This window comes from Lactuca sativa, chromosome 8 (genome assembly GCF_002870075.4).
Source record: "Lactuca sativa cultivar Salinas chromosome 8, Lsat_Salinas_v11, whole genome shotgun sequence".
In the NCBI taxonomy this organism is placed as follows: Eukaryota; Viridiplantae; Streptophyta; class Magnoliopsida; order Asterales; family Asteraceae; genus Lactuca; species Lactuca sativa.
Window position 1 is genome coordinate 150,624,993 of NC_056630.2, and position 72,089 is coordinate 150,697,081.

Below are 72,089 nucleotides of genomic sequence, written 5' to 3' on the forward strand. Positions count from 1 at the left end.
TGACTTGACCAGAAATTCATGGTTGTCACAGTTATGATCATATGATTAGGTGCTTAGTGATGATTTTTCAGGAAGTCAAGTGGTTAATTGGGGTCTTTTAGGCATAATTCCAGGGTTTATGTTGATTAAAACTCATGATCGGGGAGTTTTGGAGTGTTTGTTCTGCATGGTCGGTGGTATTTCAAGTTAGGGACTATGGGTAAATATGATGAGTGGAGGACCAATTTTATTTAGATTGTTTTTGGAATTTGGATTGATTGGTTCCCATTCTTGTGAACTATATTGATGGAATTGGTTGTAGTTACAGTTTTGGGAGTTTCCCAGTCTGAGTGATTATTATTGTGAGTGGGTGTGATGGCTGTAAATAGAGAGTTAATGTTATAGTTAAGTATTTTCGAGTGATGGATTATTTATTGGCATCGGATGGGTTCGAGTAGTCTCTCAAGTTTTTGTGTGAATGCCTAAATTTTATGAAGTGGTTCAAAAGAGACCATATGGAATATGTTGGTGTTGTCTTTAGAGATTCTAACTAAGACAAATTTCGAGGATGAAATCTAGTTTAAGTAGGAGAGAATTATAACATTATGTTTTGAGAAGTTTATATTTTCAAGCTAGCAGGCCATGGAGTGATTACGTAGATGTCTCGGGCTTCAAATGAATAAAGTTTATACCATATGGGACGTAGATATTATCGGTTAAGTAAAGCTCTTGAATTGTGTCTTAGATCCAAATGGTAGAATGGGAAATAAATATTCGACCTTATTGATTAATTTCAATATTCTTTAATTCAAAAGTAAGTAGATATAATTGTGGGGCTCGTTGATACCTTTCCTTGCATATAAAGATCTTCAAAAAGAGAGCTAAAACGAAGAAGTTATGGTTGTTTGAAGCTAAGATGGATTTTGGGAAAAACCCGTCACCACGACATAGAGAAGGGTTCTCCACTTCACAAGGCGATATGAAGCCCAAGCCCATTAAATTAGGTTTTGGCTCGTACTTAAGGGCTTCAACCTCGTGTTTTAGGTCATTTGCAGCCTCCATTTCACCTAGAAACCCTCTCTTTAGCAAACCCTAGCCTCCTTTCATAGATCAAACTTCTTCTCTCCCCTCTTATCCATTTTTATGGTATTTTTGTGTCCTTAGAGTGGGTTGTTCTTCAAAGAATTGGTTTTGAAGTTTTGCTACTTATGAGATAAGCCTTCATCTACATTTTGGACCTTTGTAAGTTGGAAAGATTCTTGCTTTATTACATTTCCTCTTTGGATCTAAGATTATTTGGATTTTTAGTGCATTATATGCTTGTTTAGTGCATTTGATGACGTTTGAGTGATTGGTTTCAATAAAGTTTGTAACTTTATTGATCAATGAAATCGCAGGAGTATTGTATTTTCCAGATCTTAGGATCCTTAGAGTTTTGGTCCCATGCACAAGCTTGGAATGCATATTTTCCATGTTTTTGACCTAAATTGGAAGGGACATGCATGTCCACTAAGCTATGATTTTTATGGTCCATTAGGCGTAGGAAACCCTTCTAGAAACTTTGTAGAAGTAACTATTATGGTTAAGTGCCTAATGGGTGTTTGCATTGTTTGAGTTGCCTTTAAGGACTTAGGGTTTGAGATCTTGACTTACTGAGATGTCTTAATGGATAAATCTGGAACATTGTGTGACAACCCGAAAAACTTCTCGCATGCACTTTTCAATTCTTTCCAATATTAGACTTATTTTTACTATATAGTAGTACCCTTTAGAGTCTAATAAGGCGTTCTAAATGTGATATAATCAAGGTAGGAGTGTTAAAAAGAGTTAACTCGAAGTGTAGGAATCAAAACCGGGACAAACACTCCAACACATGGAGTGTGCGGCCACACACTCTTGTTTGCGGCCTCACACCCTTCCCAACCGCACACTCTACCTATATATACCACACTCAAATCATTTTTAACACTTCCTTCACTTCTTCAATCATAGAACACGAAATCCTCTCAAGTATCATCCATTCTCCTTGAAGATCTTCATAAAAAGGTACCAAGAACACCAAGATCACCATCTGGCCGCAAAAATGGCCGCACACAGGGCCGCACACATGTGCTGGCAACACACTAGGCCGCACACCTGGCCGCACACACACACATATAGTGTGTATTTTGTCCATACACCCTCTTCTATAGCCTTATAAACCCTCATACAATCATATATGATTATAACACTTCATTATAAGTGTTTACTAGTCCCTAAGGTGGTCCCAAAATCATCAATTAGTTGTTCATAACACTAATTAAATCAATATATGTGCCAATATATGCTAAATAGGATTCGCGTGTGTACTCAAGTCACCACTTGACACCTAGCGTCTAATCCAACATTGTCATCAGAACCACTCACTACAGGTGAGTTCATACCCCTTTAATTAACCTTTGAAATACTTTTGAATGATTTAAATGCTTTTATGGGGGGGGGAATACAATTTGAATGCTTATAGTTATTACATCAATCACATGTGATTAATAACTACAAAACCAATGATTTCATCACTGTTTCAAAATGTTTATCAAACTATTTTACTTCAAATTGTTTTACAAACTCTTTTTACTTATCAAATACTTTTATTTAAACTTTATTTTACTTCTTATAAATATCATGTCCATATATGTACAGATATATAAGAAATGTTTAAAAGGCTTAGGAAGGCCATCCGCCCTATTTCCTTTTCCTCGATTTGGATGTGGTCTGGTGGGATGTCGGGTAGCCGTCCGAGGGTCGTTTCAATATTAATTGTATACCATGTGTGCATATATAGACATAAAAGTACTTCCATTATTCATGCGTATAAGTTACATCATTAGTAAGTTACCATCGGGGTAACACAGGATTACATTTACGCTGTTGCTAGATCAATGAGTCAGTTCATTCATGAGTCATATACATTACATTACTATGAGAACATATACAACTATACTAGAGCAGAACATATACAACTATAATAGAGCAAAACATATACAACTATACTAGAGAAGAACACATGCAACTATACTAGAGAAGAACATATACAACTATACTAGGAAGAGAACATATACAACGATACTAGAACAAGTAACATTACATTACCTATAAATGAATACGTTTACAATTGTGATCCACTGTATCGGGCATGCCTTAAATTTCATGGCCCGAGTTGTAACCAGAATTCTCTTGGAGGGAGAGCGTGAGTTTGCGTATAGATCTATACTGGATTCACTATCCTATACCTTGCTGCTAGCTACAGCCGGACTTGCAGGTCTGCGGGTGCCAAATGTCATACCTTTTTACGACCTACATTTGTCGTTGTTACTCAGTCGATAGTATGGTACAATTAATCACATAATACCTTAATATAAATCCAATTTAAGATAGTTAGTACAGCAGTAGTTCCGATAATACAACACTACAGTACTACATTAATTTACCCATTACATACATTTAGTGATTATTTCACTTAAACATTAATGTACAAACTATATTTTGATTTACGATAGTTACACTTGGGAAATTACACAATTTTACAGCAAACGAACATACAAAACCAGTTACGCCTTGGTAGAAGGCTACTTTTAATAGAAAATATAGGTTTTCAGAGAGATTCAAACTTTTACAAACACGTACAAACATCCACATACTTTTAGCACCAATGTTTACAAACTATTGTTTAAAACTATGTTCAAACGTTTTGATACAAACACCGACACTAAAATAATTATCAACTCACCAACTTAATGTTGATGCTCGCTTTCAAAATAACTTGTATTCTCAGGTCATCAGTAGGCAGGTACCGAGACCAGCTTTTGAGAAGATGGAGCGCCTTCAGGATTCATCTCTTTATTTTGATTTACATTATTTTTGGTGTCTATAACTGTACAGAACACACTAGTATTGAAAATTATATATTTAACGCAATGGATGATGTTGTTTGGTTGTTTACTATTACTGTGTTGTGATACATTACATGAAGTCCTCCGCCCCAGAACGTTTCCGCCATTCTCGGTTTTGGGGTGTGACAGATTGGTATCAGAGCATTGTTTATAATGAATTAAGTATATCAACCCATAAAAGATATACTAACTATAAACCCTTTTGGGATTAAAACACTCTGACCGAGAGTCTATACATTAAATACCAAAATATTTAATTAAGTATACTAGGCTGCATTCATACTAAAATCAGGGTCACAATGACAAGAACAAAAGTATTACGATTGTTAAATATCACAGGTAGGCTCGGGGATGTATGGTCAGTCTTGGGAATGGCATAGCCTGATCAACTATGTTGGTCCGAGGAGTGATTAGCATATCCCCTAGAATGGTTTTGATATGTTAACAAGTCTAAAAACTTACCAACACTACTACGATAAGAACATTAGAACAGAACATAAGTCTAAAATACTATAGGAGTATTTTGGGTTACTATAACTACATACCTGAGAACTAAAAAGGGTCTCTATCAAGTAGGTCAATAATTGTTAAGTGTGTACGCTAAGGTTATATGAAATTTATGTGTTATAGACTCAGAATCTGTGACCTTTGCCTCACTTCCTGTTCCTTGTTTGGTTGTGGATTGGAGTTAGGGCTACTTATTCGAATGGCCATCCTACTCTAATTTCATATAACTGGTATACGCTACACAAGTATTGACATAACTGATGAAGATCATCTTATAATTATCTTAGTTTAGTACGCCTATTTATAAAAGATACTTATATCCCTCTTCTCGCATAGATTTAAATGGCTGGATTTAATCATGGCGACCCGTACTTCCCAAATGAAGACAACGCAGGATGGCTCGAAGCAGAGTCCGATGATGAGCACCAAATCCCGTTGGATGATCATCAAGCAGAAGGCTTCTCAGATGGATTTGACTCTGAGCCGGAAGTCAACAATCTACCTCCTGTAGGTCAGGCCCCGAACAACGATCCCCGACCAGCATTTCCAAGTCCCACTCCTTTGTGGGTAAACAACTTGAATCGCTGGAGCGACGAACAGGGTCAACCCTTACCTTACTTTGCGGACCGAAGCTTTTACAACGTTAGCGAAGGTGGTTCTGCGGATAGAGCTCTGCCCGTCATGGTCCGTAGAATTGCTCGAAACGTCGAACAAGGTCGAGCAGCCATCGACCGAGTCATGTAAATTGATGCCAACTCAGACGTTAATACCGTCCACATTCAACATCTGGAAGAAGCGCTCGAAGGGACGAGGAGAACCAATGACGCACTACAACAGCAATTAACCACCGAAATCGCAGAACTTCGAGTTCATCAAAGAGCTCACGAATGACACCTTCAAGAAGTAGTCTGCCAACTGGCAGATATGAGGATTCTCCCTAGGAATTCCCGTCATCGTTAGAAGATGTCTAGTACATATTTGTCTTTTGATTAAGGAATAGCCTTTAGTATATGGGCTTTTGGTAACGCTTGTCTGTAAAATATTCCTAACTCTCAGTACACTAACTAGGAATCTAGTAACTGTCAAACTTTTCCGTATGGTATGATGTAAGACCTACTGTTAGGTCAATTTTTCCCCGGAACCTATTACATCAATAATACCAGTAATATTGATAGCTAACTAATCTGTGAGAAAATCTTTGCACTTGCGTTTTCCTACTATTCTTCCCTATTGTGAATTCAATTCGTACACTCATTCAATTGTTGGACTATGGCTATTTAGTCCACGTGTCACTCTCAACTTGCTTACAATTGATTCTTACCATTGTAATTGTCTTTATAAACTTATAGTTGAAAGATGCCTCCTCGCAAATCTCCCCGGAATAACCCTGCACCTCCACCACCTTCTCCTCCGGTCATCGATACTGCAGCCCTGAATGTTGCGGTAGCTGTAGCAGTGGCAACTGCCATGGCTCAATATCACTCAACTAACAACAGCCAAGGCGGAACCCCTGTTGAATCTACTCATGCTGAGATCCATGTGCGCACGAGAGAATGCTCCTCCAAGGATTTCACCAACTGTAAGCCGAAGTCCTTTTATGGAACCGGCGGAGTCATTGCCCTCTCTCAATGGTTCAAGGAGACTGAATTGGTCTTCGAAATTTGTTCATGCCCTGCGGCGAGCAAGGTTAAATATGTCGTCTGCACCTTTGAAGGAAAAGCTCTGACGTTGTGGAACGGCCACGTTAAAGCCCTAACTCTCGTCGGAGCCAACGATATGGGCTGGGAAACAATGAAAGACCTCATGATTGAGGAGTACTGCCCGAGGGGCGAAATCCAGAAATTGGAGCAAGAACTGTGGGGCCTAACCATGAAGGGCTCCAACATAGTCGCTTATACCGCCAGGTTCAGTGAACTGGTGGCTCTCTGCCCCAATATGGTTCCCATTGAAGGGAAAAATATCGAAAGGTACATCTGGGGGCTAGTGCCTCCGTACCAAGGAAATGTTCTATCATCAAACCCACTATTTTCGACAGTGCCAAGCGGCTGGCACAACTCATCGACCATGGAACCCAATCCCCAACAGCGACAACAACTCAAGCCATCGCAGAACCCTCCAAACCCGCTGACTCTAAGCGGAAGTTCTGGGATGACAAGAAGAAGCAGCGAGTTGCCAAAAAGTAGCAAATTGTGGCTGTACATGTTGCGATAACCCCTACTGCTGCTACTGCTCCAGTGAAGCAGTATGCAGGAAGTTTGCCTTAGTGCAACAAATGCAACTTCCACCACAACGGCCCCCTGCCGTGAAATGCAGTGTTCTAACTGCGACAAGAAAGGACACACTGTCCGTTTCTGTAGGTCTTCGGCAAGACCGATCACTCAAGTCCCTGGCTTAGGCGCGAGCCCAACCTGCTATGGATGTGGTGAAACAGACCACTACAAGAGGGACTGCCCCAAAGCAAAGAATGCAGGTGGATCGGGGAGAGTACTGGCAATAAGCTATGGGGAAGCGGTTGCTGACCCGACGGTGGTGACTGGTACGTTCCTTCTCGATAACTCCTATGCATGCATTATGTTCGATAGTGGAGCGGAGCGAAGCTTCGTGAACCATAAATTTGCTCACATACTTAAACATCAACCACACGCACTTAGAGAACAATTCATGGTAGAAATGGCTAATGGGAAAACTGAAAGCACCAAGAGCATATACTTAGGTTGTACCTTAACTCTAGATAACCATTCGTTTCCAATCGACCTCATGCCGGTTTCAATTAAAAGCTTTGATGTAATCATCAGCATGGATTGGTTGAGTCTTCATCGCGCCGACATCATGTGCTTCGAGAAAGCAATCCGTCTAAACCTTCCGTCTAACGAAAATCTTATAGTCTATGGTGACAAACCCAGTACAAGTCTTCGTATTATCTCCAGTATCCAAGCACATAAATATCTACGTAAAGAATACCATGCATTCCTTGCTCACGTCGTCGATACGAGCCTCGAAAAGAAAGAACTAAAGAACATTCCAGTAGTGAGCGACTTCCCCGACATTTTCCTAGAAGAGCTACCAGGATTACCTCCGCAATGACAGGTCGAGTTCAGAATTGACTTAATTCCAGGAGCTACCCCAGTAGCCAAGTCGCCCTACCGATTAGCACCAGCAGAGATGCAGGAATTATCTGGTCAACTTAACGAACTGCTCAACAAGGGCTTCATAAGACCAAGCTTCTCGCCTTGGGGAGCACCAGTCTTGTTTGTTAAGAAGAAAGACTGATCATTCCGTATGTGTATCGACTACAGGGAACTCAACAAACTAACGGTCAAAAATCGTTACCCTCTGCCTCGCATCGACGATTTATTCGACCAACTCCAAGGGGCGAATTATTTTTCCAAAATTGATCTGAGATCCGAATATCACCAATTACGAGTGCTAGAGGAGGATGTTCCAAAGACATCCTTCCGGACTCGTTACGGACACTACGAGTTCGTGGTGATGCCATTCGGACTGACCAATGCGCCCGCAGTCTTCATGGATCTGATGAATCGAGTATGCCGACCTTACTTGGATCAGTTTGTAATTGTTTTCATCGATGACCTTCTGATCTACTCCTGGAGTAAGGAAGAGCATGGCAATCACCTACAACAAGTTTTAAGAACTTTACGTACGGAGAAGCTCTATGCGAAGTTCTCGAAGTGCAAATTTTGGATTCGAAGAGTCGAATTCTTAGGACATGTGGTAAGTGAAGAGGGAATCCACGTGGATCCATCCAAAATTAAGGCTATTGAGAACTGGTCAGCACTAAAGACGCCTACAGAAATTCGTCAATTTCTAGGTCTTGCTGGCTACTACCGCAGATTCATACAAAACTTCTCCAGTATTGCGAAACCTCTTACAACACTGACCCAGAAGGGCGTGGCCTTCGACTGGGAAGAGAAACAGGAGAGAGCATTTCAAACGCTCAAGCGAGCCTTGTGCACCGCACCAATACTATCCCTACCCGAAGGGATAGAAGACTTCGTGGTCTATTGTGATGCGTCAAATCAAGGGTTCGGGTGTGTTCTGATGCAACGAGGTAAGGTCATCGCCTACACCTCTAGACAGTTGAAGACACACGAAGTCAACTACACCACCCATGATCTTGAGTTGGGGGCAGTTGTGTTTGCCTTGAAGATCTGGAGACATTACTTGTATGGCACAAAAAGCACCATTTTTACTGACCACAAGAGTTTACAACACATATTCGATCAGAAGGAGCTCAACATGCGTCAACGACGGTGGGTCGAGCTACTCAATGACTACGAATGCGACATTCGTTATCATCCGGGTAAAGCCAATGTAGTAGCGGACGCCCTAAGTCGGAAGGAATATTCTGGTCGAAGAGTCAAGTCGTTGACAATGACTATCCATTCGCACTTGTCTAAACAAATTCAGGCGGCTCAACTTGAAGCTATGAAACCTGAACATGTGGTGAATGAATCCCTCAGAGGAATGGATAAGAACTTAGAAGCCAAGGGTGGCGGAGCCCTATATTTCATGAACTGGATTTGGACCCCAAAGCACGGTGGTTTCCGAGACTTGGTCATGACCGAGGCGCACAACACTCGGTATTCCGTCCACCCAGGTTCAGATAAGATGTATCTGGATCTTAAAAAGCTATACTGGTGGCCTAATATGAAAGCAGAGATTGCTACCTTCGTAAGTAAATGCCTTACTTGCGCAAAGGTCAAGGTCGAGTACCAGAAACCCTCTGGTTTACTACAACAACCAGAGATCCCGGAATGGAAGTGGCAGTGGATCACTATGGATTTCATAACCAAGTTGCCCAAGACAACAGGTGGACTTGATACCATATGGGTCATCGTCGATAGATTGAACAAGTCTGCACACTTCCTACCTATCAAGGAAACCGATAAGATGGAGAAGCTTACGAGAACATACATTAGGGAAATCGTGCGACTACATGGTGTTCTTATATCCATTATCTCCGATAGAGATAGTAGGTTCACCTCAAGATTTTGGCAATCGTTGCAACATTCCCTAGGAACAATACTAGACATGAGCACAGCCTACCATCCTCAGACCGACGGGAAAAGTGAGAGGACCATCCAAACACTGGAAGATATGCTAAGAGCCTGTGTGATTGACTTTGGAAAGGTGTGGGATACTCACTTACCTCTTGTCGAATTTTCCTACAATAACAGTTATCATACGAGCATCAAGGCTGCCCCATTTGAAGCCCTCTACGGCCAGAAGTGCAGATCCCCTCTGTGCTTGGCTGAAGTGGGTGACACCCAGTTAGCTAAGGGGCAAACTTCTGACAGTACTCTCACAGGTTCGGAAATCATTTGGGAAACGACGGAGAAGATCGTTCAGATCCGTGAACGATTGAAAGCCTCCAGAGACCGACAGAAAAGCTACGCCGATAAACGTAGAAAACCATTGGAATTCCAGGTGGGCGACCGCGTTTTATTGAAGGTCTCACCCTGGAAGGGCTTGATACGCTTCGGAAAGCGTGGAAAGCTAAATCCAAGGAACATTGGGCCTTTCGAGATTCTCGCAAGAATCGGCCCAGTGGCTTACAAACTCAATCTACCGAACGAACTTCGTAACGTACATTCTACCTTCCATGTTTCCAACTTGAAAAAGTGTCTATCTGACGAGACTCTTGTAATCCCACTCGATGAGATCGAGATCAACGAGAGCCTCAACTTCGTGGAAGAACCCGTGGAAGTCATGGACCGTGAAGTCAAACAAATGAAACAAAGCCGCATCCCGATTGTGAAGGTTCGCTGGAACGCCAAGCGAGGACCAGAATTTACATGGGAACGAGAGGATCAGATGAAACTGAAATATCCTCATCTTTTTACTTAGTTATTTGTAATAACCGAGTAGCTTAAATTCGAATTTCGGGACGAAATTCCCTTAACAGGGGGATGATGTGACAACCCGAAAAACTTCTCGCATGCACTCTTTAATTCTTTCCAATATTAGACTCATTTTACTATATAGTAGTACCCTTTAGAGTCTAATGAAGCGTTCTAAATGTGATATAATCAAGGTAGGAGTGTTAAAAAGAGTTAACTCGAAGTGTAGGAATCAAAACCGGGCCAAACACTCCAACACATGGAGTGTGCGGTCACACACTCTTGTTTGCGGCCTCACACCCTTCCCAACCGCACACTCTACCTATATATACCACACTCAAATCATTTTTGAACACTTCCTTCACTTCTTCAAGCATAGAACACGAAATCCTCTCAAGTATCATCCATTCTCCTTGAAGATCTTCATAAAAAGTTACCAAGAACACCAAGATCACCATCTGGCCGCACACATGGCCGCACACATGTGCTGGCAGCACACTAGGTCACACACCTAGCCGCACACACACATATAGTGTGTATTTTGGCCATACACCCTCTTGTATAGCCTTATAAACCCTCATACAATCATATATGATTATAACACTTCATTATAAGTGTTTACTAGTCCCTAAGGTGGTCCCGAAATCATCAATTATTTGTTCATAACACTAATTAAATCCATATATGTGCCAATATATGCTAAATAGGATTCGCGTGTGTACTCAAGTCACCACTTGAAACCTAGCGTCTAATCCAACATTGTCATCAAAACCACTCACTACAGGTGAGTTCATACCCCTTTAATTAACCTTTGAAATACTTTTGAATGTTTTAAATGCTTTTATGGGGGCGGGGGGAATACAAGTTGAATGCTTATAGTTATTACATCAATCACATGTGATTAATAACTACAAAACCAATGATTTCATCACTGTTTCAAAATGTTTATCAAACTATTTTACTTCAAAATGTTTTACAAACTCTTTTTCCTTATCAAATACTTTTATTTAAACTTTATTTTACTTCTTATAAATTGCATGTCCATATATGTATAGATATATAAGAAATGTTTAAAAGGCTTAGAAAGGCCATCCGCCCTATTTCCTTTTCCTCGATTTGGATGTGGTCTGGTGGGATGTCGGGTAGCCGTCTGAGGGTCGTTTCAATATTAATTGTATACCATGTGTGCATATATAGACATAAAAGTACTTCCATTATTCATGTGTATCAGTTACATCATTAGTAAGTTACCATCGGGGTAACACAGGATTACATTTACGCTGTTGCTAGATCAATGAGTCAGTTCATTCATGAGTCATATACATTACATTACTATGAGAACATATACAACTATACTAGAGCAGAACATATACAACTATACTAGAGCAGAACATATACAACTATACTAGAGAAGAACGCATGCAACTATACTAGAGAAGAACACATACAACTATACTAGGAAGAGAACATATACAACGATACTAGAAAAGGTAACATTACATTACCTATACATGAATACGTTTACAATTGTGATCCACTGTATCGGGCATGCCTTAAATGTCATGGCCCGAGTTGTAACCAGAATTCTCTTGGAGGGAGAGCGTGAGTTTGCGTATAGATCTATACTGGATTGACTATCCTACACCTTGCTGCTAGCTACAGCCGTACCTGCAGGTCTGCGGGTGCCAAACGTCTTACCTTTTTACGACCTACATTTGTTTTTGTTACTCAGTCAATAGTATGGTACAATTAATCACATAATACCTTAATATAAATCCAGTTTAAGGTAGTTAGTACGACAGTAGTTCCGATAATACAACACTACAGTACTACATTAATTTACCCATTACATACATTTAGTGATTATTTCACTTAAACATTAATGTACAAACTATATTTTGATTTACGATAGTTACACTTGGGAAATTACACACTTTTACAGCAAACGAACATACAAAACCACGTACAAACATCCACATATTTTTATCACCAATGTTTACAAACTATTGTTTAAAACTATGTTCAAACGTTTTGATACAAACACCGACACTAAAATACTTATGAACTCTCCAGCTTAATGCTGATGCTCGCTTTCAAAATAACTTGTATTCTCAGGTCATCAGTAGGCAGGTACCGAGACCAGCTTTTGAGAAGATGGAGCGCATTCAGGACTCATCTCTTTATTTTGATTTACATTATTTTAGGTGTCTATAACTGTACAGAACACACTTGTATTAAAAATTATATATTTAATGCAATGGATGATGTTGTTTGCTTGCTTACTATTACTGTGTTGTGAGTCATTACATGAAGTCCTCCGCCCCAGAACGTTTCCGCTGTTCTCGGTTTTGGGGTGTGACACGTTGGGTGATACTATTTTATATGATGACCAATATGATGGGCTTAGGACATGGAGGTGATGGAGTCATGGATCCACCACATCCAATAGGCTTTGCTCGAAGGCAACACGTAAAGGATCGTAAGTCTTATTATGATATATTTATTACCTATTTTTTTCATTTATTATAAACTATTGTGACTAATATTTGTAATTATATTTTTCAACCGAGCTACCAAAAAAAGAAGAGGATTATTTAAAAGCATCTAACTCTCAAAGCTGATACAAGCAAACAAGGGAAAGCTCGTCAATTTGGATTTCAACAAAGAGATCACATTTTCCTCTCTCGATAAACGTGGCAATGTTTCCCCCGCTTTAAGGGAATGTCATAGCCGTGCATCTAAAGGTAAATTAATTATATGATAATCTTTTAATTTTATTTGTGATTAGTATTTAATTAACTATTTTTTTGTATTTGTGGAGAATGTCTGATTTGGATAAGGTTAACTTGGATCCCTAGCGTGCTATGTTATTGTAGAGCATTGATGCGACTCTAGAAAAAAAATTGTAGAGGTTGGAAAAGTAAAGCACATACTTATTTTAAGAATGTATGAAGGCTTGCAGATATCCCTAGGGCATCAACTATGCCCCCCCCCCCTGATGGGTATGGTGCTCATTTAGCAGGGCCTGTTTCAAAGAAGTAAGTTATGATATATTTAACTATTTATTTAAAGTATAACTGATATGTGCATAATTAGTCATATGTATTGTGTTAAATCTTAATACTTTTTGGCTATTTTATTGCAAATTATGAACAAAAGGTACTTAAATATGTTTAAAATGTATTTGTAGCCTAAAAGATGAACTCGGAAGCAAAAGGAAGTAGAAAAAGCGATAGGAAGCTCGGGAATTGTAGAAAGAAAAAAACTAAAGAACTCGGCGAGTTGGGTGCCTACTCGCCGAGTAAGGTTGAAGATTCGCAAACAAATAAGATTCCTTAATGCGTACCGATTTTAAGTGGGGGACTCGCTGAGTCGGTCTATAGACTCGACGAGTAGCCCCTGTTTTCAGAAACTATATAAAGGGCTTTAATTAATGAATTTCAGACTTCTCTCTGGAACCCTTGAAGGTTAATTTGTGATTCAAGCTGCTGTGGAGCTCTGGAACTTGAAGATCGAGTCTAAACATTCGATTTTGGGGAAATCAAGGCAATTCAAGTGTACTCTTTACTTAATCTTTTGCTTAAACTATATTTGCATCAATTGATTTCATTTTTGAGTTATTTTCTACTTTAATTATGAGCTAAAAACTCATAACTTCTGTTTAGGATAAATGACTTTATGAATATGGTTTTATTTTATGATTGGATTAATTTAATTTGGTAATGTTGTTTTGTTAAGCTTGTTAAAGAACCTTATGTGTAAATTAAAACCATTTTCTATTAATTAACCAGCATTTTAAGTTGCATGAACATCTCTTAATTGCTAACCTCATATGATTTGTGTGAAAACATTGTTATATGCGTAGGAATAGCGAATGTGAAACTAGGGTTAATTAGAAAATAGGTAAATTAATGTGTGAGCTTGTGTGACGAACCATCAACAAGAGGTTAGTTGAATTAGCAATTTGATTAGCTACTACAAGTCTTACTTAACCCGAATCAATAAACTAGAAAATCTATTAGTTTAATCACTTGATAACTGCTTAAATTGATTTGTTTTCTTAGGATTAGTATAGCAAACGTGAACCTAATCACACTAATTGGTAGTCAATGCTAATGAATCCATTGCACTTGTCATAAAATCAACCATAGGAATAAATGGTTCAAAACCTAAACAGAATTCTTTTCCATTATTGAATTTAGTTTATTTTCATTTGCTTAGCTATTAGTTGCTTAGTTGAGTATTACTTAAGTACTTAAGTTTCTAGTCTTGCAATACTAGAGAAAACCCTCCTTGCTAAACTATACCACTAATCGACAAGTATAATGCCTGTTGTGTGTCAAATTGACATTAAATAGTATGATTAAAACTAGTGCATTCCACACACATCAATTTTTTGGCGCTGTTGCCAGGGAATGGTTCTAAATACTTAACTTTAATTGCTAATTTTTATCATTTTATATTTTATTTGTTGATTTTTTTTACAGTTTAGTTTTTATTTTTATTTATTACATATTTTCCAAATCTCGATGCTCTTGATGGTTTTCTTGAGAAATAGTACAGAAAATTGAGCAAGAAGATGAGGAGTATGACTCAGATGATGATTTGATGAAATTTGGAAGATGGTTAGATAACCTCTTGTCTAACGAACAAGAGCAATCTGAGTTACAAGAGCTAGATTTACAAGATGAAGAATTCAATCCAGAAAGAGACTTGGAGGAGCTGGAAAGATTGCTGGCAGAGGGGTCAGACGAAGAACACGAACAATTTGAGTTGGAGGAACCAAGCCGTGGATTTACCATTACCACAACGTGGCCCCTGTTTTTCAAGTTTGTGTTTCGAAGCATGGGGTGATCATTCCAACTTTGGAGGCAGTTCTGAGGCACGACCCATTTCTGATTAGTACCCCACCAGTTCACACCATTGTCAAGATTCTTGGGTTACATGAATTCATGCTCGTTTGGCAAATTTTTGAATCAAAGAGCCAAATTTTACAAATTGGTCCAAATAAAATATTTAATGCAATGGATGGATTGACATTGAGTTTATTGGAAGTTTATTAAGTTGGGAGTCTACCTCAAGACTCGCACAAAAAGAAGCGCTTGTGGGAGGCAACCCGTCATTAAAGTTTGCTTTTCTTTTTCTTTTTCTATTTATTTTGTGTGTTTAGTTTGGTTTGTTTCTAAACTTCTAGTCTATTAGAGTAATATAGGAATGCTAATTTGATGTTTGTTTTCCTGTTATTATGTAGTTTTTTTTATCTTTGATCTTTGCAGAAGTTAGGGTGAGATTATAGCGAATTTCTTAAAGCGTGAGGGAAATAAAGTAAGGGGTCGAGTCGTTTATGAGAAAATTAGAAGACTTTGAGTGATATTTTGAGTCCGATGTTTATATTTGCTAAAAGGAGTCTCGTCATTGAACATTATAAGGAGGTGTATTACATTAATACCCTCCTTGAACACCAAATCAAAACTAAAGCAGAAAGAAGAATTAGCACGATTAGAGCCGAAAACTCGTCAAGTGCATACATACAACTCGATGAGTGCCAGAGGAAAAACGTGATTTCTACCCTAGTTACGATCCAACACGACAAGTTCTCATCTATCAACTCGGCGTGTTGCTCAGTCATTTGATTTTTGAGCCTTCGATTTGATTCCATACGACGTGAGCATAGTTTATATTTTGAAGTCCAATTCTAAGCATTTCCAAGAGCTTTTTCCCTTATATTTGGAGCTATTATAAAGATTGTACACACAAGATTTGACACCCAAGGCATGGATGAGCTGTTCCCATGTCTAAAGTCAACTGAAGATGGAGCTAAATTGAAGAATATCACCCTCTCCACTATTATCCCAGGGGAGTTTGTTCCAATTCTCTCTTTACGTTTATGTTCTATAATTGTTTTAACATGCAATGGGGACATTGCATAAATTAAGTGTGGGGTATTTTAGGGGTTAGTTATATTAGTTAATTTAGAATCCTAGGTTTGATTTTTTTTAAAATGCATAAAAATTGCTAGGGTTAATTTAGAAATTTTGGTAAAAGCAATTAGGGTTCATGCTAGTATTATGTTCGATAATTCTTTGAAGATCAAAATGTTTAGTTGAGCATATACACATTATAATGCATTTTTGGCCTCCCTTATTCTAGTGAAATCATGGAACAAAAACACAACTTTGCTTAGTTTGAGGGACGTAATATCTTTAGCATCGTGTAATTGAAATGTATCCAGGAAAAGTAATATCTTTAACCAATAAAGGTTGAAGTTGAGTGCCTCTGCTTAAGCATGTATGTATTGAGTGAAAAAAAAGTGATATACATGTTAAAAAAAAGAGAGAGAATTACAAGAAAAGTTGTAAGAATTTTGGAACAGTCAAAGTATGAAGATCAAAGTTCTGAAGAAATTCAAAAAGTTGAAGATATCAAAAATCAAACAACAAGGTGGTGAATTCAAAGAAATCAAAGATCAAATATCAAAGATGTGAAGAATTCCAAATAAGCTCTATAGGGGTATCAAAAAGTTGTAATTTTCTAGATTATGTATGCTTGAGTTGCTTGATCAAAAATACCTTGAGGTTACGAAGTTTTTTGCGGATGGATTCGGAGGGATGCATATGAGCGTTGTGCAAAAGAAGTGGGCGAGTGTTTATGAGGATTGTGAGTATTTAGCATTAAGGGGGGGGGGGGGGTTCTTAGGAAAAATTTTAGACACAAATGCATGTGTTGCGGTCTTGGCATAATGGCTGGACTTGATTGGAATTATTTTATGTGATGCTAGTATGTTAAAATTCAGTTTTGCTTGGGGGTAAGCAAAAGTCAAGTATGGGGTATTTTGATATGTGCATAATTAGTTATATATTTTGTGTTAAATCTTAATACTTTTGGTTATTTTATTGCGAATTATGAACAAAAGGCACTTAAATATGTTTAAAATGTATCCGTATCCTAAAAGATGAGCTCGGAAGCAAAAGGAAGCAGAAAAAGAAAGAAAAGAAACATGAAGAACTCGGTGAGTTGGGTGCCTACTCACCGAGTAGGTTCGAAGATTCGCGAACAAATAAGATTCCTTAACGCATACGCATTTTAAGTGGGGGACTCGCCGAGTCGGTCTATGGACTCGACGAGAAGCCCCTGTTTTCAGAAACTATATAAAAGGCATTAATTAACGGATTTGGGACTTCTCTTTGGAACCCTTGAAGGTTAATTTGCGATTCAAGTTGCTGCTAGATCTCTTGAACTTGAAGATCGATTCCAAACATTCGATTTTGGGTAGATCAAGGAAATTCAAGTGTACTCTTTACTTAATCTTGTTTTTAAACTATGTTTGCATCAATTGATTTCATTTTTGAGTTGTTTTCTGCTTTAATTATGAGCTAAAAACTCATAACTTCTGATTAAGATAGATCAATTTCTGAATATGGTTTGATTTTATGAGCTAAAAACTCATAACTTTTGTTAAGCTTGTTAAAGAACCTTATGTGTTAATTACAACTATTTTCTGTTAATTAACCAACATATTCAGTTGCATGAACATCTCTTAATTGCTAATCTCATATGATGTGTGTGAAAACATTGTCATATGCCTAGGAATAGCAAATGTGAAACTATGGTTAATTAAAAAATAAATAAATTAATGTATGAGCATGTGTGACGAACCATCAACAAGAGGTTAGTTGAATTAGCAATTTAATTAGCTACTACAAGTCTTACTTAACCCAAATCAATAAACTAGAAAATCTATTAGTTTAATCACTTGATCACTGCTTAATTTGATTTGTTTTCTAAGGATTAGTAATAGCGAACGTGAACCTAATCACACTAATCGATAGCCAATGCTAATTAATCCATTGCACCTGTCAGAAAATCAACCATAGGAATAAATGATTCAAAACCAAAACAGAAGTCTATTCCATTATTGAATTTAGTTGATTTTCATTTGCTTAGCTGATAGTTGCTTAGTTGAGTGTTACTTAAGTACTTAAGTTTCTAGTCTTGCAAAACTAGAGAAAACCATTTCTTTTATTGTTTGTTTTTAGATAATATTAGCAATTAGCTTAATTGTCGTTCCTTGTGTTCGATACCCTACTTGCTAAACTATACCACCATTCAACATATACACTACCTTTTGTGTGTCTAATTTATATTAAAAAGTAGGATATAAACTAGTGCATTCCACACACATCAACAACTAATCTAATTACTAATGTCAAATAGAACATCACTAGACTCAAAATATTTCGTAAGACTAATACCAATCGTCAAGGGGTATTTAGTAGTCCTACAGTCGAGCAACAATATGTAAGTGGTTAATTTGTATTTTCATATAAGTGTTTATATATATATATATATATATATATATATATATATATATATATATATATATATATATATATATATATATATATATAGAGAGAGAGAGAGAGAGTGACTAAACTGCACAAATGGTCCCTATGGTTTGCTCAAAATTGCCAATTTGGTCCAAAAACATTTGGACTAGCACCAGTGGTCCAAAACTTTCATTTTGTTGCGTTTTTGGTCCAATCTAATATTTTTTTTTCAAAATGATGGATTTTCCCCTATTAATATGATTTTCTCCTTTTTATTATTTGTTTCTAATTTTCAAATTTAAAAAAACAAGAAAATAAAAGTAAAAATAAATCTCTCTCTCTCCCTCTCTCTCTCTCTCTCTCTCGTTTTCTTCTTCCCCACTATTACTGCATCGCTACCCACCTGCCATTCTTGTCGGATACCACCGTCGGTCACCATATCATTTTCACTGAAAACAACATCAGCCATCTCTCCAGCCACCAAATAGATCAGAAGACGAAGAAGCAAACATAGATGTCTTCATTTTAGGGTTTCAAAATCAGATGAGCTACATATCGGGGTTACAACACTACCGTCGTCTCTCCTTATTCGAAGGTAGGGTTTGAAGGTAGGGTTTGCTTCCTTCCTTCTGAGAGACCGAGCACGTAACTGGTGGGATGAGATCATTCGAGCATTGCGACCTGATGTGGTGGTGGCCATGACTTGGGAGGAGTTTATTATGAGATTTAAATAGGATTTGCACAAGCGATCGAGGTGCAGCAGCTGGCAAGGGATTTTGGGGACCTTCACCAAACTACTGAGACTGTTGCGGAAATCACTGCCTAGTTCTGTGAGAGGGCTCTGTTGGTTCCACAGTATCTTGCAGATGAGGAGATGAAGAAGACGAGATACCATGATATGTTGAGGGATGATATCATAAACTATGTGATATTTTTGGGGTGCAAGACCCTGACTGATGTGATTGTGAGAGCCTGGGAGCAGGAGATTGAGTTGGAGCTTCGGTTGAATTACAAGCCAGAGGAGGTACGGATAGTTGTGGGCCAAACTAAGAAGCCTAAGACTTCAGATTCACATACTAGGGGCCAATAGAGTCGGAGCCATTATAGCAAGTGTGACAAGTCGCATGGTGGCGCATGTCGCACAGTGGGTTCAGATTGTTACAGATGTGGACATACCGGTCATATGAGTAGCTATTGCCCCCGGAGTGCACTAATTTGTTTTCACTGAAACCAGACAAGCCATAAAAAGGTTGATTGTTCAAGGTTGTCAGGGGGCAGTGGCAGCGCCTGCACCAACCACCATGAGGATTACCGATGGCCGCCAGGTCAAGGCGGAGGCACCTGTAGTGAAGTGTAGGGAATTTTAGTTGACGAATGAGGAGACGAGAGCAGTGCCTAATGTGTTTACAAGTATGTCTCATTATCTTATTTATTATTATTTGTTTTGTTTATACTTATGTCTTATTTAATCATGTATAGCGACTTTCTTAGTCAATGGTATGACTGCACATGTTCCGTTCGGTTCGGGTTCAATCCGATCTTTTGTATCTTTTGCACTTAGCAAGAATTTTAGTGATATATGCTCTTGGGATTTTGGATTATAAATTGGGGGTAGAGATTGATAATGACTGCTCAGTGAGTTCTTTGAGGGTTCATTGAGGGTGTGTTCTGAACTTACTCAGCGAGAGATATTCGATTGATTTGTTTCTGATTCCGTTGTGAGGGTGGAAGGTTATTATAAGGATGGATTGGTTGGGTCCTAATGGGGCCATGATTGATTGTGAGTTTCAGTTAGTAAGAGTTTGAACCATATGTGGGAGAGAATAGGTTATTCAGGGTGAGGATGATCAACGTGATCTGGCTCTCTGCTCAACCGTGAGGGCTAGGAGATATATTCAGCAGGTTTGTTCTGGATTTTTGGCGTATATGATAAATACTCGAGTTAGAGGCATGGCAACTGTGAGAGATGTGCCATCGTCTGGGATTTTCCTGAAGTATTTCTTGAGGATTTACCTGGAGTGCCTCCCAAGAGGCAAGTTGAGTTCTAGATTAACTTAGTCTCTGGTGCAGCCCTGATAACCAAAGCACCATATTGATTAGTACCGTCTGAGATATAGGATTTCGTTATGCAGCTTCAGGAGCTTCTTGATAAGGGATCTATCAGACCGAGCAGTTTATCATAGGGAGCAATGATCCTATTCATGAAAAAAGGATGGTTCTTACAGGATATACATTGACTACTGATAGTTGAATAAGCTAACGATGAAGAACCGTTATCCAGTCCTGACGCTTGATGATTTATTTGACCAGCTTCAGGGCGCATCTTGGTTCTCCAAGATTGATTTGCAGTCAGGTTACCATCAGATGAGGGTTAGAGTTGAGGATGTACAGAATACGACCTTTAAAACTCGTTATGGTCATTATGAGTTCGTGGTGATTCCCTTCGAGCTCACCAATGCACCAACAGCGTTCATGGATCACATGAACCGGGTATGCAAACTGATGATTAATCGGTCCGTAATCATGTTTATTAATGATATCATGGTCTACTCCAAGACCAAGGAACAACATGAGGATCATTTGTGAGAGGTATTGGAGACTCAAAGGAGGGAGATGCTATATGCCAAGTTCCTCAAATGCTAGTTTTGGTTGCACGAAGCGCACTTCTTGGGTCACGCGGAGATTCGAAGTTTCCAAGGACCCTATCAGAGATTCGGAGTTTTCTAGGTCACACTGGTTACCATCGGAGATTTATCCAAAATTTATATTCCATTGACTCGCTTGATGAAGAATAATGTTACTTTTCGTTGGGGGCCCGATCAACAGTGAGCTTTCAAGACATTGAGGGAAAGATAGTGCGAGGCCTCAATTCTCACTTTTCCTGATGGCATGGATGATTTTGTAGTTTATTATGATGTGTCTATCTCGGGTTTGGGAGCTATGGTTTTTAGACATGATCAGCCATATTTTAACATGAGGCAACGAAGATGGTTGGACGTTGTGATTGATTATGATTGTGAGATATTGTACCATTCTGGAAAGGCCATTGTTGTGGTTGTTGCCTTGAGCCGCAAGGCAGTGATTGCACCTATGGGAGATATTTTCTCGAGGATGTTTATTTTTTCTCCTATTTTAGACATGATAAATACGGCTCAGGTGGGAGATTAAAGAAGGAAAATTGGAAGACAGAACGAATCAGGGGCCAGATTCCATTGTTCATCTGAGATGATTTGGATTGTTTGACCAAATGTGGTAGGTTATTATTACTTAAAATTCTCGTAGTAGATTGTTGATCATTTGGTTGAAGAGCAATATGTAAGTTATTATTACTTAAAAATTCTCGTAGTAGATTGTTGGTTTTTTTTGTTAGTTTTAACGTATATTAACAATCTTTGTGAAATACAGAATGCATTAGTTGTTGAGGTTGCTCTACAGACTCATCATATAGTCGACTCTGGTGGTGATCCAGACACTATTGATTGGATCGCAATATTTGAGAATATGTTGGGTACACGAAGGGGGCATGTGAAAGGCATTAGGCTTAAACCTTCTTCAGCTGCGGGTACAAGTGTTCCATCTCAATGGCAGTCACAATCACAAACACCGCAACCAAAATAGGTACTTGTTACTTAAATTGTTAACGACTTAATTCATTTGGTGCTTTGATGATTTGATAGTTTGTTGAATTGTTAATGACTTAATGTACTTGTGACTTAATTGTAGGATATTGATCTGAATGCTTTTCTTCAAAACCCGACATTTGTGACGGCCATTGGAGACATTATCCGTTCCTTTAAAAACCAAGTCAACGACGAGGAAACCAATGATGGGGGAAGACGAAGACGAAGACATATAATATTTCTTGTTTTATGTTATCGATGATGTTATTTTGGATGTATTAGATAGTTTATGAATTATATATTAGATGTTTATGTAGGATTTATTAGATATGAAATATGGTATGTATGATGTTTTATGTAATGTGATATACATTAGCAGCGACACTTTTAGGGACGACATGTACTAATTGCGACGATACATAACTCCGGCAAGCTTTGCCGGAAAAACTTTGGCAAGCTTTGCCGGAAAAACTTTGGCCGGCGGTCAGAACTTCAATAGAGACGACGGCAATAGCTACGCCACAGTGGTATTAGAGATGACATGTATTAGAGACGACTGTATTTATGACGACAAACGAGTATTAGTTATGAGGTAATTGCGACGACAATTTAGAGACGACATGTCGTCACTAATATCTTTAGCGACGACATCTAGAATCAATTGCGAGTTGCGACGACATTTGCCGCCGCTAAAGGCTAGGTTTTTTTTGTGCTTGGCTTCATATCAATTTTTTTTTATTACTATATTCATTTTTTTATTACTATTTAGTAATTGTTTTTTAGGTTGTTGCTAATTTTAATATAATTCAGCCGTTCAAAAAAAATTACTAATTGTACATGTGGTTTAGGTGGTTCATATGGGGTGAACGATTAGGCTTTTTTTTCCATTAATAATGAATACTTAACGTTTTCTTATTAATCCATTAGAGAAGACAAAATAATATTGAATTTTACCGCGACATTCATATTTAGTATAGAATTTGTAAGAGCAACATATAGTTTTTGATGCTAGTGGCGTGAAAAGCATCGAGTGCAAGAAAATCGCAGAGTACGAGTCAACAGGAACAAACAAAAAGCAAAAAGAAAACATTGTGGAGTTTGTACGGTTCTATTTATGTCTTAAGACTATATTTGGAAACCATTTGCTCAAGAATTTCCCTTGTGTTTTCACCACAAATCTCTTACTTCATTCAAGTATAAATAGGTTCTTGTGATGGCCATTAAATAATTTACTTCCTCCAATGGCTTTACAATTCAAAACCTACATCCTCATCATCCCCCATCTTTTTACATTGTCAGTGTTTTCCGCCCCAGATATCACTGATATCACTACCCCTGCTCCGGGTGGTGCTGGTGGTCACATTAAGGGTGGTGCTGGTGCTAACCCACATGTGGTGGACGGAGGATCCGATTATGCAAAGCCAGAGATCGAGACACATTTTCTGGGCAAATGGGTACTTGAAACCGCTGATGTGCGTGTCAGTGCAATGCAACTACAGTTAATGCCTAACGATCAGGTCATCTGGTATGATGCGACATCGCTCGGACCTTCAGCCCGAAAACTGGAACCCGAAGGAACTTGTCCAATTAACCCGGATGCAAATAACCAGCCTGATTGCTACGCTCATGCTGTTGCTTACGACTGGAAAACCAAAACAAGTAGAACCATAGTGGTAAGTTTCTTCTTATATATTTATAGTATTTATGGATAATAAAAGACTTGACAAAAATATTCAAGTTAAAAGCTAGACTCCTTAGCATTTATCCATATATAAGGATTTAATTAATTGATGAGTATACATCCGTTACGTTTATTCTATAGCTGTCTGGTGAACCATGGTGTTCGTCAGGAAACTTATGGCCTAATGGTAATATGGTGGCTACCGGAGGTACCTTCACTGGTGTAAAAGCTGTTAGAATGCTGCCTATGAATGATTTGAAAGCAAACTTCATAGAAAAACGAAATGTTCTTGGCGACTACAGATGGTAAGTGAAAAATATCATCGATCTTACATAATTTATACATGCACGACGATCCCGAGTTGTAAGTTATAACATGTTGTATACATTGAATCAATATATGACAGGTATGCAACCAATCAGATTTTAGAAGATGGGAGCTCACTGGTTGTTGGAGGTCGCGAGGCTTTCAGCTATGAAATCGTGCCACCTTCACTCGACTTCAAACCCAACAAAATCGACTTCCCTTTCCTTAAACAAACATGCACACCCGGTAAGGGACCAAACAAATTCATAGAGAACAACCTTTACCCGTTCGTTTTCCTCCTTCCCGACGGCAACGTATTTGTTTTTGCCAACGACAGGGCGGTGACCTTTAAGCCATTAACAGGAGAGATCCTTCAAGAACACCCTGTGTTACCAGGTGGATCACGTAACTACCCTCCTTCGGGCAGTTCTGCTCTTCTCCCATTCAAGCTCTCTGCTGATAACAAGCACCCCCTTAACGTTGAGGTTGTCATTTGTGGTGGCAACAAGCCTGATGCTTTTGAAGTGGTCGATGCAAAGCATGTTAAAGAAAAGGTGTTCGTACCTGCACTTAAAGACTGCCATAGAATCCACCCAATGAAGAAACATGCAAAATGGGAGCCTGAACAAGATATGCCAACACCGAGGATCATGGGTGATCTTTTACACCTCCCCACCGGAGATCTCATTATGATAAATGGCGCCAAGAAGGGTACCTCTGGTTGGGAGGATGCCACAGACCCTAACTTTACACCTCTTTTGTATCAACCATATAAACCAATGGGTAGCAGGTTTAAAGAACTGAATCCGACAAAAATTGCGAGGATGTATCATTCCTCCTCAGCAATGTTACCGGACACTAATGTATTGGTCAGTGGTAGCAACCCACACCAGTTTTACACCGTGAATGTCGAGTTTCCAACAGAATGGAGGGTTGAAAAGTTCTCCCCTCCTTACTTAGATCCTAAGCTCGACAACCAAAGACCGATAATAGATGCAAAAGGTACTGATAAGGTGTTGAAGTATGGAAAACCATTTAAGATTGCAGCTAGTCTACCATCGAATGAACCAATGGTGCTGGGAGAGATTAAGGTAACCATGTTGTATCCACCATTCACGACTCATGGTTTCTCACAAAACCAGAGGATGGTTGTTCCTACATTGACGGATGTTGTTGGTAACATTATAACTGCACTGGCACCTCCATCAGGAAAGATTGCTCCTCCTGGGTACTATATTTTATTTGTAAATCGCCTTGGTGTCCCAGGAACCGGTATTTGGGTACACATTGAGTAGAAGAGACCCTTGTTTTGTTGTAACTGTGGAAACTATATATCATAGTCTAACTATATATATTGTGAATCACTAGGACGTACCACGTTGTAGTCTAGCAAGTTCATACAAGAGTCTAAATAAATGATCAAATACTAAAAATATAGTTGTTGAGAACGCCTTACATTCAAGTTGTATTGACATGCATCTATTCCAAACCATTATGTGAGGGTGATTAATATTAGGCGGCATCCGCAACATTAAACTTTATATAAACTTTTAGAAAAAAAAAAATCACATTATCATTTTATATTATATACAACTCTATCAATTTTTTAGAGTGCATCCACCCAAGGACCAATTTATAGACAAGTAAATGTGTCTATGGACACAAGGATAGTACCCTATACCGACGACATTTTCTACCCCTATGCCGACGACAAGTCATCAGTAAAGCCTATGCCGATGATAAGTCTTCTACAAGCTCAGTATACACTTGTATAAGTGGAAAATAACGTCGGTATACATCAACCAATCCCGGCAACTTATCGTTTGAAAATGGTCGTCGAAAGTAAATTTCGAGGAAAAAAAAATTTATTATATCCTTTAACAAACAAAGTATCGTGGTTAATTATAGAGGCAATCTATACAAACGATTTGTCACCGGGAAAGCTCAACTTATTCAGACGACTTATCATCAGGAAATGATGGTAACCGTTTTTTTCATTTGAGCTTTATCGACGATATTGTTGAACACGACTCTTTTATATGGGAAACAACAAGACTTTTATTAAGACACTTAAGAAGACCTTACACTTTGTGAGACTACTACACACTTTTCTCTCTTTGAGGCTTTCTTGGATACTTAGATGTTGGATTGATTTGGAGAAAATGAGCTCCACACCTATTTATAGGTGTTTCCACCTCCTTATAGGAAGTTTCTAGATCTACATACATTCATGACTATTCTAGAACTATCTACCATATTCTATATCAATTACAAGCTTTTATATGTTTCTAGAATGTTCTATAATGTCCTAGATAAGTATAGACATTCTTGTGCCTTCCATAGTGTTCTAGAATGTTCCATAGCCTTCCAGGGTCTTCCATCTCATTCTAGAGTATTCTAGAATCTTCTGGCATCTTCTAGACTTCTCCATAGTATTCCATAATGTTCTAGAATCTTCCAGATCATTCTAGAACATGCTAACTTCTTCTAGACAATAACATGATTCTATCGGGCTAGTGATGACCTTCAACACTCCCCCTCAACACTAGCCCCCATTCTTCGTATCATGTTGAGCTGACATCTAAAACCTTCACTTTTTCCTTTACTCAGCCCTTTGGTGAATAATTCCGCTATTTGTTTATCAGTCTTGATCTGTCGCATATTGATTTCTTCCTTGAGAACTTTTTCTCTTCTACATGCTTGGTTTTTTCTTAGTTGTTGCAGTCGTTGCTTCATATATTGTTTTCGTAGTTCACAAAGACATTCGTGGTTGAATTTTCTTGCAGCATAATATTGTTCCTGACTTTGTTGAACTATCTTGTGTAGTTTCTTATGCCTCCCTTTGAGAAACTTGTAAGCATGTGAGCTGTCCCTTTTACAAGCCCTTGGAAAATTCCCACAATATTAACATGTTATGACGTGATCCCTTATTGATATGCTCATCTCGTTTAGATGTTGCTCTGTTGAGAAATTCTACTTTTCTCTTACGAATTAATGTGTTTTTCTTCTTTTTCGCCTTATCCAGTTTCTCCATTACATGTTCCATTTTTCGTCTAAGATGAGACTTTTTATGCAACTCTAGTGATGTCATGTTATTATTCTCCTTCGGAGCATCCATCTTCCAATGAACGTCTTCCTCCTCCAAGGTTGTCATAAACTTTGTTTCGCTCTTCTTGAGACCTTTGTTGAGTTTCATAGTTGATAGCATTCGGGATCCAATCATATTTCTCTTCAAGGGTATAATGTGAATTATTGAACCCTTGGTGATACGCATGGTATCATCTCTCTCAAATGACCAGGGTCGTACATTGTCTAGAAAATCCATTCCCAGTATCATACGATAGTCATCCATATGCACCACTGTCAAGTCTATGGTGCCTTCCTATTCTGCTATCTTAAGAGGTACTCCATACGCAACACCAATGATAGGCTTGGATAAAGAGTTTACGACTTTCAACCGGCCTGGATTTTTTATGTATTTGATGCCCAACTTCTTAGCTTCATCTTTAGCAAGGAAATTATGGGATGCACCTGTATCTACCAAAGCCTTGGTGCATCCTCCATTTACCTTGGCATCCACGAACATTAGCCTTCCTCTTTTAGTCTTATTCTCTTCTATAGCACATAGTGCCTCAGCATCCCATTCATTCTCTACTTCCTTTTTGGAAGTTACTACATTGCTTTCCACAGACTTTTTCTTTGACCAACAATCCTTGGACATGTGGCCCCACTTTCCATAATTGTTGCAGTTGCCTTCGAACCTCCTCCCCCGAGAAATCTTATTGTCGGTCTATTGAGATCTCCATGGTTGTGAGGTTCCTTGCTGACTCTTCCCTTTGTCAGCATTTTTGTATCCTTCTTTAGAAGGTGACTTGAAATTCCTTCGACTTTTACTTGTGTATAGTGCTTCTTCTTCACTCTTCAGCGTGATGCCTCCCATTTGCTTAGCCATAGCTTCTTGGTTGGCCAGCAAATTCTCAAACTCTACAAGTGATGGTTGAACGGGCCATCCTTGTAGAGCAGTAACAAAGCTTCTATATTCCGGCCTCAGTCCATGGATAATGATCCTCTTCATTCGAGCTTCTGGAATGACGGATTGCGGATCTAGTTCAGTAATCTCCCAACATATCGACTTGACCTTGTGGAAATATTGAGCAATCGTCATGTCACGTTGTGAGATTGATAATAGCTCGTTCTCCAAAAGTTGTAGTCTCGTATCGTTCTTCTTTGAGAAAAGCATCACAAACGTGTCCCAAGCTTCTTTCGGGGTGTTCTCATCCCGAATTTGCTCCAACATCTCTTCTTCGATTGTGGTCTTCAAGGCAAACATTGCTTTTCCTGCTTTGATTTTCCATTTGCGCAAAGTACCCTTAACGTCTTCCTCTTGTGGTGTAGTTTTGCTTCCACCAACGACCTCCCATAGATCTTGTCCTTGTAAGTAGGACTTCATACATGTTTCCCACGTTTTGTAGTTGTTGTTGTTGAGTTTCTTGATTCCTCCGACGACTTGGAGATCACCCATCGTGTTGGCAGTACCTCGGTAATAACAAACAAGCTAGTTTCGATACTAAACTTGCAGAGCACAAACTACTCACGATACAACGAGAATCACTCGTTCTTACTATCAAGAAACCTTGCTCTGATACCACATTGTTGAACACGACTCTTTTATATGGGAAACAACAAGACTTTTATTAAGACACTTAAGAAGACCTTACACTTTGTGAGACTACTACACACTTTTCTCTCTTTGAGGCTTTCTTGGATACTTAGATGTTGGATTGATTTGGAGAAAATGAGCTCCACACCTATTTATAGGTGTTTCCACCTCCTTATAGGAAGTTTCTAGATCTACATACATTCATGACTATTCTAGAACTATCTACCATATTCTATATCAATTACAAGCTTTTATATGTTTCTAGAATGTTCTATAATGTCCTAGATAAGTATAGACATTCTTGTGCCTTCCATAGTGTTCTAGAATGTTCCATAGCCTTCCAGGGTCTTCCATCTCATTCTAGAGTATTCTAGAATCTTCTGGCATCTTCTAGACTTCTCCATAGTATTCCATAATGTTCTAGAATCTTCCAGATCATTCTAGAACATGCTAACTTCTTCTAGACAATAACATGATTCTATCGGGCTAGTGAGGACCTTCAACAAATATGTCATATGTATAAGTCATAACCGTTGTTACAGTTATGACTTATACCGACCATGTATGATAATATTAATGAATTCGTCATCATTTCTGAAATCATCATCATTATCTAAAGAGTACTTTCACTATTAGAAAAACAGTCTTTTACGATGCGCAATGTGTGTCGTAAAACGCTCAAACGACGCGTAAATGCGTGTCAAAGAAGGCTCTGTCATAACGAGAGACGACACACTTTTACGCGTCGTCTATTTACGACGCGCATTTACGACGCGCAATTACGACACACATTTACAACGCGCAGTTATGACACGCAATGAGTATCAAGGAAGGCCCCATCATAAAGAAAAACGTCACGCAATTGCATGTCATAACCTTGCGACGCACGTGTTTTTGACACGCAATATGTATCAAGGAAGCCCCTGTCATAAAGGAAGACGACACGCGATTCGTGTCATAATTTTAATTTTTTAAAAAATATATATATTTTTGATAGAATTACTAATTTTCAAATTAAACAACATATTGAAATTATCATAATACAAAATAAAATACAATAAATAAGAAAGATAATTCATTCCACTAATATGTCAAATACAAATAATCATTCCAATAGTAAGTAAATGTAACACAATGCTAATATTGCATAACATTTATTATAAAAAAAGACATGTACAACCGGTTGGATCCCTTTAAATGTTTGATTCTCCATCAATTCCTCCTACTTGTCTTCCCCACTACCCCTGCAGTTCAATCAAGACACCTAATCAATAAAAAACTTCAACAATTAATTTCTTTCCATTTTAAAGTTAGTTCTTTTACAACAAAGAAAAAAAAGGTTAAAGGAGAATAAGGAAATATTGAATGGGTAACAGTGTTAGCAAGGTCACCATGCCTACAAACATGTATACAGAAAAACGAGAACATTAGCAAGGCCAAGTGGGTAAAAGCATCGGGGTAGGTGTGCATGTGTGATGCTCCATATTATTGTTTTCATTCCTGGTAATAAAACAAAATAAGAAATTAAGAATTTTACTGGTATGACATCATTAGAGAAAATTATTAAGACACCATGGAAAAAAATTACCCATAACCAAGGTCTTGATCAGATGTTTACAGTCACTGACTTCTTTGGAATGTTCTACAGGAACCTGAATGTTTAAAACAACCTGCCAAATACTTTGTATGTATGTTGCCAAGAACATATGAGTGTTTTAAGTTTCTATATGATGTTAATAAGTAAAATGCTCCCTATTTCTGTAACACAGCCATGAAATCAACTTACAGTCTAACAATTCTTGTAAGTTTGTCAATAGAGATATTATAGAAGGAATAGGTCCCTCCATCGATGTTATTTCCAGCTGTGTTTCAAGTAATTTGACAGCTTTTCGAATTGATGGACAGTTTTTAAATGTCTTATTGACAGATTTATCTTTTTCCTTTTATGTCCAGGGTATAACTTCTTAAACAAAGCGAGTGATTGGATTGATTTTGGTGTGCACTCAACATACCTAGTCAAGACATTTCATAAGTCTCTTGAAGGGTAAAATTGTCAAATACTGTCATTCAGTTTAGAAAAGAAACAAGCTTACTTGTTCTCAATGACAATGTCAATAAAGAATCTCCACCATTATGATGATCATGTTGGTTCCCACGTAGCTAGCACACCGTTTTTGCTCTATATCATCATCATCATCAAATTAATTTATTATTAAATGCTTTTCCTTAAAGTGTTTCCAAGAAATGGAAAAGAGAAGTAATATATATACACTTACCTGTAGAGAAAGGATTACATTGGCAGCATCATTCAGTTACTCAGGTTTCATTTTTTTCACTAACAATTTCTTGTGGCATAGTTGAGAGTAGTATACTGCATAACATATACACAAAATCTGCTCAGCCTCAAATGAAAGAAAAACACAAAAAGGAAATGGGGAACAGTGCATACTACAGCGATTGTACATGTTTTTAATTACAACAGTCACTCCCTCTCGTGTAATAAACTCCACCACTTTTCCTTCCTCGCTTTCTCTCTCTATTTGCCCTAAACAGCCCAAACTCTATCTCTTTGCTCAACTTCAAGTATTCAACTCTTAATGCATGCCAACCTGACATACCATAACAATAAAAAATCTATAAAATGATATTATTAAACCACTATAATATAACCCCCATTCATAGCTTCACATCACACACCAATTTTCTGAACACCCCCCCCCCAAAAAAAAAAAAAAAGTAAACATAATCTAACTTCTCTTCTCTTCTCTACAATCGCCACCACTATTTCTGCCCATAAAAGTTACCCCCACCACCACCCCATCTTGATTGACCTGAACCCCTCTCTTTGTACCTTTGACCCGCTGCATTCCCATACCCATCAGCTGCAGCTGCAGCTGAACCTGCATACAGTTTGTTTGATCTGACTGGCTGATACTCATAATGCAGATTTTGCCTCGTCCTTTCCCGGTTTATGTTTGCGTTATTATTGCTATTATGTTGCCGCCCACCACCACCACCATAGTTGTTTTGCCCATACTTCCTAAAACCTGGTTGTTGCTGCTCAAATGGAGGGGCTTCATCTTCCATGTTATTATTTGGGGAATGAATTCGTACTCCTCCTCTTGGCTTTCTCTCTCTTCTACACTCTTCACCACCATGATGATGTTCCTCACCACCACCTTGACCTTTATATGCCGCTGCTTGAGCTTTAGGTTTTGGTTGCCAATGAGGAGAACATTTCTCTTTTGCAGAAGTAGGCCTCTCTGTTATTACCTCTGCTTCATCATGATGATTATTCACTGCCACTGGCATTGCCATTGTGCTTCTACTCTGACTCTTGTTATATGATGCTGCTGGTTTCTTTCCTTTATTAAAACCACCACCTTCATCTTTCACAGCACTTGGTGGTGGTGGTGAAGGATATTCAGGCGTAAACCACCCATCAGACGGGTCCCAGTCATGCATCACATTCGTTTCACCTGTAACTTCACTTTTCTGCCTCACACCTACACCCGCAACTTTTAGATTATTATTATTATTATTATTATTATTATTATTATTATTATTATTATTATTATTATTATTATTATTATTATTATTATTATTATTATTATTAGTATTATTATTATTATTATTTACATACACTCCCTGTTGCTGGGATTTCATCAGTGCCTTATTTTGCTTATTATTATTATCAGATGATACTGAAACTATAGGTTGAACAACCAATTCTTCTAATATATTTTCTTCTAATGCACCAACACACTGCAAGTTTGGGATAAATATATCAGAAATAAATTTTTAAAAAAATGTCTATAACCCTTCATTAGATTTCACTTGCCTGTAATTCACCTCTAGCAAGAGTTGGCTTCAATAGCATCATTGTGATGTCATGCTTCATGGCTTTAAAGCTTCTACAGTAATAGTTTTTTATCCTGAGCTCAATCATCTTCAGAGTCAATGGAACCGGAAACCTAAAATGAAAATATATCAATAAAATGTATCTTAGATGAAAATGTATGCTTGGATTTGAGGAGCATAACCTTTACCTATTTATGAAGTCTATTCTCTGTGAAATCGTTTATGGATGACATTGTTTACGGATCAAAATTCTTCCAACTGTTTATGGATTACATTGGGCCAAAGTTATTATACTCTACGGTGAATAGTAATTGGTTAATTGCAAGAATTGGGGACTTGTAGGAAGTCTCTCTAAACATATAATGGTGTTTACACATAAACAAAGGATGAGTATTAAACATAACATCAATGCAAAAGACTATAAATCAATTAATGAAAAAAAACGTCCAAACACAAACATTCACATGCATTAAATAGTACATTAACTGATGAAAAGTTAAGATTATTATACAGCCAATTTCGTTGTATAGAACATGTATTAAACATAACATTAACTGTGAAGATGATGACAGAGATTGTAATAAAATTTAAATCAATTTTGTCCATTGAAGAATAATACTGAATCCAACTTATTTGTATTAAAATAGCATTAACGGATCAGCATGTTTGCACCGTTTGCACAATGGGAACGTCATGCAGGTAGAAGATGAGGAAGAAAAAGACTGTATAAGGAGGATGAAACGTACCTGATCAGAGTATGGTGCGAACTTGAGCAATACGAGGGAACTTGAGCAAGACGATTGTGTATGGGACGTGTGTCTACGTGATATTTTATAAATAAGGTTGAGGGTATAATCGTCCATAAGAAGATAAGGTAGGATGCGCTTCCAATTTTCTTCCCGTTTCCGCCCAGTTTGGGAAGAAAATCTGGAAGGAAAATCAATCTCCAAAATTCATTCCTTTCCTTCACTTTCCTTCAATCAATTAAACTCGGGAACATGGGTTTCCTTTAATTTCCATCACCTTCCCTCGATTTCTCTTCGTTTTGAACTCGGGAACAAGGCGCTAGTTTAGTTCTTCTTTTTCCATCATTAGAACAAGGTTTAAGAGGGAAAGAGAAAATAGAAATGCACCATTTGTAGATCTTGAAGAGTCGACTGAGATGATACAGCCGTTCGGATTGGGGTCATTAGGGTTTCCACGAAGATGATGACGATAGACTACTAGAAGAAATGCAAAAAACTTGTGAGTTGTGAGGGAGTGTAGTTGGATTGATATTTCTGGGATTTTGGATCTACTTTAGCTTGAGTTCCTATTATCATATATCGTGTGAGCTTTACCGTTACACTTCTTGATGTCGAACAAATTTTGAAGGATCAAAATCAAGTTGGCTTTTACTAAACTTCACCATATCTCTGATTAAACTTCTGAATGCTTCATGATTCCTTTTCTTCATAAATGGCTCGCTATCTGGTGAATCATTGAGACGATGAAGACCAAAGAGAAACCCTAAATCGCATATATTTTTAGTTGTAAACGAGTGATGGGCTTATGTAAACGTGAAGGCACTAGTGAGGGATGGAGGAGGTGGCGGGTCAGAAATTAGGGCGTTTTTGGAGAGACGTTTTGAATCACATCCTAGGAGTCGAAATTATGTTTCACCCCATTGAGTCGTCTTCTTCTTTGTAAGATCCCAAACTATTTAACGAAACCCACTCGTCGTGCAATGCCTCCGAACACCACTCGTAAGCAGAGATCCTATGAAGACGAAAGCGGGTGAAATCCCTCCTTAAAACGCGTGTTTCATTAAAAAAATTATAAAGCGACACACTTAGATGACACACATTTTATGAAAGGCGCCCTCCGTATTTCTTTTTTTTTTCTTTTCTAACAATAATTTTAGGGGGCGCACAAATGCGTGTCCTCTATCCTTCAAATTTTGCAAAATTGACATTTTTGTAGGGCACGCACAAATGCATGTCCTATATAAGCGTGTGTCATTGTTTTCGCGTCATTAAATGGCTGTTTTCTAGTAGTATATCTCAACCTTCATTGTCATCATTAATGAAATTCCCATCGTTTATAATACGAGCCATGTTTGATTCACCATCGTCATCATTATCTAAAGAGTACATATCACCGCCATCATTGCCTAAGTCGACAACCAAGGAAAAGTCGTTTGATTGAGTTTCATTCACGACATCTATGTCATTAACACCGATATTTGGATGATCTCATAGTTTTCGGTGATGAACATCTTCCACAACTCTCTAGTTATTGTTTCGAGTAGTATCTTGGAGATAAAACACTAGTTTAGCTTAAGTAGCTAAAATGTATTGTTGATCATCATACCATGTTTTACCTACACATCATTCGTGACTGGTATCGATAACAAACATATTCTTTTTAGTAATTAAACATACATTACTTAATGACACATTGAACCATTTACTACGAAAGAGTACAACTAAGTAATCATGTAAATAGTGCAACTCTATGATGTCATTCATTTGACCATAAAAATGGTGTATCACCTACTCCTAATTTAACAATACCACTATTTTGAGTAGTGCGTTGGAAGTAACGACTAAGAAAAACAAATCGAACACCATTTACTATGCCAGCGGTGTAAGAATATGCATTCAACGGGACATGTGCCAACACCTTTAATTCGTTAGTACATTCCTAAGGCGATTCTTTTTGGAGACAATAAATCCGTAAGGAAATATAATATTGTACTTTTAAGTAAAAATATAAATTAGTCTTGCATTATAAATTTATAAGGTACTTACCTTTCTTTTGAGGCATGAAGGAAATTCCGTTTTCAAATCACTTTTAGGCAATTCTGATTCGAATTCACTGGATTTGGGACAAAACAATTAGAATAGTTTGGAGATATGTGACAATCCGAACATTTTTCCGTTAACATTAGCCGATTTCCGTTAAATAAATTTGAACTTTTATTTAGTTCCGTCAAATTCTTATGGTTTGGTAAATCAATTTAGTTATATAAATTAATTAATTTTATATATGAGTCGGAACCAAAATCGCGCGAAAACCCGAGTTACTTCAAAAATCAGCGAAAACTAGCCTGACTGATGTTCACGGTCGTGAACCCGATCACGACCGTAAACCCGTTCATGGCTGGTGGACCCCCCCCCCCCCCCCCACCGACCATGAACCCAGCCTATATATATGTGCTCCTACCCATCATTTACACTTTTCTGTCCAGAAACTCCTCCATTCTCTCTCTAACCTCTCAACCGCAAACACAAAAATACCATTTTTTTCTTCCGAAAATCATCAAAAATTGCCTTTGGGTGTTGTTGTGGAGCCTCTAAAAAGAGTTTTTCCTCAAATCTAGTGTTGTTGTTCTCGAGTTCACGGACGCAAAACCTTCAAATCTTCAAATCTTCAGAGGCCGAAATCAGTTCACGACCGTGAACCCTTCAAACCTTCATATTTTCTTCAAGAACACTGATCATGGTCGTAAACCATTCAAGAGGCTGTTCACGGCCGAGAATAGTTCACGGCCGCAAACCTTCCAAAGTCGTGAACTTGGCTGAAACCCCGCTTTTTCCGATTCAATCGAGTCCCGCTAACATTCCGAAACCAAAAGCAAGTGTTTTTCCAACACTATAATTAATGGTTTAGCTAATAAAATGCATACATGTATTAAATTGTTATTAGGATCCTATTAAGCGCCACGAACATCAACCCGATGGTCTTCGTTTCCATTTTCATTGTCCGACACTTTCACACAACTAACTGTGAGTTCATACCCCTATATCTTTACTGTTGTTAATGTTTTTAGGGGGAGGATACAAGCAAGACATAAAAAAATTTTGTGATTTCTATAAAGGACTTAAACAGGATTAAAATTTATGTGGTTGATTCAAACCATAAAGTATTCATTTTATAAGACACTTAGATCTTTATCCCTTTTGTAAAATGATGAGTATAAGGGAAGATATCAACATATTTATAGAGTTTTCAGTGTAAAACATGAATTGAATACATTAACAAACATATAAGCTATAATAGGTATAGTTTATGGAACAATTACCTTATGAATGTATGAAACATAGATTCAATGCGATCCTACATATAAGTTATATAGAGTATAGTTTATGAGTCATATAAACAATAATTTAAATTCAATGGATTCATTTTATTCTACACCTAATCATTAGTATAGCATTTTATGAGCGAGCATCTTCGTGTACTTATCTAAGTACTAACAAAAGTCCTGAGATTATAACCAGAGTCTCATGGAGGGAGAACGTGAGTTTGTGTATAGATCTATATGGGACCGACAATCCCACACCCTAACTCTTAGCTATAGTCACCGAGGTGACAAAGTCATTTCGATTCTGACGCCTGAAGAACGTCATTCAGGAAATTCAATGGTCAGGTATGGTTATAACAACTCATAAAGTTGGTACTAACTAATACGATTAATGTATGAATGGTAACAAATTCAATTAGTTTTATCTTAAAGTAATAGAACTACTATACATAGTGGAGGATTCTAGGGTTTTCATAATATAGTTTACATGTAAAATAAAACTATACAATACAACTGGTGGTATACAGATATATAAACTTATACTCTCATATAGTTTTATGGGACACTGTAACGAATATACACATGGGTCTTAGGGTTAAGACTACTTTTCAAAACTAAAGAGAATATTGGATTTTCTTGAGATCATGTAAACATTTTTTTTTACAGATTTGCAGACTGTTTTCCTTTTCAAAAACATACGTATGAACCCACCAACTTTAATGCTGATACTCTTTTCAAAACCGCTTGTATTCCCAGAGAATCGGTAGACAGGTACCCCCAGAGCTTTTGAGAAGACGGAGCGTATAGAGTCACGTCTTTTATATTTTGTTACACTTTTGATGTATATAAATATGAATAAACTAGATGTAAATACCTTTTAAATATTCAATGTAATGGTTGTGTTTACTTTGATTATTATGATTCAATTGTTGTGATACTTTACATGAAGTCATTGGAGTGGAGGCGGTTTCACATGGGTTTGTCCTCAAGGGGGGTCGGATATCTCATTCTTCTCGACCCTCGATTCTCCAACTTCACTTTCCACGATCGCACTCAGTGGAGACTCGAGAGAACCATCACCCAAACAACTAGCGAGGACGCACTCCATGTTCAAGATGATGACGAGATGCACCTGGATGACGATTCTGTCAATGAGCCCGACCATGGTCCCCAACAAACCCAACTATAAGGGCCCCCGAATATCACCAACTTCCCCCCCAATTTTTTCAAATGGTTCAAGGCTCTTTGTGTCTCCAACCAAATCATGTCACAACAGATGCGTCATATGTGGGTTTGGCACCTATCACAGAACCATTTTGAGAACGTACCACTTCCTCCTCCATGTCCATACCCTCCCCCGTTCATCCTAATCCCCATCCACCTTACCCTTACCCTCAATACCCCTATCCTCCTCCCAACCCCCCGATTTAGGTAATTTCGCCTTGCCCCCAAGCATTGAGGACAATGCTTATTTCTTTGCTTGGGGTGGGGTATTTCCTTTTTCTTTTGCTTTCTCGTGCATTTTAGCTAAGATTTCGTATCATTTTAGCCTTAATTTGCATTCATTTTTTTTATAAAATTCCAAAATTCTTCTTTTCCACTTTTTATTGTTGCATAACATTTAGCTTGGGACCTTAGCATACATGCATTTTTGTTATCCGTTTATTATCACCTCTTAGATGCCATGGAACAGGGTCATAAGTATTTAATCATAGATTGGTCATGGGTTTTGTTGTGTAATTCCTTGTGCTCGACAAGTCGGACACATTTTGATCCTAAAAGACCACTTTTTGAACTACTTGTGTGTAACATCCCCCTCTGGCACGTATCACAATATTGTCCGCTTTGGGCCACTCGGCACAAGGACTTCCCAGGGGGTCACCCATCCTGGTACTACTCCCGCCCGAGCACGCTTAACTGCAGAGTTCTTATGGGATCTGCTGCCCTCACGGCTTTAAAACGCGTTGTGATAGGGAAGGTATCCACACCCCTTCTAAGGAATGCTTAGTTCTCCTTCCCAGCCGATGTGGGATCAGATCTAACCCACTTTCACCCCCCATTATAGGGTTCGACGTCCCCGTCGAACACATCGACCCGTGCCCTAGCTCTGATACCATTTGTAACATCCCCCTCTGGCACGTATCACAATATTGTCCGCTTTGGGCCACTCGGCACGAGGACTTCCCAGGGGGTCACCCATCCTGGTACTACTCCCGCCCGAGCACGCTTAACTGCAGAGTTCTTATGGGATCTGCTGCCCTCACGGCTTTAAAACGCGTTGTGATAGGGAAGGTATCCACACCCCTTATAAGGAATGCTTAGTTCTCCTTCCCAGCCGATGTGGGATCAGATCTAACCCACTTTCAAAAGTGGGTTAGATCTGATCCCACATCGGCTTGGAAGGAGAACGAAACATTTCCTTATAAAGGGGTGTGATACCTTTCTTGTCACAACGCGTTTTAAAGCTGTGAGGGCAGCAGATCCCATAAGAACTCTGCAGTTAAGCGTGCTCGGGCGAGAGTAGTACCAGGATGGGTGACCCCGTGGGAAGTCCTCGTGCCGAGTGGCCCAAAGCGGACAATATTGTGATACGTGCCAGAGGGGGATGTTACAAATTAAGTGGGTTAGATCTGATCCCACATCGGTTGGGAAGGAGAACTAAGCATTACTTATAAGGGGTGTGGATACCTTCCCTATCACAACGCGTTTTAAATCCGTGAGGGCAGTAGATCCCATAAGAACTCTGCAGTTAAGCGTGCTCGGGCGGGAGTAGTACCAGGATGGGTGACCCCCTGGGAAGTCCTCGTGCCGAGTGGCCCAAAGCGGACAATATTGTGATACGTGCCAGAGGGGGATGTTACAAATGGTATCAGAGCTAGGGCACGGGTCGATGTGTTCGACGGGGACGTCGAACCCTATAATGGGGGGTGAAAGTGGGTTAGATCTGATCCCACATCGGCTGGGAAGGAGAACTAAGCATTACTTATAAGGGGTGTGGATACCTTCCCTATCATAACGCGTTTTAAATCCGTGAGGGCAGCAGATCCCATAAGAACTCTGCAGTTAAGCGTGCTCGGGCGGGAGTAGTACCAGGATGGGTGACCCCCTGGGAAGTCCTCGTGCCGAGTGGCCCAAAGCGGACAATATTGTGATACGTGCCAGAGGGGGATGTTACATTGTGGGGGTTCATATGCATGTAACTTGATTGGGTCTAGGTCCGGATGAAAGTGGTCAGCCAGAAGGTGCGTTCAGGAAAAGATTAGCCTGGTAAGGTATTATGAAGATCTTGAAGAATCGCGTCTCAGTTTTGGAGGAAGTACTCCTTAGTACACCCGAGTCTCACTCGAGCCTTACTTAGTTAGTTTCTCACCACTTTTCTTAGGTTAGGAATTTTTTTAAGGGGTCTAGAATAGACAGATAGATAGGTTTGTTCATCGCACCTTACATTGATGAACTTTGAGATAGGTCCCCCAATTCACCTTTTTGCGACCACAACCTTTTGGTAACACCCATTTTTGTGTCATTCCCCACCCATTTTAGTAGATCTTGACACACTGTCAATGATCATTAGGTATTCATTTTTAGCCTCCACATATGGTGCAATCTCTAAGCCATGAAGAAAACAAACAAATGAGGAAAATTGGAAAAGCGAAGCCACAAAAAAACAATAAAAGAAGAAGATTTGAATAGAAAATAAAAACAATAAAATTTGAAAAAAGAAGCAATACAAAAGAAGAATAACAGATCAAGTGAAGATTCAAGCTCATCTAGTAAAAAAACGATAGAAGAAAAAAGACTGGGAGAAGAATTTCAAGATTGAAGACTTAGGTTGTCGTGTGTCTAGTTCTTAGATTGAGTCATTTTATTTTGTTTTATTTTATTTCTGATTTTTGGTGAGAAAAGGCTATGAAGGTGAGACGGTAGATCGTAAAGGACAGTACAAGGGACAAAGCATCAAAGTCGGGTGTTTGCACGGAGGTCGTTGCTGCAAAAACCCTATTTTTTATTATATAATTTGGCCTGACAGATGTAGGAATCATCGTGTATGGAGGCATCTTTCCTTCATGCATTATGGTCTGCATCGGTGATTTAAAGTGCCCCTACTGGGTGCATCCCATGTTTCCTTTGTCTAGCACGTTCTGATTGATGTCACATCCAGACGAAATCTATTTGCCCGTCAAGTGGTTCGGGAATATGGTTTATGGTTCTAAAGTGAGGAACACTCAAAGGACACGTAGGGTCCATGCAAGTTCGACTCTGACCATGTTGACTGATCTTGACCAGGTTCTATGGCTCTGTCTATTCTTTTTTATTTTTAGGATAGTTCATCCCAAGTTCATTTTAGTCTTGTCTTACTTGAGGAAAAGTAAGGTTTAAGATTTGGATGATTTGTAACTTCATTTTATTACTTCTTTCCTAGTTTATTTTAGTTCATTCCATCATGTTTTAGTTAATCTTCATGCATATTTTCTCTTTTTTTGTTTTTCACCTTTATCGGGTACTTTCTAGTCTATTGATCTTAATTACATGATTTACCAAATACTATTAGACATAGAGGTATGGAAGGAGTGTGGGACCTTTGGAAGCTTGCAGTTTGCTTGTGGACTTGAAGTGGTGTGATTGGGCTTGTTTTCAACAAGAACGAGGGAGCAAGTTGTGCTTAATTTTGGACGAAGAATGATGATGAAGGTGTGAAGAGATTTGTGCTATAGAAGATCAAAGGAGCACTGGACCATATTGGAAGGGATTAGAAGGCATAATCGGGCTATCAAGAACTTGGACATATGGGATGGACCATGAATGAAAGTATTGATCTAGAAGTACGAATTAAAAAGGCCAAAGAGCCCATTCAGCTAGACGCACGCGTTCCTCCTGAATCCACAAACGGTCCGCATGGATCGCGCTGTGAAGAAACCGGAGTTTTGCATTCAGCCTCTGTTTGTGGAAAGTTGGTGCGATCCTTTTGGCTAACTTTTGTATCCATGTTTTGACTACTTTTATTGGAGTTTTGAAGCAAAGAAAAGAGGGATAAATCTCAAATGAAGAACATATTTTGCTCTCTAAGAAGTCTTTGAAGATTTGGAAGCTTGGTGTATTTTCTTTCCTCTTTCAATCTTGAACAATGTTTGGGTTCTCTAAACAGCTTTGTATTTCTTTAATCTTGGTCATGCTTCGCTAGATTTATGTTTGGTTGATTGTGGTTTTACCCATGGATGATTAGCTACTTTGAAGACTTCATATTACCTTGTGTTTGAAATTTATGGAAATGTTTTCTAGTCAAACATCTTCTTGTGTTTATTTTTCTTTGATCATGAGCTTGGATGAATGAATGCTTACTTTGTTGACTAATTTCTTGGTTAAGTAACGGACCCTCAAATTAGTAATCTACAATTGCTTTATATGTTTGTTTTCATTTCATTTAAACCATGGAAATGTTTCCTCCATAATGATAATGTAAGCATTTGATTATCTTTTAGATTTGATGACTCTTAAAAGTTAATGCTAATTGATTTTCACAAGATTATATGCTTCATTGGTTTTGTGAATTTAATTAAGGAAATGTGTTTTGAGCTTCTCTAACCATTTTAATAACAAAGAAGAGTTGAGGTGATTTGTGCTTATGAATTATTATAGCTAAGTTAAATTAAATCACAAGTGTTCTTCCATTTTGTCTAGTGATAAGTCAACTAAGATATCCATATGGTGTATTCCAAATTCAACCAACTTTCCTTCATTGATTTTAAATCAAATCATTTACTTTCTTATTTGTCATCTCTACATTCTAGCATAGTGTTAATTTTCTCAAACAATCAAAAAGATTTACCTTCCCCCCCCCCCCCCCCCCATTTTCCTTTATTTTTGTTTTTTAAGTACTTGGACAAGTGATTTTCATAGAGACATAAATTGAACCAATCTCCATGGATACGATCCCTTTACCACTATGCACTAATTTGTGTGCAAGATTTAGGATTATTAATTTTGTTGGCCTCGACGGCCACCACAAATTCGAGAAAAGTAACAGAGAAGTATACATACAAAAAATCAAAAAATAAAAATGTAGTAACTCAATCAAAGAAAAGATTCGATGAACAAATCATATACCTGAACCCATTATGAGGAAGAATAAAGTCCATTTCTACTGTATTTCTTGCAACAAATACATCAATCAAAGTAAACAACACATATAGAAATATTTATTTTCTTGTTACATGAATCTTTGCATAATGAAAAATGATGAGAAAAATCAAACTTGCAAGATAAAAAAACACGAGAACATATAGATAAACAATAAAACCTATTAAATCAAAAAACAAAAATTATAAAAATCAACAAAAATACTGAGAAATCAAAGGAAAGGGATATAATCCATATCTAGATCAACTTTTGTATTTTAATCAAGAAATAATTTTCTTATACATTTCATCGTGCACATGGCAGGCTAAAATCTATAAATATCAATATCAACATCAAAGGTAGTCCTTAAAAACCTAAGTTAAAAATACCAAATATCATGGTTATACAAACAAAGATCTTTCAACTTACCTTCGCCTAATATAAGAAATACGACAGAGAAGCAGTGAACATGAATCGACAAACTAGAATATAAACTATGAAAATAGAGATGAAGTGATTCAAGTAACATTCAGAAACTAAGGGTGCGCTTGGTACAGAGAAATGGAATTGCTGCAGAGAATGGAAATGCAGAGAAAGAGAATTAAACTAGAGAAAGAGAATCGACTCTCCTGTTTGGTAGAACTAAGAATCCACAAGAGAAATATGTCTGAGAATCATTTCTCTTGTTTGGTAGTATTAAACAGTGAAATAGAAATGCATTTTTTTACCTTGTTTATTTATTTTTAAACAACATTGTTTTTATAAAAATGCATTAATGTACATCTTAGTTTGACAAAATAAGTATATTTTATGTTTATAATATTTTTATTATAACATCACTTTTTACCAAATAATTTATTTTCTTGTTAATTAATATTATATATATATATATATATATATATATATATATATATATATATATATATATATATATATATAATATTGAAAAACATATTTCTAATATAATGAATAACTTACAAATAGATTCAAACTAAATAATAACCACATAATGAATACAATATATAAACAAGAATAATGAAATAATAATAGAGTTGTTCAATTATTAAAAATAGTATAAAACCACATAATGAATAATAAATTTACATAAAAACATTGAATAAATTAATTATTGGCAGACCTTGAACTCCAATCAGTAAACATAGTATTAGCAAGAAGATCTCGATGGTCGGTCCATCCTTGCGAGGTCTCCACGGTAGAAATAACGTTGTCATGTTCATCTCCAAATTGGGTGTGATTTGTAGGAATTTCTTGATCAAGGGGGTCTTCCGTCATGGTTGTACGTATGAATTTATGCATCAAACAACATGCAATGATTATGCGTGGCATAGATTCTATTGGATGGTATGCATTATAACGTAAAATAGCCCATCTAGATTTAATTAATCCAAAACATCGTTCTATTACGTTCCTTGCTAATGAATGTCTCATGTTATATAACTTTTTAGCATTTGTAGGAGGTCGTGACCAATCGTTAAGATGGTAACGTTTCCCGCGATAAGGTGTTAAAAAACCTTCACCATTTGTATAACCCGCATCACAAAGGTAGTATGTCCCTACAATAGATTCTACATATTTAGTTAGACTGTATTGATAATATTGTGTAGCTTTATGTTTTATGTATATCATACCATGGGGTATTTTAAGACCATGTGGTCTACTAATAGCATCTCGTAATACTCAACTATCTGCTGCGGAACCCTCCCATCCCGCTAGTACATATATGAACCGAAGATCTCTCTAACACACTCCAAGTACATTAGTACAAATCTCACCCTTGCGTGTTCGATAAGGTTTTCTCTTTGATGCAGGGACTTTAACTTTGATATATGTTCCATCTAATGCCCCTAGTCAACCCTGTACATAAAAAAAATTATTTAATTAATATTGGAATTAAATAAATTTATAATAACTAATTACTAACCTTAAACCACCTCCACCTCTCATCGGTTTCGTCATCGGGTATTGGCACATGTTTCTTGTAGAACTCTTTATGTAATCGACATACCGCATCTAAGACTACCTTGAAATATCGACTTACAGTCTCACCTGACCTTTTGAATCTTTCTACTATAATCCTATTTTTTTCGTTATGTGCAAGTACATGTAAGAACATAGCAACTTGTTCGTCAACTAACATGTTTTTTGCTATTTTTCAAGCCCCCTCTTTGTTCAAGCATGTCACATAATATCTTAAATGCATTTCTATTCATTCTTATGTTAACCACACTTGTTTTATCACTTTTATAAACCATATCATGAATACTATCACGTCCATTATGGTAACTCATTAAATATATTTCCCGTAATATTGTAGCTTTTTCTAAACGATTCATAGTAAAATCATACAACATCCACCAACGTATCATGACATACATTGCATAAAATGCTCTTACGGCGGATGTCCGAATAATTTGTGTATTTCGTACAATCCGTTGTTGCAAAGGTGTTCGTGTCATCTACGTATATACAAGCAAGGATGAGTTAGGACAAAAAAGCCAAAAAATGATAGAACTATCGAAAGAGAAATCATAACAGCCACTGTATAGAGTTGCATAACTTAGCCAAAAATAAACAAAATAAGCTATTTCTTGAGCCTAAAATCTAGGCAAGACAAAGGACTACAATCTAGAAAAAAAAATCGCCTCATTCTGAGACGGTACGAAGATTTTATGATGGTTCAAAGTTAGACAAAAAAGCTAAAAAATTGCTGAAACAGTTTGCAAATATCCTAACAGCCCATGTTTGCGTCTGAATAACTCAGCCAAAACTAAACCAAATAAGCTATTTCTTAAGCCTAACATGTAGACAAGACAGAGGACTACAATCTGAAAAAAAAAAATCGCCTCATTCCGAGTTGATATGAAGATTTTATGATGGTTTAAAGTTAGACAAAATAGCTAAAAAATTGCTGAAACAGTTTACAAATATCCTAACAGCCCATGTTTGCGTCAGCATAACTCAGCCAAAACTAAACTGAATAAGCTATTTCTTAATCCTAACATGTAGACAAGACAGAGGACTACAATCCGAAAAAAAATCGCCTCATTCCGAGTTGGTATGAAGATTTTATGATGGTTCAAAGATAGACAAAAAAGCTAAAAAATTTCTGAAACAGTTTACAAATATCCTAACAGCCCATGTCCGCGTCACCATAACTCAGCCAAAACTAAACCGAATAAGCTATTTCTTAAGCCTAACATGTAGACAAGACAAAGGACTACAATCTAGAAAAAAAATTGTCTTATTCCGAGTTGGTATGAAGATTTTATGATGGTTCAAAGTTGGACAAAAAAAACTGACTCATTATGAGCTCGTATGAGGTCTTTATGATGGGTCAAAGTTGGATAAAAAATCTAATAAATATAGAAATATTATACAACAATCAATAATCATTCAGCACTTGTACAAGATTCAAACAACAAAGAACTGATTTTAATTTTAAGAGAGGAACATTCAAAAACCATGAAGTTATATGTATACAAGTAGACTCATACCTTGATTCAAACATAATTGATTTTATCATTGCAAGAATCAAGTTTAACATAGCAAGACTCAAAGCAAAATTCAATCTAGAAAGAACTACAAAGAAGTCAACAATTTTATGGAGAACATTTGTGAGAACGATGGAGTAGGAGCAAAGGAACGACACATGTAGGGCAACAAGAAGAACGTGGGCCTTTTTGCATGAAAATCCGATGGAAAAATGCCACTTAATGCATCTGATGGGGTTCGAATAGGGGGCAGATGCAATTCTCCGCCTTTTTTTCTATTCTCGACCGCTTGTTTTTTCTTTTTTCTCTCCTTTTCTCTTTTAAAAATAAGGAATTTATTTGATGGAAAAGGAATTGATTTATTTCTCTTTTCCTTATTTTTTGTATTAACCAAACAAGAGAAAAAGAATCAATTCCTTTTATCTAATTTTATTTCCCTCTACCAAACACCCCCTAAAAGTAATTAGTACTTCCTACCCTTGAGGATAAACATTTCCGTATAGAGGAAATAAAATTGATGAACAAATTGAAGGATATGCAATGAATCGAGGATGTGGTGGTTTGATCAGATGTGAGGTATGAGTAGTCCGATAGTGTGAGATAAATTTGTCCATTGGTGTTGAGTGGTGCGGTGGGTGGCTGTGTTGATGCACCATGAAGGGAGATGGGAGGAGAATGTGGAGGTAATCGCTTTAAGCAGAGAAATAGAAGGAGAGAGACCGAGAGAGAACCATCCATGGCACATCCAAAAAAAGAAAGCAACGATTCTTAATTTTTTGGAATTGTTTGTGGTGGTGGTGATAATGGCAGATTTCAGGTCCTGGTTGTTGGTTTTTTTTTGGTGGTTTAGAGGGGGGCGGCAACTGGATCTTGAACTTGTTCGTTGGAGGTAGATTACCATATGAGATGGTGGTGTGTGGTGTGAAGGTTGCCCATTAGGGAAGATAGAAGGAGGATAGTGGTGGTGGTTTCCTTAACTGCTGACATATATGGTTTTGATAAGGTATAATATTTCATAAGAGCTTGTACGACTTAAAATTCAGCATTTGACCAAATATGTTTTATAAGGTATAATATAATATAATATAATATTATATATATATATATATATATATATATATATATACACACACACACACATATATATATATATATATATATATATATATATATAGGGTTAGGTTATTTGTTTATAGTAACTACTGTGTGCTAGAATGCACAGATCTGGACCATTTGATGGAATATAATCAAAGGTCATGATCTAAGGGTCTATGATAGTAGAATAGGATAACATGTACCATATAATCACACAAATATCAGCATAAGGGCATTTTAGTCAATTAAAATATTAAAAATATAAATTTTCATATTTTTAGGGATAATTAACTCCTTTATTTTTAAAAATCTAAATATTTTAAATTAATTTAAAATTAAAAATCCGATTTTATTCTGTTAGAATGATAGAATGTTAACCATATATTAGTAAATATATTTTTCGATTTTATTTTGTCAGAATGACAGAATGTCAACCATAAACTAGTAAATACATTCTGAAAAGAATACACAAAATCAATTTTTGAACTAATAATATACCAAATAATTACACTGTATGATTATGATTCACTGAATAATAACAACATTCTGAAATAAAAAAGAAAAAAAACATCAAAATCTAACAAAAACACTAATCTATTCTGAGAGAACAACACTTTATACATTGTAGCATAACACATTCTGGTATAATACACTCTCGTTCTCTATGTTTTCTTCCTTCTCCACACCAAAGTTAGCCTCTTCAAAACCTAAATCCGCAAAGAAAACATAATCTAGCTTCAAAAATTAAAAAATTCAATGCATTCTAAGAGAATAAAAACTATAAATTCTGACAGAGTGTATTAAAGACTATAAAGTTTGACATAATATAGTAAAAAATAAAAACAATAAATTCTGCCAGAATGCAGTAGAGACTATAAAGTCAACCATAAAACATCACAAATTCATTACCAGTTAAACAAATATACTTGTTGCTAACAATTATTCTCAAACATTCTAACAGAATACATTTATATAAATAAATTCTAATAAAATACATTACAGTATTCAAGAGCTGTGATTGAATACAAAATTCAAGAGATGTTATTGAATCATCAACACACATCTACATTCATTCCTAATCATGAATTCAAGAAACAAACACACATTTACAATATCGATTTAGAAATATGAACACCAATTTTGACTTTTTCGAAACAAACTCCAACTTATGACTGTGAAGTGCAAGTTGTATCAGAATATTTCTTTAATCGAACAAAAATAGAACATTGAAGAAATCAAATTTAACAAGATGATGAACACAATCTCGATCTTAAATAAAAATCGAGATAAAGTCTGGACGACTTGATAAAATCAATTTGATTTTGTCGATCATAGATGTCGATACTTATCGAATCAATTTTATCACAAGAAACTGGATCGTTGAGGTAGAAATACTAAACTGATTATCCGATGACATCGCTAATGGCCCTCCTATCTTTGACGATTTCGACGTCCTTGTTCGTCCTTTTCCCTCTCTTTGAATGTTTCAGTGTTTCTTTGGATTCATTGATCTAATTTCTGGTTTTGAATAGGAAATGGAGGAGCGAGAGAAAGTGGTGAAGCATAATAGGGATGTATATACCAGTAGCCGTAGGATCAGATTACCTCGATTCTGGCAGGAAGCGTTTGTGGCTGCTTACGAGGATTTAACAATCTCTATTTGGGTTTCAGTATTTCTACCTGTTGACGAGTCTTGATCTGATTTAATGGTGCTGATGTAGACACGCCGATCTTTGCTGATCGGCTGAAGCCATTAGTGGCCGATTTGAGTTCGGGGAAAGTGAAGACTCGATGATATAAGACAAGATGCAAGAGAGACTAGGTCAAAAATATTGATTGTATTTCCTTAATTGTAAGATTTCAATTAAATGATTCTTTAATTAAAAAGTACAAAAGGTCTAAAATACCCTTAAATGATTTATTTAATTGTTTTTTATTTCTTGAATTCTCATTGGTGCATTTAGGAACACAATAGTTGCTACAAACATTTGAACCTAGCTCTCTCTCTCTCTCTCTCTCTCTCTATATATATATATATATATATATATATATATATATATATATATATATATATATATATATATATATATATATGGAGATTCATTTGAGACCATGTTAATTTAATAAGACATCGGGAGGCGATCCTAATCATTCATCTTAGAGATAAAAATAAATAAAATAAAAAAAAGAAGTTGCAAAATGCAAAAATAAAAGGAAAAATCCAAAAGTATTTTTTTTTAATATTATTTTCGTTATTTAATTTATCTAAAAGAAAATTTTTTTAAAAAATTAAAAAAAAATACAGTTTTTTTAAATATATTTTAAATACTCTAATAGAATATTACACTCTAAATAATTAAATCGAAATTTTAAAATGTTAGAATATTCTAATATTCTACTAAAATTGGTAGATATGTTATATATTTTCTAATATTATATTACAATTGTTAGATTTGTTATAATATTCTAATATTCTCTTAGAATTTTTTTCATATTTATAATTTAATATTCTACTAGAATATTCTAACTTTCTAAAAATTTGAATATTTACAATATAATATTTTATTAAAATATTTCATGTATATTTTGAAAAAAAACAGTAGTTTATTTATTTATTTATTTTTATTTTTTTTAGATAATGTAAATGACGAAAATAATATATATTTTTTTTTAAATCAAAAAATTTCATTTATTTTGTATTTTAAAAATATTTTTTTATCTCTAATGGTTAGGATTGTGTTTCATGTCTTATAAAATATGATGGTCTCGTATATACATCTCAATGTCTTAAATACAAATGATAAATCTTGGTGTAGAACAAAATATAAAATCTCTTAAAAATTTGTCTTAAAAGACAACTTATAAAACACATGGTAGAAATGGCCAATGTTTTACCAAATACGACACACAAAGTACTACAACATATGTGTTTGATAAAACGATTCACTGAACATCACTTGGATAGCCATATATTACAATCTATACATCCATTTTCTCATCCAATGGTCTAGCTTCACATATTCAATAATATAGCTCCTGATTTGATTTCATCATATCACAATTCAATCGCACATTCACATGAATTGCAAGTGAATTAAATTTTTTTAATCCAATGGATGAAATTTCCCTAACAACAAACAATATAATCAACGATGGACAATAGACAAACCCACTTTCTTGGTATCCACAAACTGTCATCTTTATATTTCCTTTCATATCTAACATTAATTTCTTTAAAGGTATGGGGTGGTTTATTTGAATTTCAGTCAAATAAACCATAGCATTGTATAAAGATACTTGGAATCCAATCTATTTTGCTTCGGGTCAAGCAAAGCGAGTGAGCATGTTGCACATATACTCAAGTTATATGGTTGAAATCTGTTTTGGCTTTTGATGGCTAAGTTTTTGTTTTTCTTATTTCAGACGATCTATTAAATAGATATAATCATTAGAATGTTTGCTCTGTGTTTTTAGTGTTTGAATCGTAATAAAAGGCTCGTCCTTTTAATCATATTTTATGGAACTGAATGTTGGTTTGTATGTTACTCATGCTTATGGTTCCATTTATGGGTGTCCTCTATGTGTTTTTTCGTTCATTTGTTTGTTTGTTTCAAGAAGGCATTGACAAATGACAATCGTCATAGATAGAAATTACTCTTTTTGAAGGTGTTGACGTGTTTGGCAGTTAAGCCTAGAGAAAGTTGATTAGCTGATTTACACAATCTAATCCATTGTCTTTTGTTGGTTGGGTTTCACAATCTTGTGGAAAAATTGATCGAAGCATGATAAATCTATAAACTTTTTTAATAGAGAAAGGCACCCTTCACCTTTTAGCTTGATCACCTTTTAGCTGCAAGAATAAACAACCATGTATTTTGATAATCTTACACAATATGAACTTCAAAGTATGCATGATTTTCTTAGACTTACAACTGCGGTAAACATTGATTTGTTTTTCTATGGATTTTTTATTTTCTTAGGCTTCTAAGTAAGGTAAACTTTGAGTTATTTTTCTATGGATTTGTGATTTTCTTAAAGTAATTTCATTATCACAGGTTGTTTTTTTGATATGATATCTATCCTAATAAATAAGAATGATTTTGCCACATGTCCTCCTCTCATTCAATTTATCACATGTCATTTTGTCATAATTTAGAGATATATTTATTTTCCACTTGTCATTTATTTCATTTTCCATTTCTAATATATTATTAATTAGTTTCCATAAATTAAACCTATCATAATGATATTAATTTTAAATTTTAAATTTCAATTTTAATTTTAAATAAATTTACAGTTTAAACCTTTGTGTTTAACATTTTGTTATAATTAACCTGTTTAGTATACAAGTCTGATAACTAAACAATAATTTTAATTTATTTATTTTTTGCATGTTTTTTTTTCTCATAATTTTTATTTATTTCAAATTTCAAATTCAAATAAACTTCTCATTTAATCGTTTTTATTTAACATTTTGTTTTAATCAATTCGTATAATATACGGGTCTCACAACTAGTATATAATATACAATGTTTAATGTGTATATGTTTGTGGTTGATACACGGCAACTATTTGAGAAATGCCTACATGAAACTACTGATATGATCTATATATTGGGGATAATTGGTAACTTGTATTCTTATTTATATTGGTTATTTTAGTATTAAATATTAATTTTGTATTTCCATGTGAATGTATCTCATATGCACTTAAAATTTCCATCACATGTTCTCTAAATTTAAAATAAAATTAATTTACATTTTTACTATAGAAGTGCTATCAATTAGTAAATATTATTTAAAAGTTCGTCCAATTTTCCACCACATGTTTTCTAAATTTAAAATAATTAAAACTAAATTTAATTCACATATTTCTATAGAAGTGCTATCAATTAGTAAATATTATTTAAAAGTCCGATGAACCTGATCGTTAACTTGATTAACTTGAATAAGACAATTATGATTGGGTTTAATGGGATAAAATCGAACCCTAAACATAATTAAGGTAAGGTATTGGGTTTAATTCCTAGCTTTCATTTGGGTTTCGCTTAACCAGAAGCACCCGTTTATGATTTATAATGCTTTACAATTGATAATGTGCAACCGTTTTAAAACCATTGGATAACAAGCCTTTCGACATGTACAATACAATCATTTTAAGCGTATCAATTATTCACGTAACTTTAACTCGCGTTCAAGCTCACATAATTAGAATCATAATACAATTACAAACAATTTGTATACGTCTCCTTTTTCAAAAACTCCCATCTTGCTTGTATTGCTAATGTACCTCCCATGCATGATAAACAAACTCAACAAACTGATTTTTTTTTACACTTTATACTTTACGCCCCCATACTTAAGTTATTTTCTAAAATGGCACAACATTATTGTCTTTTAGATTTCAACTCAGCCAACCCGACCCGACTACCCTTTACTTTTCTAAGATAACCAGGTAAAAATAGTTTAATAGTAAAAAAAAAGGTTAACCGGACAGTTAACTGGTGTTTTGTGCTTTTGTATAAATAAAATTAAATTTGAGAATTTTTCAAACACTATATCAATATATTGGGACTTTATTGTAAATTTTTTATTTAAATTACTTGAAATTTCTTACCTAATTGCAGCAAAAAAAAAAAAACATATTCCCGAAACAAACTAATCACAAAAACAATAATTATTAGCGGCCGCAATGTGAAATAAAAATCAAAGCAATAAATGAACCACATGGCACAAAAATATCCGACAAAAGGCTGAAATGAACTATCTGAAATGAAAAAGAAACTAATCGTCGCATGAAAACTATCCACCGAAAGTAACTATCTGGCATCGCGCGGGTATCCTACTAATGTGTATATATATATATATATATATATATATATATATATATATATATATATATATATATATATATATATATATATATATCACATGTTTTTAACCTACAAGTATATTAGAATTTGAAGAAAAACAACCTCCTATAACAACCAATTATATTGGTAGGTGTCTTGACTCTTGAGGGTAGCACGTCTAGCTATCCACCAAGGAATACTAGAAACCTTTTCCCCCTAACAGCTGTGTAATTATAAAGTTCATATCTTTAGTCCTATGCACGTTGATTTCCCCTGAAACCAGAACCCCCTCCCCACAAGTGTTTTTTTTTTTTTTTTTTTTTTTTGTTGGTAGCAATCACACTCTCTAAAATGCAGCATCGCATCAAGTATAATAGCAAAAATATATTTATTTAATCTACAACATAAATGATCAAAATGTTGCTGAAAATTGACACGGCCTTAGATATTTAATCACATAAGAACCTTATATGTTATGAATATGATTCGGTTCACTTTTTATTTTCGGTTTAAAATAAAACCGAACCCAACTCTAAAATTTCGTTTTTTTTTTCAAAACTAACAGTCTGAATGGCTCATTTTTTTGTTACATTTTTTTTGTTTCAATTTTGTTTTTTACTGCATGCCAGTGTTACGCCCATTAGATGCACCGAAACGGGACTTATTATATGTAGGAAAATTGTTTCCAAAACAATTCGTCATTTAAGATAATATAAATTTCATTTTCAAAGATGAGAGAAAAAATTAGTTATTAATGCCTCTAATGAATGTCAAATACATGACAAGGTCAAGAAATTTGAAATGTCTTGTAAAAACAAATAATGGGGCAAGAGTCAACATGGCAAGAAAATGCTAAACAAAGGCTATATATAAGATGTGGAAAACAATGAAAAGAGCATCCTCAGTGCAAACTACTCATAAAAAAAAAAAAAAAAAAAAAAGCAAATTAAGAAGAATACTTTCTGAATCTCTTAAGATGAGAAGCTTCCATGGTTTGGTTGCAGTTGCATTTATCTCAGTAATCGCCTTCCAATCATGTGTTGTCCATGGAAACTTTTACAGGGATGTGTACTTCAACTGGGGTGCCAAGCATTCATACATTTATGGCAATGGTGATAATCTTAATCTGCTTCTTGATAAAAGTGCAGGTATAGATTCTAACTTTTATTTAACTTTCAAAAGTCAAACATGGATTATAACTTTGATGCAGCATCATGTTAACAATGAGTAATGATCTACAGGATCTGGTATTCAATCATACAACTCATTCCTTTTTGGAAGCATTGAAATGCTAATTAAGTTGGTTCCAGGGAACTCTGCAGGAACTGTCACTGCATATTATGTAAGTGCAATACATCTCCTACACACAGTCTCTTCTATGTATATATATACGATGGAGTTTCCTCTCTCCTTAATTAAGGGCTCTTTCGACTACAAAATTTTCAAGTCCACCTATCTAACATGGTAAAAATCTGGAGTGTATCATCTCAGGAGTTCAATATACGTGTTAGAGTCCCACATTAGCTATAGACATAATGGTCTCATGTGAATCCTTCTCAAGCTGAAAACGGATAGCTAACACTTTTATGTGAAATCATTTCAGCTTTCCTCTACTGGAAACTATCATGATGAGATCGATTTTGAGTTCTTAGGAAACTCATCAGGACAACCTTACACCATGCACACAAACATCTTTACCCAAGGAAAAGGCAATAGAGAACAACAGTTTAAATTATGGTTCGACCCAACTGCTGATTACCACAATTACACCATTCACTGGAACCCAACCGCTGTTGTGTAAGTTTAACACATTTTCTACTCAAAGAACATTAAATGTTTAGTTTAAAGATTAACAGTTACTAAAAGGTTAGATTATGGAAATGAATGCAGGTGGTTTGTTGATAGTATACCGATTAGGGTTTTCAGAAACTACAAAAGTGAAGGAATTGGGTTCCCAAACCAACAAGGGATGCAGGTGTATTCGAGTTTGTGGAATGCTGATAACTGGGCAACGAGAGGTGGACTAGTGAAAATTGACTGGAGTTGTGCACCTTTCATGGCTGGTTTGAAGAAATTCAATGCAAGAGCTTGTAAATGGGAGGGACCTCTGAGCATTATCAAGTGTGCAGTTCCTACTCCATTTAACTGGTGGACATCACGTGTTTACAAGCAATTGAATTGGGATCAGTTGGGGAAGATGAAGTGGGTTCAAGATAATTACATGATCTATAACTACTGCACAGATTACAAACGATTTGGTGGAAAGATGGCTCCTGAATGCTACAAGCCACAATACTAATCAAAACATGATACACTTAATTCCACAGTTACACCATATTCGTTTTCCAACGAGGTCAAAACTGGGTTTTTCCTTTCGTATTTGTTTTATTACTTTTGTTTTCCATTCTAATGTGTCTATTCTGAAAACTTGTCAAAGAGAGCCATTTTCCGTCGGTAATTGCCAAAGGAATTCCGACAGTCTGATTTTTCCAATAATGATTTTTTGATTGATTTTTCTGATTTGCGACGGATTATGAACGGAACTTGTTCGTGACGGATTGCCAAACCGAATTATTGCTTAATTTAGTGACGTAAACATCAGTAGTCTGTTAGTAAAATGTCAATTTAATAGATAAATAAAAACTGAAAAAAAAAAAAAAAAGTCAAAAGAAATCCATTTTTTTCTGCCAAAAATGCAGAAAAATATAATAAACAAGAATTGTAGTTTTACAATTTTAACTACAAATATAATAAGTTTAATCCTAAAAATGTCTAATACATATTTCGTAGTTCGTACACATAATCAAACATAAGCCTTTAAAGTTTATTCATGTGTGCTTGAAGGTTTTCTTTTATAACATTTTCAACATAATTTTTCATTTTCGAATAGAATATAATATCAAAATGGGTTTCCAAAAGTAATGTAAAGACCTCTTTTGTTCAATCATTGTAAAACATAGCTACAAAGTAGTATCATAAAATCAGCGGAAGCATCATTCGTAAAACAATAGCAATCTGTGTGCGGTCAAGTTGGGTCATTCATTTCGACAGCATACAAACAATGGCTCACTGGACTCACGACATCTCGTCATTCCATTGTCAACACGGGTCTATAGGCCCACATCCTTTCTCCGTTCCATCATCAACTCCTCATACAACCATATGCATGAATCATATAACAAACAACAAATCATACAGAAGACTATACAGGTCTACTTATACAACCCTACCCTAACAATCCTCATATCCTTTCTGATGCAATTCTGCTTATCAATCAGGCACATAAAAAAGAATAAAGAAAATGGAACTGGAACTGGAATCTCGTTATTTCATAATATTCTAAAACCCAAAAAAAAAACCCCCTACAAGTGCAGCGATTCTCCATTATTAATACTAGATCCGATTCCTCAGAAAAAGGAACTGAACAAACAACAAACACTAACTAATAGGGATTAACTTGAACAAAGAGATAAACTAAAAAAAAAAAAAGATAAACTTTGAGAGATTCCAGCTTGGATTAGGCTAAGGCCCCTTTCAGCCATTATTATCCGGATCCTGATTTGACCCACCACCATTCAAATATCCAGACTCACCTGCATCATCCTCCCCCTCTTCGAAAGGACTCGTCCTCGAGTCCAACGGATCATCGACCTCTGGTAAAAACGGGGGACAAATCAGACACGTTGAAAGTGGCCGAAACATTATAGTGCCCTGGAAGATCAATTTTATAAGCATTTTCATTGATCCTCTTTAAAACCCGGAATAGACCATCAGCTCGAGGTTTTAATTTTCCCCCACGACCACCCGGGAAGCGCTCTATACTGAGATGCACCCAGACCAAATCTCCTTCTTGGAAAACCACCTGCTTTCTTTTTAAATTTGCCCGCCTCTGGTACACGATATTATTGTTTGTGATTTGCTCCTTCACCTGTTTATGGATCTCTTTGATTTGGGCTGCTCGATCAGCTCCCTTAGCACTAAAATATTCAGTAGCTGGAGATGGCGCCAAGTCCAGTGGGGTAAAGGGGTTCCGGCCATAGACAACAAGAAATGGACTCATACCGGTAGACCTATGGGTAGATCGGTTATAAGCAAATTCTGCCTGCGGAAGAACCAAATCCCACTGTTTTGGGTTAGACCCCACGAGACTCCGTAAGAGATTTCCCAAACTTCGGTTCGTGACTTCCGTCTGCCCATCACTTTGGGGATGGTGGGCACTACTGAAATTAAGCCGAGAACCCAAGCGTTTCCACAATGTCCTCCAGAAATGACCCACATATTTCACATCTCGATCGGAAGTCAGCGTTTTTGGTACGCCATGAAGTCGCACTATTTCTGCAAAATACAATCGCGCAATTTGACTAGCATCATAAGTTTTTGCACAAGGCACAAAGTGACTCATCTTTGAAAATCGATCCACGACTACCATAACTGAATCCTTCTGCCTCTAAGTGCGGGGAAGACCTACCACAAAGTCGATACTAACATCTTCCCACGGGCCATCCGACACTGGTAACGGTGTATACAAGCCAGCATTGGAACGATGTGTCTTCGCAACATGACACACCCGGCAGCGATCGACTATCCTTGTGACTGAGGTCCCCATCTTGGGCCAATAAAACCTTTCCTTGATCCATTATAGCATTTTGTCCCTACCAAAATGTCCCGCCATAGCTCCTTGATGGCCTTCCAAAACAATAGCATCCAGTAACGAACACTAAGGCACACATAGTCGAATGCCCCTAAACAAGAAGCCATCATGCAACGAGTATCCATGAATCGGACCAGTCCGACAACTTTCCCAGATGCTTGCAAAGTCTGGGTCATCAGCATAAAGAGTTGAGAAACACTCAAATGCATCAACATGAACTTTAAGTGAGGTGAGCAACCCTCGTCGTTTGCTAAGAGCATCAGCCACAGTATTGGTGACCCTTGATTTGTGTTTAATGACAAAAGAGAAGTCTTGGAGTAATTTGACCCACTTAGCATGGCGTGGATTAAGCTTATGTTGTCCCTGAATAAAACGTAATGCTTGATGATCAGAGAACAGGATGAATTATGTATGCAAAAGGTAGTGTCTCCAAAACTCTAAGCTTCTAATAATAGCATAAAATTCTTTATCATAGGTACTGTATTTCACTTTTGCATCACACAGTTTCTCACTAAAGAATGCTATAGGCCGCCCTTCTTGACTCAATACGCCCCCAATCCCAAACATAGAAGCATTACACTCGACTTGGAACGTTTTCTGGAAGTCGGGTAAAGCTAGAACGGGAGCGCTGGTGATACTTTGCTTCAGCTCCTGAAAGGCGATTGTGGCAGCGGGAGTCCACTGGAAGATTTTTCCTTTTAGGCACTCAGTTATGGGGGCTGCAATAGTGCTGAAATTACGGATAAACCGACGATAGAATGATGCCAACCCAAGGAAGCTCCTGACTTCATGGACCGTGGCGGGTATGGGCCAAGACACAACAGCAGCTATTTTCGAGTCATCCATCCTTATACCCTCTCCTGAGATGAGATATCCCAGGAATAAGACTTCATGCGCCAAGAAACAACACTTCTCTTCATTGGCATATAATTTTTGTTCCCTCAAAATACTGAATACTTGTTTGAGGTGGTCCAGATGTTGCTGTACATTTTGACTATATACCAGGATATCGTCAAAATAGACAACCACACAACACCCAATGAGGGGTTTAAAGATATGGTTCATAAGCCTCATAAACGTACTTGGTGCATTTGACAGACCAAAATGCATGACCATCCATTCGTAGAGACCATCCCGTGTTTTAAATGTCATTTTCCACTCGTCTCCGGGCCTCATTCTGATTTGGTGGTAGCCACTACGCAAGTCGATCTTAGTAAAAATGGTCGCGCCATGTAACTGATCGAGAAGGTCATCAAGACGAGGGATTAGGAACCGGTATTTGATAGTGATCTTGTTCACAGCACGACTATCGATACACATTCGATACGTCCCATTTGCTTTAGGAACAAGGAGAGCGGGTACGGCGCACGGGCTCATACTTTCCCTAATTAGGCCCTTGTCCAGCAATTCAGTAACTTGCCTTTGAAGTTCTTTGTACTCGGTGGGGTTCATTCGGTATGCAGGTTTGTTACGGATAGTTGCACCGGGTACAAAATCAATACAATGCTGGATTTCGCGTGCCAACCGAAGACCCTCCGGAATATCTGCGGGTAACACATCTTGAAATTCAGTGAGAAGGGGTAAGACTTCTGGTGGTTTTGTTGATGGGGACGTATTGGGTTCAACCATCAGCAGAGCAAACATGATATCGGGTTTAGTGTCCCATGTAAAATCCATAAAGGCTGATCTAGTGAGAATCAAAGCCTCTGTTTCCGACCTGCGCATATCAAGGGGAACTAATTGTATCTTAATACCTTCCTTCTTGAAAGTATGTGTGTTCAGGTACCCATCATGTATCACTCTCCGATCAAATTGCCATGGGCGACCCAGCAATACATGGAAAGCATCCATGGGAATAACCTCACACCATACTTCATCCGCATATCTCGTCCCAATACTGAACTGCACCAGACATTTGTGCTTCACCTTCACAACATTCCCTCTTTTCAGCCACGTTAGCTGATAGGGATCGGGATGATCCACCACTTTGAGCCCTAATTTATCCACCATTATTTGGGCAACCATATTTTCACAGCTTCCTCCATCAATAATGACTGTGTAGACCTTACCATTCACGGTGCACCTGGTACGAAAGATATTATTCCGGAGCCACCTATTGTCGTTGACAGGAGGTGATGGGGACGGATCGGGGGTTGCGCTCAAAGCACGCTGTGTAAGGAGGGACTCGCCCTTGTCGGGGTAAATAATTTCAGCGCCGCCGTCTTCCTGTTTGCCGCCATCGGAATCATAGACTGGATCTGGGGGTGGATCCTCGGCGAGAGTGACGAGATGGGTATTGGGACAATCGCAAGCAAAGTGCCCTAATCGGGAGCATTTGAAACATCGTGGAGGATTTCGGGTCAGGGCGGCGGTTATAGTGCAAGAGCTGTTGTCAATTCGTGTAGAATGGGCTCGGGTAGCTTGGGTTCCTCCCGTGAGACGTCTTGTGGGCTCAGTTCTCTGAAAAGTAGGTCTAACCACCGTCGTTTTTGCTTTGGACTTTAGTTGCCTCTCAACTTTGAGAGCTAATTGAAACACTTCGTTGAAAGTGTAGTAAGGTTGCAACTGTACGACGTCGGCGATTTCGGGTCTCAACGCTCCAAAAAATCTAGCGATGATTTGTTCTTCTTCCTCTTCTACACCACACCGAATTCGTAACCTATCAAATTCGCTTATGATTTCTTCCACTGTTGACGATTCCTGCGTGATGTTGTGATAATCCAAAAATGCTTCCTGGCGAAAATTGGGCGGCAAGAACCTTTCCTGCAAAAGTTTTTTTCATTTTCAGCCACGTCATGACCTTCGATTTGCCTTCCCAACGTCGTTTGGTCTTTACAGTCTCCCACCACATCGACTCATATTTACGAAGCTTCAGGGCCACGAATTTTACCTTATAGTTCTCCGCGATGTCCCGCAGCTCGAATACACGCTCTATTGTTTGGAGCCAGTCAAGGAATGCGTCAGGATCGGACCTGCCATCGAACTCAGGTACGTCGATTTTGATTCCCAAATGTCGTAACGGATCGGATCTCTGTTCTCTCCGTTCGAACGGGTTTCCCTCTGTTGCAAAAGGGTTGTACGCTGGGTCCCCATCATCCCAGATGCGAGGGTCAGTGTTCGTCCCTTCCTCTGATCGTTCTTCTTGTTGCACCTCTAGGTCCCGGACCCGTTGTCGCAACCTTGCTATTTCTTCCACATCTCGTGGGTCACGATGGCGGTCCTCGTTGCCTCTGCCGGCGAATCGACGTGGATTCCTCTGCCCTCGTTCACCCCGATCTTCCATATTCGAATCTTCCTTGAGCTCTGATACCAAACTGATGCAATTCTGCTTATCAATCAGGCACAGAAAAAGTAATAAAGAAAATGGAACTGGAATCTCGTTATTTCATAATATTCTAAAACCCAAAAAAAAACCCTACAAGTGCAGCGATTCTGCATTATTAATACTAGATTCGATTCCTCATAAAAAAGGAACTGAACAAACAACAAACACTAACTAATAGGGATTAACTTGAACAAAGAGATAAACTAAAAAAAGATAAACTTTGAGAGATTCCAGCTTGGATTAGGCTAAGGCCCCTTTCAGCCATTATTATCCAGATCCTGATTTGACCCACCACCATTCAAATATCCAGACCCACCTGCATCACTTTCATACAAGGATATACATTGCAATACAAAGTATAGTGACATAACTCACCTAAGACGAAAGTTGAGAAATCACAGCTACACGCACACACTCGCAGGAAATCAATCTCACGAACCTCCTAGATCATCATTACGCATAAATTAGTGACACAAACCAACAAAGGCTCAATCCTTTTATCCAAACCCTAAATTTACCCAAGTTTGACCAAAAGTCAATAGTCTCACGCTACAAGTGGCGTAGCTTCAACCTACACAAGGCGTAGCACTACAAGACAAAAACAGACATGTGGACACCCACCCTACGCATAGTGTATAGCTTCAACATACGTGTAGCGTAGAGCAACCATATTCAAAATCTCATTAAGTCCTTAATCTAGTAAACCAATGGCTTAAAGTTCCAAACCTCAATCATTTAAGTGTCCTAATGGATAATGTTTCCAAATTTATATAGATCAATACAATCCCAATCTAAAACCCTAACTTAAAAGTGTCCCAAAATGGTCAAGATCTTGTGCATGGCTCAAAAGGAGTCCATTAAGATGCTCTTTTCTATTCTTAAATGAACAGAAAACAACCCATCCAATCTAAGGTTCTAGAGTTGCTCAAACTCCAAGAACATCAAGTATAAAGGACCAGAAGTGACCAAAAACCCAACCAAAGTCTAGACCTATGCATGGATTTAAATAAAGCAGAGAACTTTATAAATTACAAAGGTCCTGAAGCACAAGGAAATGTTGGATATTTAATGAATCAAACTTGTAAGCATCACCAAGGTCATTATTCTTCTTCAAGTACCACAAATATAGGGTTTTAACACTCAAAATTCATGAACACAATAGAGGGAGGCTAGGGTTTCATTTTCAGAGGGTGAAGGCTGAGAATGGCACTAAACCCTGGAAGTTAAGGTCATTAAATAGGCCCCAAATCCCAAAATTAAGATTTCTTAAAAACAGCGGCTATACGTGACATAGCTAAACCTACACAAAACGTAGACCTTCGCGTTGTATAGATTAACCTATGCGTAACATAGACCCAAAATTGAATATCCACATTTACCACAAGGAACAAACCGGGAAACAGGTGTTATATCTCTTGTTTCACATTTTCTCATTTTTTTTGTTTTGCTCCCCTTTACCCTAGTTAACTAATTTGCAGGTTGCTCCGGTTTGGGAAGGCGGGTCAGATTTATGATTCCCTAAAGTGGTAATATCGGGTACGAAGGGGGTAAGTTCATTTTGGTACGAACCGGTATGATGTACTATATAGTATGGTTCAGTGTACCCAATTAAAACATGTATTCAAAAACATTTAGTCTTCAGATTTTATAAACCAATTTTCAAAATACAAATAAATTATGTTTAACTTTAAAACCATGAACAATGTCATTTTTCTCTTAAAATATGAAACAACAACGGTGCAGGAGCAAACATCACAAGAACATTGTAAAGTACCAAAATAGTGACATTTTATCTAATTTACCACCTACATTTTCCCTTTCTTGTTGTCAATGCTTCGTTATCTGGATTCTACCAAACCATTTCCTCTAATTGAGCAGTTAAACCTTCTATACATGTACTTTTTGGATTCATGGCCAACTTCTTGTAGATTTCAGATTTATAAGAACCAACTAAATGGGATTGAAGTCTAATGTTGGAGTGAATAAAGATAAGTTTATCTTCTCTCTTTCCATTTAAACGATTCCACTTGACACTATAGATATAGAAGTATGTACTCTAATTTCTCTATCCCGAAGAGCTACTAGTCGGTTGGGAGAGTACTTTATGCTACTTCCGCCAATTCAGGAGTCTACAATCCATATGTAGCTCACCAATCATTTTTCTCCATTGTCACAGCATTCGCTTGCGTTTTGTTTGTAGAACAAATTCATTTCTTCATATGAAATGTGGCAAATTGTTCTCATAACATGTTTTCTTCTTTATTTTCCGCAATCCTATGAAACATTGACTACAATCTCTTTGTGTTGGTTATGAGCTTTTCTTTCCATGTCATCGTGTTCCAACTTCTCTAGATAATGTTTATAATAAAATTTAGGACTTAAAGAAACTCCAAACAATAAAGTGGGATTGTCATTATTTCCCATCGAGCCACAACAATATTTTCAACTTGAGTATTTGTTTTCCCACATAATTAACATCTTTGATTTAACTTAATATGTTTTTTATTATTTCATAGATTTCTCCCATTTTTGGGACCTTCACCACCACAAAAATTAATTCGCAAAAATATGGGTTTTGTAATAGCCAAAATATTCTCACATCTTCCCAAAACTCATCATCGTTAATCATATCAATGACTTTTACCCTAACTATTTGAGTGTTTCATCCCCACTTTTGACCCATTCCTACCAAGAGTTGAGAACGATATTTGGGGAAAGTGCATCCCTACAATCCAATAACCTTCTGGAGAGTATATATAACGTGATGCAAAATTTTTCTTCACAATCTTCAATAACTATAATTTTTAGTTTTTTCTAAAAGTTGTTAAGACATGGGTGTGGGTAAGAAAATACTTGCCAATTGTCTTGCCTTTCTTATATTTTGATGTTAGACAATAAAACCTGATAGCTAAGTCTTTAAAAATCAAATTTAAAGTGTGCACATAACAAGGAGACCAAAAAATATGTTTGTATATCTTCTCGATTTCCCTCCCGGCCACTTTTTAATAAGTCGCATTGTCCGTTACAACTTGCAACATATTGCTTGTTCCAATGCTCTCAATGGACCCAAGAAGAAATTGAAAAATTATGACCCCCGTTTTGTTTTTCCCACCCCTATGAAGTCTTATGAGTACATAAACATTTCACCACTTAAATTAACTGCAAGAACATTGACGAGTGAAACTATGTTTAACATTAGACCACTCATCCGAGACCATTAAGACTCATTTTGTGTACCATGTTTCTTTTAACCAGTGTGAACTCCTTCTAAACATCTCTAACATATTCATCAACTGATATTTTTCTCGTTTTTTTCACACGATTGAGGTTTGTATCTATCTGGTGCATTCTTAGCATTCTTAACAGAGTTAAAAATTTTCCCAAAAATTGCATGTTGCATAACACATTGAAAGAAATTCCATTAGCACACAATCCTCAAATGATTTTCAAGTCTACCGCGTTTCTTTCTAATATGCTAAAATATTCTTCAATGCATTTCCCAAAAGATGCATATTTGGAGATTACTGAATTCTTCAAACACTTTGACACACCAAATTTTTCTACTTCTTTTACCTTCTTCGAAATCCTTTCACGCTACTCTTGATCTCTTACCATGGCTAAACATCTTCTAACTTTGGCTTTTTTCTCACATCAGCTCCAAAAAGAAAGGTATATGAATTCTGGTATAAGATCTCGTAAACTTTCCTTTATAGTGATTGCAAATCCACTGTTTAGAACCACTTGAATTCTTGTTGTTTCCTGCACCAAGGAAAGTTATTTCATCCAAGATCGGCTTAGTTTCATATTTCTCTTCAGTTGGTTTTTCTTCTTAACTTTCGCTTGTTGTTGATGTTTGTTGTACATAATCATCAACGTCAATGTAACCTTGTATCTCACTAATTACAATCCCAATGTCATCTCTTGTCGGAGTATTGTGATTTTTACAAAATGGCATCTAAGGAATTGAAGAAAAATAACACAAGTGTAGAATTGAAATTGATGAACTAATGATGAAAAATAAAACAAGTGTAGAATTGAAATTGATGAACTAATGATGAAAATCGTTATGCTCTGGTATGTATTTGTACATGATCATATCTTTATTATGAAACTATGGAACAATGGTACACAATTCATTGTTGACATTTACCAAAAGTCACAGACAATTTTTTCCTAGAGAAAGAAAAGAATTGTGTGAATGAAACTAGGCAACATGGTATGTATTCATATTAATTAACTAGGTGTCAGACCCATGTATTACATGGGTTCAATTAAAAAAAATTAAATATAAAATTTTAACAATTTGAAAAGTTTGAATTTATAAGAAAAATAAGAAATTTTTTGAATTATTAAAATTAATGAGACTTTAATGTATTGGATACATTACATATATAAACCGTTTCTAATAAATACCTTACATATTAAATGTGGAATTTTAATTTAATAAAATGAAAAATACAATAAAATGACAAGTGGAAAATAAAAAATTTAAAAATATTAGAAAATGACATGTGTCCAAATAAAGGAGAAGATGACATGTGGCAAAAAAAACATTCATTTATTAAGGAGTATTTAAAAAAAAATGACCGTTCACGGTCTAGGATTTTGATTGGTTGATTCTTCTTTTGAACTACATTATCATTGCAATGACATGCCACAAAAAGAGAGAGGGTGTGCTAGGGCTCTTAACATCATTGTGGAGGTGCCACGTCGGCTCCTCCATGACATTATTGACCCACACCGTATGGCCTTAACCGGGAATCAGTATGTAATCATACTTGGCATCCAACATAACATCTATTGCAGCAACATTTGTACATGTGTTTGCCTAACGTTCGCGTGAAATTTGTTTAATTCCAATATTATAATTATAACTATTATTAATGATATGATTATAATCAAAGGATAATAGGGTTTGCTTGTGAAGTTGACGGGGAAATTGTGATTACGATGGAAACGATCATCCCCTTTGGATGCTAAAGGGCAACACAAATATAGGTACGGTAAAGACGATGAGGGTCATTTACATCCAGGTTTGGAGGGACAATTTTGTTCGTGGGTTCCCCATCATCTTCATAAACCTTAATTTCATTGGTTCACATTATTATTATTATTATTATTATTATTATTATTATTATTATTATTATTATTATTATTAAGTTTAACAAAATTTACATAGACGTGGACACAATATTTACAAAATTTGTCCCATTGTATGACACATAGGATTACATATATGTTACACGACTGAAATCAACTCCAATAACGCGATAGAAATACTGAAATAGTTTGTTTTTCTATTTAATATATTTAAAAGATAACCATGACCCACTAAGCTTTTGGTCTACCGTTGTGGTTAAATGTCTTCCCTCCTGGAAAGGAGGCGACATTTATCGAATCTAAGAATTAATTAGAAGGGTGTTATTAAATTTTTTTAAAACAGCAAACTATCATATTTCTAACCTAATCCTAAATACTACCTATGTCTACAAATGAAACTTAAACTTATGACCTCTCACACTCATTACCGCTAGGCCAAAAGTTTTTTTGCATGTACCATAAACACCTCAAACATACCATAAACACCCTAATTAATAAAAAATTCAACAATATTTTTTTAATTGAACACCATGTTTTTTCTTGAAGTATGTATACTTCGAACCAAATAAAGGTTATCCCCTACACTAATCAAGACATTAGCCCAACTTTTGCATGTTGCTAAATTAGCACTCCTTAACATTTTTATAAAAAGTCAACATATAGCTATTTATAACTTATTTTTTTGAAAAACAATACAAATTCAACCAATAAAAATACCTTATAAATCAAATAAGATGTCTATATTAAAAAATAAAATGTCTTTTTAACTAACCTAACCTTTTGTTTTTCTTAAAGTCAGTATATATTTTGTCACGTTCTTTTATTTGCCATAAGGTATAATTTATCTTGTTTTTGTTATAATAAAGTGACATGTATGCATACGTTTTTATGTAATAATAATAATAATAATAATAATAATAATAATAATAATAATAATAATAATAATAATAAGTATTAAACAACAATAAATGATAAATGTATTAAGTATACTTTCTGAAAATTCTAGTAATATAATTAAACAAAATAAATAAAAATAATAAATATAATTTTTTATTTATTATAATAAAAATAAAATAAATAGCTTTATATAATATTAAAACTGAGGGATATAACTAGACTTTATGATGGATATAAATAGACTAGTCATTATTTAATTAGGGTGATTGTTTTTCTAGTAAAGGCTAGGAATTTGGGGTGCACTCCTAATTAGAATGTATGTGAAGTGCTGTTCTAAAGAAACTCGCTTAAAGAATAAATTGACATATATTTCATTTATGACATTGACCCTTAATATAACCATAGCATAGTTGTTTTTTAAGGCATAAGATAGTTATTAATTACTGTTCTAAAACAACATATTAACAATTCTTTCTTTTAATAAAAAGTAGGAAGTCGTTTCTTACTTTGTGACGTAATATCCTCCCATTTTGGCCTTTTATCTGATTTGATTATCCGGAATTTAGCCCAACTTTTTTCCCTTTCATCCGCTGTTTACAATTCACAGCTGGCTAATAAACGTATTGTTCTTAGTCCTATGCACGTACTTTTCTCCTCAAACTTGAGCTCCCTCCCTCTCGTATTTTTCTTTTTCTGTTCCATTTTCTTTTTGTGGTATAACAGATTTAATCAAGTAACAGATATGACATACAGAAGTCTAATATGATCCTTAACAAGTCATATAAACCAAATTATACATCAAATAAACAGAGCTCATTGACTGTTTGAATTAGATATATGTGTGTTGATACTGTTTGAAGTTTAAGACTATGGGGGCAAAGATCAGATTCGCATTTCAGTAACTTTATTCATGTAAAAAAAATGATTAATCTAATAGGTAGAATTTATTTATATCCTTGTAGACATATCAGTTGTATGATTTGTAGAATCTCATTTAATGATAGTGCTTCTAAAATCAGCAATCATGTACAATCCTTAGGTAATATTAAATGAAAGACAAGGTCAAAAAAATATAAAATATCTTGAAAGAAAAAGTAATGGGGCAAGGGTCATCATGCCAGAGAATATACGTATACTAGACAAAGGCTTTATAAGATTTCAAGAATCAATTAGTAAAAAGAGCATTGTCTGTGCAAACTACATATAAAAGTAGAAAATCATAATACATGATCACATATATTCTTCGTAGTTGAGATGAGAAGCTTCCAGGCTTTAGTTGCAGTTGCATTTATCTCACTAACTGCTTTCCAACCATGCCTTGTCCATGGAAACTCTTACAATGACATGTCCTTCAACTGGGGTGCCAAGCATTCATATAATTTTAGCAATGGTGATCTTAGTCTTGTTCTGGATCGTGTTTCAGGTACATATCATTCATCTTCACTTTCATGTTTACTTTTTTTATTTTGAAACACTCAATGCAAATCCATTTGGCTCATAAAAAGTCAAACCCAGATGCTAATTTTCTCCTGCGAGTAGCATAATTTATACAATGATTACTGATCTAACTCCAATTACAGGATCTGGTGTTCAATCACACAACACATTCCTTTATGGAAGCATTGAGATGCTAATCAAGTTAGTTCCAGGCAACTCTGCGGGAACTGTCACAGCATTTTATGTATGTGCGATAACTAGAAAGATACAAGGGATGCAATAGGGATAAATGCAAGAAATACCAACGTCCTTTTATTTATTTGTCATATAGCATCCAACTTCATGTCTTCCTATACAACATTGTACTTTGAAAAATCTTCCAAATTATAGCAATATCATCCGGATACAAATCAATTTTCATTGCTTTAGTTGGTACAAAGCTATAATTGGATACAAGACTACATTTGTCAAAGTACAAATCGTTAATAAGAATAAAAAGTTGAAAGTAGAATATTGTTATTACAAAGAAAAAAAGTAGGATGTTATAATAAACAGGACGTTGCTATTTTCTTGTATTTAGCCTTAAGTAGTTGTAATCAATGTTTAAAACCCCACCCACAACACGTACAACACACACATACACATACTTAACATGCTAACTACTCTTTTATGTGGAATCATTGCAGCTTTCCTCTACTGGAAACTATCATGATGAGATCGACTTTGAGTTCTTAGGAAACTCATCAGGACAACCTTACACCATGCACACAAACATCTTTCTCCAAGGAAAAGCAAATAGGGAGCAGGAGTTCACCTTTTGGTTTGATCCAACTGCCGATTTCCACAACTATACCATTCACTGGAACCCTAACGCAGTAGTGTAAGTTTACTAAAATAAGCACCTATTAATTAACTTAGCTTTTGCAATAAACGCTTAGTTTACAGACTAGAAGTTACTAAAAGGTTAGATCATGACAATAAATGCAGGTGGTATGTTGATAGTATACCCATTAGGGTTTTCAGAAACTACAGAAGCGAAGGAATTGGATTCCCAGACCAACAAGGAATGAAGGTGTATTCTAGTTTGTGGAATGGAGATAACTGGGCAACAAGAGGTGGGCTGGTCAAAATCGACTGGACATGTGCACCTTTCATGGCATCTTTCCGAAAATTCAGTGCAAGAGCTTGCAAGTGGAACGGACCCCTTAGCATTATCCAGTGTACCTACCCTACCCCAGCGAACTGGTGGACCTCCAATGTCTACAAGAAACTAAGTTCGGATCAGCAGGTCAATCTCAAATGGGTTAGAGATAACTACATGGTGTATAACTACTGCACAGATCACTGGCGTTTTAAGGGGAAGATGGCGCCTGAATGTTTTAAGCCACAATACTAAGAGAAACAAGATATTCTTTCACAATTACACCACAATTCATTTTCCAGTCTTAGCTTAAAATTAACTTGGTTGTCCTTTTTAAAGTTTGGTATTAAACTGTCTGCCCTTTGCATTCCATTATAGATGTATATATAGGAGAAGTATGAAGAATCTGAAATCGAAATGGGATTGAACCCTACCAAATATAAAAAGATAATTTCAAAAGATTACAATGCTAGCTAGTCTACTAGGGGTAGATCTTTGGTGAATATGTTTGCATATTGATACAGTGAAGTACATGAAAGAACATGATTGAGAGAAACTTTTTCTCGAACAAAGTGGATATCTATCTTAATATGTTTTGTCGGTTTGGTGTTGAACAAATTTATTGGTGAGATAAACAATTGACACATTGCCTCGATAAATGAGAGTGGCCAAACATATGGCAGTGAAGTTCAAGAAATAGATAGTAGCACCAACAAGTTTCTGCAAAAACGTTAGCAAAGCCTCAATATTCCACCTCAAACCCTCAAGTGGGAGTAGTAAGTTCTCATTCGGTGGATAATGAGACTAATTTGTCTCCCAAAAGACACAATACATGTTGGTAATTTTAGTTTTATCAACATATTTTAGTATAGTTATAATTACTGTCGAGACTCGTTGTGTTCAGTTTACTATTCGAGACTGAAGGTATTGAGTGCACACACGGAGTGTTAAATGTGGAATCGGGTATATATGGGTCCAGGGGCAACGCCCCTGGGTATAGGGTTCCAAGGGGCAGCGTACCTGGTGGGGTCTAGGGGTAGTGTCCCTTACGGGGTCCAAGGAGCATAGCCCCTTATGATGGTTTCGCTTTTCTGTAACAAGAAAGGGTATGAACACAGATTTTCTACCAAAATCTAATGATGACATCATGATCATGTAGGCAGCAGTTATGTCCAATAACTATCCTCTTTTGGCACCAATTTGGTATAACCAACATTTAACCACTTTTCTTCCTTGTATAAATGCAAGGTGAATGTTCCAGGAAAACGGTTGCTAATTTCTATACACGAAATTGACCAATAGCAATTATATGTCTTTTTAGAACACACTTCACCACATGGTATTCTGTGTTTTTTATGATTTTGGATTAGACATGTCATCCAAACCAAATTTCTTTGATTATCCTACTTCTGAAATCGTGTAACCCTAGGCAGAAAGTAATATAATCATGATCAAAGTAATGTACAAGTGTTATTTGTTATTCCAAAAGCTTTATTTCTAAAAAACCCTGAGGTGGATTGTCTAGTATCAGTACATCTTCCCCAATCGACATACATAGAGAAAATGAGGTAAGTGGGGCAGCTGGAATGCAAAAAATGATGGCCCGTTGTAACATCCCAAAAATACAGGCCAAAAATTTCATTTTTAAATAAGTCATTATAAAACCAACAGTGTAATAAAACATTTGTAATATCATGTCGTGTCAAAACCAAAGTAGAAATAATTAAACTTGTTATCATAAAACACTATCAGAGTGTAATCCCAAAGATCTCATGTGCGGAAAACCTTAGTGTGATGCGCTGCGATCAAGCCGGCTCCTTTCCTTTAGACACGAAGTACCTGAAACCAAAACTGAAAAACTGTAAGCACGAAGCTTAGTGAGTTCCCCCAACATACCACATACCATACAATTACATAACATACAAATATTGTCAGGCATATCTGGGTGCCCGACCTACCCCTTCGGTCCTCTCGACCGGATACTGACCAGTATATCTGGGAGCTTGCCTCCCCTTCGGTCCTCTCGACCGGACACTGACTAGCATATCTGGGTGCTGGTCTCCCCTTCGGTCCTCTCGACCGGATACTGACCAGTATATCTAGGAGCTTGCCTCCCCTTCGGTCCTCTCGACCGGACACTGACTAGCATATATGGGTGTTGGTCTC

The 72,089-nt window shown here is 36.6% G+C and overlaps 4 protein-coding genes across 4 annotated transcripts; 3 read left to right on the top strand and 1 right to left on the bottom strand.

Moving 5' to 3' along the window:
* Positions 1 to 23,464: 23,464 nt before the first annotated feature.
* On the top strand, positions 23,465 to 25,563 carry LOC111905271 (putative aldehyde oxidase Art an 7). The gene is made up of 3 exons (XM_023900962.2): positions 23,465 to 23,896; positions 24,046 to 24,209; positions 24,311 to 25,563. The coding sequence occupies exons 1-3, from the start codon at positions 23,465 to 23,467 to the stop codon at positions 25,503 to 25,505; spliced, it is 1,791 nt and encodes a 596-aa protein (XP_023756730.1). The 3' UTR covers positions 25,506 to 25,563.
* A 2,437-nt stretch (positions 25,564 to 28,000) lies between these two features.
* Positions 28,001 to 28,732, bottom strand: LOC111905270 (uncharacterized). Its single transcript, XM_023900961.2, has one exon. It carries the CDS (start codon positions 28,730 to 28,732, stop codon positions 28,001 to 28,003), a length of 732 nt encoding a protein of 243 aa, XP_023756729.2.
* Positions 28,733 to 54,310: 25,578 nt separating this feature from the next.
* On the top strand, positions 54,311 to 55,850 carry LOC111905305 (probable xyloglucan endotransglucosylase/hydrolase protein 26). Its single transcript, XM_023900999.3, has 4 exons — positions 54,311 to 54,520; positions 54,614 to 54,714; positions 54,976 to 55,169; positions 55,263 to 55,850. Exons 1-4 carry the CDS (start codon positions 54,349 to 54,351, stop codon positions 55,669 to 55,671), a joined length of 876 nt encoding a protein of 291 aa, XP_023756767.1. The 5' UTR covers positions 54,311 to 54,348; the 3' UTR covers positions 55,672 to 55,850.
* A 12,749-nt stretch (positions 55,851 to 68,599) lies between these two features.
* LOC111905304 (probable xyloglucan endotransglucosylase/hydrolase protein 26) lies at positions 68,600 to 70,256 on the top strand. Its single transcript, XM_023900997.3, has 4 exons — positions 68,600 to 68,768; positions 68,926 to 69,026; positions 69,469 to 69,662; positions 69,770 to 70,256. Exons 1-4 carry the CDS (start codon positions 68,600 to 68,602, stop codon positions 70,176 to 70,178), a joined length of 873 nt encoding a protein of 290 aa, XP_023756765.1. The 3' UTR covers positions 70,179 to 70,256.
* The last annotated feature ends 1,833 nt before the right edge of the window (positions 70,257 to 72,089 follow it).

Coding starts and splice junctions, on each gene's coding strand:
- LOC111905271 (XM_023900962.2), top strand. CDS start 23,465: ATGGCTTTACAATTCAAAACCTACATCCTCATCATCCCCCATCTTTTT. Junction 23,897..24,045: donor AAACAAGTAGAACCATAGTG/GTAAGTTTCTTC, acceptor TTTATTCTATAG/CTGTCTGGTGAACCATGGTG. Junction 24,210..24,310: donor GTTCTTGGCGACTACAGATG/GTAAGTGAAAAA, acceptor AATATATGACAG/GTATGCAACCAATCAGATTT.
- LOC111905270 (XM_023900961.2), bottom strand. CDS start 28,732: ATGGGTGATCTCCAAGTCGTCGGAGGAATCAAGAAACTCAACAACAAC.
- LOC111905305 (XM_023900999.3), top strand. CDS start 54,349: ATGAGAAGCTTCCATGGTTTGGTTGCAGTTGCATTTATCTCAGTAATC. Junction 54,715..54,975: donor GAACTGTCACTGCATATTAT/GTAAGTGCAATA, acceptor AAATCATTTCAG/CTTTCCTCTACTGGAAACTA. Junction 55,170..55,262: donor TGGAACCCAACCGCTGTTGT/GTAAGTTTAACA, acceptor AAATGAATGCAG/GTGGTTTGTTGATAGTATAC.
- LOC111905304 (XM_023900997.3), top strand. CDS start 68,600: ATGAGAAGCTTCCAGGCTTTAGTTGCAGTTGCATTTATCTCACTAACT. Junction 68,769..68,925: donor TGTTCTGGATCGTGTTTCAG/GTACATATCATT, acceptor CTCCAATTACAG/GATCTGGTGTTCAATCACAC. Junction 69,027..69,468: donor GAACTGTCACAGCATTTTAT/GTATGTGCGATA, acceptor GAATCATTGCAG/CTTTCCTCTACTGGAAACTA.